Source organism: Cryptomeria japonica, chromosome 4 (assembly GCF_030272615.1).
Source record: "Cryptomeria japonica chromosome 4, Sugi_1.0, whole genome shotgun sequence".
Taxonomy (NCBI): domain Eukaryota; kingdom Viridiplantae; phylum Streptophyta; class Pinopsida; order Cupressales; family Cupressaceae; genus Cryptomeria; species Cryptomeria japonica.
In genome coordinates, this window is record NC_081408.1 from 5,271,398 (window position 1) to 5,343,486 (window position 72,089).

General features: G+C 36.5%; 2 protein-coding genes across 2 annotated transcripts; both read right to left on the bottom strand.

Moving 5' to 3' along the window:
* Positions 1-362: 362 nt before the first annotated feature.
* On the bottom strand, positions 363-1,494 carry LOC131874733 (pathogenesis-related 5 protein Cup a 3-like). The gene is made up of 2 exons (XM_059218640.1): positions 1,387-1,494; positions 363-991 (listed from the first exon to the last, which is right to left on the bottom strand). Exons 1-2 carry the CDS (start codon positions 1,448-1,450, stop codon positions 363-365), a joined length of 693 nt encoding a protein of 230 aa, XP_059074623.1. The 5' UTR covers positions 1,451-1,494.
* A 5,768-nt stretch (positions 1,495-7,262) lies between these two features.
* On the bottom strand, positions 7,263-8,449 carry LOC131050046 (pathogenesis-related 5 protein Cup a 3-like). The gene is made up of 2 exons (XM_057984184.2): positions 8,347-8,449; positions 7,263-7,951 (listed from the first exon to the last, which is right to left on the bottom strand). The coding sequence occupies exons 1-2, from the start codon at positions 8,408-8,410 to the stop codon at positions 7,323-7,325; spliced, it is 693 nt and encodes a 230-aa protein (XP_057840167.2). The 5' UTR covers positions 8,411-8,449; the 3' UTR covers positions 7,263-7,322.
* Positions 8,450-72,089: the final 63,640 nt, after the last annotated feature.

The window sequence follows — 72,089 nt, forward strand, 5'->3', positions numbered from 1 at the left end:
TCAAAATCTTTACACAATCTAATCCACAAACATCTGCATTAATTCATTATAGATTGTGGAAACTTGATATTATTAATACAACTCCTTCCATAGATCCATTCATTTTGAGCCATAGCCTTACCGGCTCCTAAACCAACATCAAACTAAAACTTTTAAAACTATTCAGCTGCTGAAACAAATGTTAAAACAGATCAAAACGGAACTCAGTAAACATAAAAAAAAAATCAAAATGTGCACTTTGCTTACAAGCTTCATCCATGGTTGCATTCCATTCAAATATATAAAACCAAAGAGTTGCAGTACAGGTTAACAAAAAGGCCAAAACAAACCTCCTTATTAATTAATCTAATGCTAAAATGGATTCAAGGGCAGAATGTAACAGTATAGGTAGCACCCGTTGGGCAGACAAAGGTGCTGGTAGCATCATCCTTTGCATAGCTATAGGTCTGAGGGCACTCCCCCTTAAAAAACTTAGAGTATTCATTAGGTGGGCAATTATCCACATATTGCCCACGACAACAATACTGATCATTAGAAGGAAAAGCTAAACAAGCATTCTTACACACTCCATCACCCTTCAATTGTGCAGGACAATCTGCAAGAACGTTTTTATTGCAGGAAATGGACTGACAACTGCTTGTACTGGGTGCAACTCCAACAGGAAGGTTAAACCCATCTACAAGAGATATGTCATAATAATCCTGATTTCCACTTCCACCGAGGGTAAATTCAACCAAGCTCGTAGGGACTGCTCCAGTCAATTGACAGTTCAGTTGTCCCCCACAGTCCCCTGTTTGACAGGACCCAGTTCCTTGTGCACTGAAATTGCACCCAGTTCGCCCCCATATTCTTCCTGCCTGTTGTTGTGGAGGGACATGTAGAATTGTCTGCATGCCAGGGGGAAGCTCTAATCCACTGCTTGGATTGAAACTTGCAGGCCAAATCGGAAATGGGCACTTGTTCTGTATGGTGAAATCCGTACAATAGCATCCTACAAACATTCTCCAAGACCATTTCAATCAAGAACAATATTATTTTGCGCTGATAAACATTCTACAATGGCAGTAGGGCGTATAAGAGGTCAGTACAATTCTACCATTCATGTAAGAAAAACTAAAAAACAGATCTATCATATAATATAGAAATTGGGTTTGATTTGTTTCTGAAAAACAATTATTAGATTTGATTTGTTCTCAGAAAATAAATATTTTATAAATTAGAAATTAAATTTGATTTTTTCTTCTTTAAATTCTTATTGATGCAAAACAGTTACACAATCTAATCCAAAAACATCAATAATTCATTATAGATTATGAAAACTTGATATATTTAATTCAGATAGCCTAATGAAGATTAACTGGAAAAGCAGACAGATAAGTTATAAACCTGTTATTAAAGCGCACAATCCTATAACAACAAAAGCCAGGTGCTCAGGAATTGAAGACGCCATAGCTGAATTGTCCCAAAACAAAAGTGATCTGACAATTCTAATTTCTATCGATTGAATTGGATTTGTTTTGCTTGCAGTCGACGTACTTATAGACAATCTTTCCAAGAATGAGGAGATCTTTATTTAGAAAATGGATTTGTTTTCTTTAGTTTAAATGGATGTGAACAAACTCCAGTAGATTTTTCGCCCTGTTCTGTTTGGCATTTACCTTACAAACCTAACGTCAGCTGACAGTGGAGAGAAAAGCAACAACCGGATTCAAAGAAAACTAAAATAAAAATCATTTTTAATGAACAGACTCTAAAACTATGTACATTAATATTGGTGGAATCAGGCCTGGAAAATGACGGCCACCTGTCATACAAATTTTTTTAATGATAGGTTTCAGTATTGTGTAGTCTTTTATCAAAAATTAATTTTCAAAAAAATATTTAATTGGAGCTCTGATAGGGTTTGAGGTTGCGTATTGCGTATTGTTTTTTTCAGACCGCATTTACTGCGGGACCTTTGCATTTATTATGGCTTCGGCCAACTTTAGCCCAGCAGTTGATGCTGGTGCTGGAGTTGCTATGACGGACCCTCATGGCGCCCCAAAACAAGCGCCCTCGCAAATTTGTTCCGAAAGTGTTTCATGAGGTATATCCTCGCCTGATGTTGTACTCCCTATTCAAGATTTTGATAATGCCTGTGAGTGGCTTGAAAAATACACTTTGATAGGCTATTTTGTGGGTAGGATCCCTTATGAAAGCATGCTTTGTGATTGGGTCGCCAAAGCCTGGTCTCCTCATGGAGTCCGGCTTGATGGTGTCCAAAGTCTCACGAAGGGTTTCTTTTTGTTTTGCTTTTCGAACCCTTCCCATGTTGAGGCTATCCTCTCTCATGTGCCATGGACCGTTCGGTCTTCCCTCTTGGTCAGCATTGGTCTCGAGACTTTTCTGTCTCAGATGACAAAAAGTTGTGAGTCTTGGTCTAGGTTGAGTTCCCTAGTCTTCCCTTGCCTTGTTTCTCTTTCATGCAAACTATTGCTCAATCTGTTGGCAAAGTTATTTGCCTTGAGCCAAACCGTTTTTTTTAATCCTCGCCCTCAAAAGAGGGTTTGCGTTGAGGTCAACCTTTCACATGACTTGAAAGAAACTGTTGATATTCAAGTGGGAGGTAATACCTTCACCCAAAAGGTGTTTTATTTGAACCTTCCCAACACTTGTTATCGGTGCCAGTCGACGGAACACAAGATCAGGGAATGTCCCTTGGCTATTCCAAAAATAAAACCCCATGTTAAGGAGTCTGGCTCTTGACCTATGGAGGGAGCTAAGAAGGATGAATGGACCATTGTAGTTCGCAAAGGCAAAAACTTTGTGGCTTTGGCCCAAAAGCCACCCATCAATTCAACTTCCCAGCTAACGACGAAGCTGCCTACATAGACACCATCTGCCCAAGCGGTTTCTACGTCACTCGCTTCGGTTTCAAACCCTGACCAGCAGGGAAAGGATTCTTCAGAGGGTGTCGCTCGACCCCCTTGGGTTCACACTCTTCAGGGTACGTCTGTGATTTCTGTTCCACACTCTTTGTGTCATTCTCGCAACCCTTCTAGACATGCTGAGATTGCAGATGGTGGTTCAGAAAAACAATGAGTTATTTCCGGTGGGGACTCTCTTCCCAGTCTCAGTTCAGATTTTTTGTGCAATAGCTTCTCCTCTCTTGGGGACGAGGATGATATGTAAGATTTTTAATGAATTACATCTCATGGAATGTTTGAGGTCTCATAGACCTCACCAAAAAGTATTATGTTTGAGATGTTCGTCAACGTGTTGTAGGCCTGGATGTTCTCTGCCTTCAGGAAGTTAAAATTGTTGGTTTCATGTTCACTGTTGCATGTCATGTTATTTGGCTAGATAACCTTGTTTTTGCCTCCTAGCATGAAGCTGGTCGAGATGGAGTTGCTACTCTCATTTTGCCTCATTGGCTCTCTACAGTTATTTCTCACAATTTTGATCCCATGCAGCGCACTATATGGGTTTTGCTAACAATTGATAATCATTCATTGGGATTGTTAATGTTTATGCTCCCAATGATGCGGTTGATAGAGCACACTTATGGCACTGGATTGTTGACAATTTGCCACCTGCAAATTGGGTCATGTGTGGGGACTTCAATATGGTTGAGGTGGCGACCGATAAGGACGAAATTTTGTCTTTTGATAGATAGTTGGTGAGAGGGAAGCCTGGTACTATATGCGTAATAAGTTAGGTCTTTTCAACCCCAACACTAACCGCTGCCGCCTTGGTGGGGTCTGGCACACTTGGTCTAATTTCAGAGCTAGCTCTGATAGAATATTTAAAAGGCTTGATCGTACTATGATAATTGCGCAATCTTTATTTTCTTTTTCTGAAGATCAAGCTCTGCCAAACACTCCTCTTGTTGAGGTGACATTGTTCGATCACTTCCCCATAAAGTTTAGCATTGAATGGTAGCCAGCTAGCAGCATCCTTCTAAGACACAGTTCTACCTCAACATGTCTCTCATGCATCATCAAGCCACGATGGCCCACATTCAAAGGGTTTGGAATTTAGAAGAAAGGCCTCATCATCACACTGGTTGGATTGCGTGGTGGAATGATGCCATTACCCGCTCTGTGAGGTTTCTATGCATTTATGGTAGACAGCTTGCCATGTACTGCAGGCGATCGTATGACGCGACCACCAAAGATCTATATGCTGCCACGAAATCTCTGGCCTTGAATCCTTTTGATTCTAACTTGCAACTTTGATTAGCCCAACTCTGTCATCAGAAACAAGTTGCAGATAGTTATTATGCCATAGGAGCTCAAATCAAATCCAAGTTACATTGGCTCTAGGTGGGCGATAGGGCCTCCAAATAATTTTTCCTAGCTTTGCACACCTATCATACCTCTATAGGGATCAAGAAAATCAAAGAGGCACATGATGTTCTCTTCGAGCTACCTGATATTCTGCAAGCTTTTGTCTGTCATTATGAGAAGGTGTTCACAACGCAGGGAGACTCTTCGGCTAGAGCCCAAGCTTTGCAAGATTTCTTATCTGTTGTTCCCAAGTGGCTCTGTGAATCTTAGTAGTCCTTTTGTGATCTCTTACTGGCCATTGATGATCTCAAGGAAGCCATTTTTTCTATGGCGGATGATAAAGCCCCTAGGTGTGATGGTTTCCCCTATGAATTCTACAAAGCCCTTTGGCCTTGTGTTGGTCCTGACCTTCGTAAGGTCTACCTTGAAGCTTTTCATTCCCAATCCCTAGGAGCAATGTTTAACCAAGATAACATCAAATTTATCCCTAAGGCTGGGGACCCGGAGGACATTTACAATTGGAGGCCTATTACCTTGCTCAATGTCTCGTATAAGATCATTGCCAAAGCCTTGGCTCTCAAGATTCGTCATCTCCTGCCTCTTATTGTTTGATCGGAGTAGACTGGATTTATCAAGTCTGGGTTTATTCTGGATAATATTATTGTTGTTTGGGAAGGGATGGACTACGCCAAATGTTCTAAACAGCGGGCAATCTTTCTTAAGATTGACTTTGCTAAGGCGTATGATTGCATTAACTGGCCGTTTATTTTGGCTATGCTCAAAGCCCTTGGCTTTGGTCCTAGATTCATTCAGTTTCTCCAGATGTTATTCAGGGATGCCTCGGCATGTATCACCATTAATGGTTGGCAGTCTAAGGCTTATGGTCTTTTCAGATCCATTCGCCAGGGATGTCCTATGGCTCTTGCTTTATATGTTCTTGCGGCGGAAGGGTTTGGTTACTTACTTGCTAATGCTATCTCTATTGGGCATGTCTGTGGTATCTCCCTGCCTAAGTCACATTCTCAACTTGTCAATGGCCATTTCGCGGATGACTCCTTCCTCACTCTCATTGAGGAAGAAGACAATATACAGGCCACTCTTCAATGTCTGGACACCTTTTGCTTGGCTTCTAGTTTGGCCATTCAATGGCACAAGACGCAATGTTATAGGCAGTCTTTTCTTCCCGCCCCACCTTGAATTCTTCAATATGACTGGAAATGGCTTCATCATGGCGAAATTTTCCATTTTTTGGTTATTCCCTTTGCCTTTCAAGCTTTGCCTATGGATCTTTGGAATGTTGTTTTAGCCAACATTGAGAAAAAGTTGGCCTATTGGATTACCAAGCCTCTCTCTCTGGTTGGTAAATTCCAAATTTGTTCCAAAGTTTTGGCAGCCACCCATGTCTATTACTCTTTATGTTGGGCTCCTTCTAAGACCTCTTACATGAAGTTGGAAAGACTTGTGCGGGATTTTCTTTGGGCCTCTGGGTCTGACCATCAAGGTTTCCACAGAGTCGTTTGGGAGTATTGTTGTCTTCCCAAGGAATTCGGAGGGCTCGGCCTTATTTCTACCCAGAAACAAGGGCTTGCCTTATGTGCTAAATGGATAATCAGAGCCTTCTCTGGCGACGAGGCCTGGAAAATCCTTCTTCAGCATTGCATTTCTTTAGGATTTCCTACCAATAGGTTGGCTTGGAAGGGGATTGATTTTCAAACCCTGCTCATTATGAAAGACCTTGTTCAGATCCAAGGTACTTTTGTTGTTAAAATCATCTAGCGTGCTTGGGAAGCTATCAAGTTCCGTTTGCACGTGGCAAGGAAGAAATGTTTGTTTTTCTAGCTATTTAACATTTCTAGCTATTTTCCATGTTTGCAACTCTAAAGAAGGAAAGGAATGAATAGGAATTATTTTTCTAGCTATTTAACATTTCTAGCTATTTTCCACGTTTGCAACTCTAAAGAAGGAAAGGAATGAATGGGAAGCGGAACATACAGCCAATATGAATGTGGGTGAAAAGGTAGAATGATTAAGGAGATGAAATGGTGAATAGTTAAATTGCATGTATGTGTGAACTAAGGGAGTGGCAAAAATGTTAACACTATTATTATATTTATTTTAAATATTTATGAGTATGATGCAGTGGCATGTTATAAATATTTTATTTTTATTTTTATATATTAATATAATAAATTATTTTAAAATAATCTAAATTGGTTTGATTTGTAAAATTAATTTCACCTTTCAAATCATCTATTTTGTTAATGGGTCTTTAGTTTAGTGGTGAAGTTGAAAGGTTCTTAATGAGTCCGTTATGGATCAAGTCTCATGGTCCCCCATATTAGGTATAGCTAAACGGACTTTAAAGAAAAAAATATTTATTTTAATAAAATAAAAATTAGTAATTAGTAATATAAGAAATAGTATAGAGTTTATGTTTAGTTGAAACAATGATTAATTATAAGTATAAACTTTTGAGAATAGAAATTTAAATTGTATAATAGAAAGTTTGTATAGATATATATGTGTGTGTGTGTGTGTGTGTGTGAGAGAGAGAGAGAGAGAGAGTAAGAATGACATTTAATGTCATATATATCAAAATAGAAGAGTAAGAATGGCATTTAATTTCTCACTAATAACTATTTTGAGATTGTTTGCCAAAATCAATAGATGAGATTTGATGTCAAATCCTTTATCAAAATCTTTACACAATCTAATCCACAAACATCTGCATTAATTCATTATAGATTGTGGAAACTTGATATTATTAATACAACTCCTTCCATAGATCCATTCATTTTGAGCCATAGCCTTACGGACTCCTAAACCAACATCAAACTAAAACTTTTAAAACTATTCGGCAGCTGAAACAAATGTTAAAACAGATCAAAACGGAACTCAGTAAACATAAAAAAAAAATCAAAATGTGCACTTTGCTTACAAGCTTCATCCATGGTTGCATTCCATTCAAATATATAAAACCAAAGAGTTGCAGTACAGGTTAACAAAAAGGCCAAAACAAACCTCCTTATTAATTAATCTAATGCTAAAATGGATTCAAGGGCAGAATGTAACAGTATAGGTAGCACCCGTTGGGCAAACAAAGGTGCTGGTAGCATCATCCTTTGCATAGCTATAGGCCTGAGGGCACTCCCCCTTAAAAAACTTAGAGTATTCATTAGGTGGGCAATTATCCACATATTGCCCACGACAACAATACTGATCATTAGAAGGAAAAGCTAAACAAGCATTCTTACACACTCCATCACCCTTCAATTGTGCAGGACAATCTGCAAGAACGTTTTTATTGCAGGAAATGGACTGACAACTGCTTGTACTGGGTGCAACTCCAACAGGAAGGTTAAACCCATCTACAAGAGAGATGTCATAATAATCCTGATTTCCACTTCCACCGAGGGTAAATTCAACCAAGCTCGTAGGGACTGCTCCAGTCAATTGACAGTTCAGTTGTCCCCCACAGTCCCCTGTTTGACAGGACCCAGTTCCTTGTGCACTGAAATTGCACCCAGTTCGCCCCCATATTCTTCCTGCCTGTTGTTGTGGAGGGACATGTAGAATTGTCTGCATGCCAGGGGGAAGCTCTAATCCACTGCTTGGATTGAAACTTGCAGGCCAAATCGGAAATGGGCACTTGTTCTGTATGGTGAAATCCGTACAATAGCATCCTACAAACATTCTCCAAGACCATTTCAATCAAGAACAATATTATTTTGCGCTGATAAACATTCTACAATGGCAGTAGGGCGTATAAGAGGTCAGTACAATTCTACCATTCATGTAAGAAAAACTAAAAAACAGATCTATCATATAATATAGAAATTGGGTTTGATTTGTTTCTGAAAAACAATTATTAGATTTGATTTGTTCTCAGAAAATAAATATTTTATAAATTAGAAATTAAATTTGATTTTTTCTTCTTTAAATTCTTATTGATGCAAAACAGTTACACAATCTAATCCAAAAACATCAATAATTCATTATAGATTATGAAAACTTGATATATTTAATTCAGATAGCCTAATGAAGATTAACTGGAAAAGCAGACAGATAAGTTATAAACCTGTTATTAAAGCGCACAATCCTATAACAACAAAAGCCAGGTGCTCAGGAATTGAAGACGCCATAGCTGAATTGTCCCAAAACAAAAGTGATCTGACAAGTCTAATTTCTATCGATTGAATTGGATTTGTTTTGCTTGCAGTCGACGTACTTATAGACAATCTTTCCAAGAATGAGGAGATCTTTATTTAGAAAATGGATTTGTTTTCTTTAGTTTAAATGGATGTGAACAAACTCCAGCAGATTTTTCGCCCTGTTCTTTTTTGGCATTTACCTTTCAAACCTCACGTCAGCTGACAGTGGAGAGAAAAGCAACAACCGGATTCAAACAAAACTAAAATAAAAATCATTTTTAATGAACAGACTCTAAAACTATGTACATTAATATTGGTGGAATCAGGCCTGGAAAATGACGGCCACCTGTCATACAAATTGTTTTAATGATAGGTTTCAGTATTGTGTAGTCTTTTATCAAAAATTAATTTTCAAAAAAATATTTAATTGGAGTTCTGATAGGGTTTGAGGTTGCGTATTGCGTATTGTTTTTTTCAGACCGCATTTACTGTGGGACCTTTGCATTTATTATGGCTTCGGTCAACTTTAGCCCAGCAGTTGATGCTGGTGCTGGAGTTGCTACGACGGACCCTCATGGCGCCCCAAAACAAGCGCCCTTGCAAATTTGTTCCGAAAGTGTTTCACGAGGTATGTCCTCGCCTGATGTTGTGCTCCATGTTCAAGATTTTGATAATGCCTCTGAGTGGCTTGAAAAATACACTTTGATAGGCTATTTTGTGGGTAGGATCCCTTATGAAAGCATGCTTTGTGATTGGGTCGCCAAAGCCTAGTCTCCTCATGGAGTCTAGCTTGATGGTGTCCAAAGTGTCACGAAGGGTTTCTTTTTGTTTTGCTTTTCGAACCCTTCCCATGTTGAGGCTATCCTCTCTCATGTGCCATGGACCATTCGGTCTTCCCTCTTGGTTTTTCAGCACTGGTCTCGAGACTTTTCTGTCTCAGATGACAAAAAGTTGTGAGTCTTGGTCTAGGTTGAGTTCCCTAGTCTTCCTTTGCCTTGTTTCTCTTTCATGCAAACTATTGCTCAATCTGTTGGCAAAGTTATTTGCCTTGAGCCAAACCGTTTTTTTTAATCCTCGCCCTCCAAAGAGGGTTTGCGTTGAGGTCGACCTTTCACATGACTTGAAAGAAACTGTTGATATTCAAGTGGGAGGTAATACCTTCACCCAAAAGGTGCTTTATTTGAACCTTCCCAACACTTGTTATCGATGCCAGTCGACGGAACACAAGATCAGGGAATGTCCCTTGGCTATTCCAAAAATAAAACCCCATGTTAAGGAGTCTGGCTCTTGACCTATGGAGGGAGCTAAGAAGGATGAATGGACCATTGTAGTTCGCAAAGGCAAAAACTTTGTGGCTTCGGCCCAAAAGCCACCCGTCAATTCAACTTCCCAGCCAACGACGAAGCTGCCTACATAGACACCATCTACCCAAGCGGTTTCTACGTCACTCGCTTCAGTTTCAAACCCTAACCAGCAGGGAAAGGATTCTTCAGAGGGTGTCGCTCGACCCCCTTGGGTTCACACTCTTCAGGCTGCGTCTGTGATTTCTGTTCCACACTCTTTGTGTCATTCTCGCAGCCCTTCTAGACATGCTGAGATTGCAGATGGTGGTTCAGAAAAACGATGAGTTATTTTCGGGGGGGACTCTCTTCCCAGTCTCAGTTCAAATTTTTTGTGCAATAGCTTCTCCTCTCTTGGGGACGAGGATGATATGTAAGATTTTTAATGAATTACATCTCATGGAATGTTTGAGGTCTCACAGACCTCACCAAAAAGTATTATGTTTGAGATGTTCGTCAACGTGTTGTAGGCCTAGATGTTCTCTGCCTTCAAGAAGTTAAAATTGTTGGTTTCATGTTCACTGTTGCATGTCATGTTATTTGGCTAGATAACCTTGTTTTTGCCTCCCAGCATGGAGCTGGTTGAGATGGAGTTGCTACTCTCATTTTGCCTCATTGGCTCTCTACAGTTATTTCTCACAGTTTTGATCCCATGCAGCACACTATATGGGTTTTGCTAACAATTGATAATCATTCATTGGGATTGTTAATGTTTATGCTCCCAATGATGCGGTTGATAGATCACACTTATGGCACTGGATTGCTGACAATTTGCCACCTGCAAATTGGGTCATGTGTGGGGACTTCAATATGGTTGAGGTGGCGACCGATAAGGACGAAATTTTGTCTTTCGATAGATAGTTGGCGAGAGGGAAGCCTGGTACTATATGCGTAATAAGTTAGGTCTTTTCGACCCCAACACTAACTGCCGCCGCCTTGGTGGGGTCTGGCACACTTGGTCTAATTTCAGAGCTAGCTCTGATAGAATATTTAAAAGGCTTGATCGTACTATGATAATTGCACAATCTTTTTTTTCTTTTTCTGAAGATCAAGATCTGCCAAACACTCCTCTTGTTGATGTGACATTGTCTAATCACTTCTCCATAAAGTTTAGCATTGAATGGTAGCTAGCTAGGCAGCATCCTTCTAAGACACAGTTCTACCTCAACATGTCTCTCATGCATCATCAAGCCACGATGGCCCACATTCAAAGGGTTTGGAATTTAGAAGAAAGGCCTCATCATCACACTGGTTGGATTGCATGGTGGAATGATGCCATTACCCGCTCTGTGAGGTTTCTGTGCATTTATGGTAGACAACTTGCCATGTACTGTAGGCAATCGTATGACGCGACCACCAAAGATCTATATGCTGCCACGAAATCTCTGGCCTTGAATCCTTTTGATTCTAACTTGCAACTTTGATTAGCCCAGCTCCGTCATCAGAAACAAGTTGCAGATAGCTATTATGCCATAGGAGCTCAAATCAAATCCAAGTTACATTGGCTCTAGGTGGGCGATAGGGCCTCCAAATAATTTTTCCTAGCTTTGCACACCTATCATACCTCTATAGGGATCAAGAAAATCAAAGAGGCACATGATGTTCTCTCCGAGCTACCTGATATTCTGCAAGCTTTTGTCTGTCATTATGAGAAGGTGTTCACAACGCAGGGAGACTCTTCGGCCAGAGCCCAAGCTTTGCAAGATTTCTTATCTGTTGTTCCCAAATGGCTCTCTGAATCTTAGTAGTCCTTTTGTGATCTCTTACTGACCATTGATGATCTCAAGGAAGCCATTTTTTCTATGGCGGATGATAAAGCCCCTGCGTGTGATGGTTTCCCCTATGAATTCTACAAATCCCTTTGGCCTTGTGTTGGTCCTGACCTTCATAAGGTCTACCTTGAAGCTTTTCATTCCCAATCCCTAGGAGCAATGTTTAACCAAGATAACATCAAATTTATCCCTAAGGCTGGGGACCCGGAGGACATTTACAATTGGAGGCCTATTACCTTGCTCAATGTCTCGTATAAGATCATTGCCAAAGCCTTGGCTCTCAAGATTCGTCATCTCCTGCCTCTTATTGTTTGACCGGAGCAGACTGGATTTATCAAGTTTGGGTTTATTCTGGAAAATATTATTGTTGTTTGGGAAGGGATGGATTGTGCCAAATGTTCTAAATAGCGGGCAATCTTTGTTAAGATTGACTTTGCTAAGGCGTATGATCGCATTAACTGGCCATTTATTTTGGCTATGCTCAAAGCCCTTGGCTTTGGTCCTAGATTCATTCAGTTTGTCCAGATGTTATTCAGGGATGCCTCAGCATGTATCACCATTAATGGTCGGCAGTCTAAGGCTTATGGTCTTTTCAGATCCATTCGCCAGGGATGTCCTCTAGCTCTTGCTTTATATGTTCTTGCGGCGGAAGGGTTTGGTTACTTACTTGCTAATGCTATCTCTATTGGGCATGTCTATGGTATCTCCCTGCCTAAGTCACATTCTCAACTTGTCAATGGCCATTTTGCGGATGACTCCTTCCTCACTCTCATTGAGGAAGAAGACAATATACAAGCCACTCTTCAATGTCTAGACACCTTTTGCTTGGCTTCTGGTTTGGCCATTCAATGGCACAAGACGCAATGTTATAGGCAGTCTTTTCTTCCCACCCCACCTTGGATTCTTCAATATGACTGGAAATGGCTTCATCATGGTGAAATTTTCCATTTTTTGGTTATTCCCTTTGCCTTTCAAGCTTTGCCTATGGATCTTTGGAATGTTGTTTTAGCCAACATTGAGAAAAAGTTGGCCTATTGGATTACCAAGCCTCTCTCTCTGGTTGGTAAATTCCAAATTTGTTCCAAAGTTTTGGCAGTCACCCATGTCTATTACTCTTTATGTTGGGCTCCTTCTAAGACCTCTTACATGAAGTTGGAAAGACTTGTGCGGGATTTTCTTTGGGCCTCTGGGTCTGACCATCAAGGTTTCCATAGAGTCGTTTGGGAGTATTGTTGTCTTCCCAAGGAATTCAGAGGGCTCGGCCTTATTTCTACCCAGAAACAAGGGCTTGCCTTATGTGCTAAATGGATAATCAGAGCCTTATCTGGCGATGAGGCCTGGAAAATCCTTCTTCAGCATTGCATTTCTTTAGGATTTCCTACCAATAGGTAGGCTTGGAAGGGGATTGATTTTCAAACCCTACTCATTATGAAAGACCTTGTTCAGATCCAAGGTACTTTTGTTGTTAAAATCATCTAGTGTGCTTGGGAAGCTATCAAGTCTTGGCTTCGATGGGCGGGTGATAGTTTTTGTGACGGGCTCTCCATGAATCAACACAACCTCTGGTGGTCACCTCTTTTTCAGGTGCAAGGGTTACCACTGGCCAAAATCTAGGGTGTTAGTGCTCTGCGTTTTCATAAACACGACATTCAAACACCTAGGGATCTCTTTTCCAGAGCTTCTATGAGTCTCTGGTCATGGGATGATCTCCAGGTCCAATTTTGTCTATCTCAACCATATCGACAGACTTATGACCTTCTGGTCTCAGCCTTACCCTCACATTTGTTACATAAGCTTGGCATTCAGTCTGTTAGACCTTGGTGGAAAGATTGGAAGTGGTATCCTTGGACTCCTTTCACCAGCTGCAAACCCAAAATGGGTTATCTCTGGTTGATTCCCCATTTGCCTATGGTCCATATTCTCAACTAGCAATGGCACTTGCAGTCTTCTCAAAATTCCTGAAGACTCAGGTTTCTTGCTTTCTAGTCCACCACCACTGAACCCAAAATTGCACACTTTGCTTGGTGTGTGTTTTTTCAAGGGCTGCCTTTGGGTTCCAAACTTAAGTATTTGGGGGTTCGTGATCCTCGGTGCCCTTTTTGTGGTCACCCAGAAACTTTTATGCACATTTTTTGGTTTTGTAGAAGATCTCAATAGTACTGGAGCATGATCCATGATTTCTTTCGGCCTTTTCGGCCTAAGCCCTTTTCTTGGCATATGGCTCTTCTAGGAAATTCGCCTAGAATCTCCTTCAAGTTTTCCTAGATATGGCATGCTTTCAGAAAGGAGATCCTATTTACTCTTTGGAAGGATAGAAATGCAGTTCTTTTTACTCACAGCTCTTTGGATATTAATGTCTCGCTTTATGCTAAAGCTTGCATTTTTAATAATGTATTAATGCAAATTCATGTAGAAGCTGACAAAGTGGCTCTGGAGGTGGGCCACTTATAGGAGCTCCTCCAACACTACGGCAACACCCCTTGTGCGATTGCCAGAGTATCGTCAGATTCTATCTCTGTCGACCGCACTCCGCCCTGTGGCTACAGTTCCTTCACCCGACACTCTCAAACCCCGCGGTCCCAAGCTCCTCGTCGCTCCTCTGGCGAGAGAGACAATGCGTGGAGGCATCGCTCAGCTTCTCCTTCGCATCGAGTCTTTGCCTCGCGGTGGTCTTCTGCTACTCCTATGACTTTGGCTCCTCCTGCTGATGATGGCTCTAGGTGGCCTTCTGCCACCACCTCCAAGTTTCTCCGCCTGGCTCTGGTGATTTCGCCTCCCAAGTGGGAGGAAGGAGAAGAAGACAAAGATCCTAAAGATGGGTGGTCTGTGTTGGACCTGACTCCTGACCTCACTAATGTATGGGGCAAGAAAGATGATCCAAATCCTCCTCCCTCGATTGCCTCTACTTTGGCTACTTGAGGAAGTTTTTTGATGAATACCTTTGTTTTTTAACTTTGGACTTTGGCCGTGTGACTCTCGTGGGGTGATCTTGTATCCCCCGTCCTTTTTTTGTGAATATGTACTTTAATATTTATACTTAATAGAGAAGGCCTATTCATCAAAAAAAAAAATTTAATTTAGACAGAGTACTCAAAATATTATTTTCTTTCACAAATAACTTAACAAACAATGGTTCTTACTACCAGAATTATGTCTATCCTTCCTGTTTTGATTAATCACCAGCAAAATGGTTTTGTCCCTGTAAGACAAATTCTTGACTCTATTATAACTATCCATGAGAACATTCAATCTCTTGTTAGAGCTAAGAAGCAGGGTCTCATCCTCAAGCTTGCTCTCTCCAAGGCTTATGACCAGGTTCACTGGCCTTTTCCTGTGAAGGTTCTTATGGCTTATGGTTTTTCCACTGGAGTTATCGACCTCTTCAGCCAGCTTATCACCTCAGCCTCTTTTGTTGTTCTTGTCAATGGTTCCCCTTCCCCCTTTTTCCAAGCTTCTAGAGGACTAAGGTAAGGGGATCCCATTTCCCCCATCCTCTTCATCATTATGGCAGAATGTTTTGGAAGGTCCATGGAAAATATGGTTATGCAAGGCTCCTTTAAGGGACTCTAACCTTCTTCTGCTGACCTTATTTGCTCCCACCAACAGTTTATGGATGATACTATTATCATGGGGGAATCTAGTATCTCTGAAGCTAAAATCCTGAAGAGTACTCTTTGTAAGTTTGCCTCAGCTTCTGGTCAGCTTATTAATTGGGTCAAAAGGGAAGTTTTTTTCATCAATACTCCTAAGAGAAGACAACAGAGAATCAACAGAATCCTGGAATGTAGGATTGTTGATCTTCCTGCGACCTATCTTGGCCTCCCCATGGGCATCGCGCCTCCTGATCCTTTTTGGATCTCACTAGTGGATAAATTTCATAAAAAACTAGCTGGTTGGAAAGGAGCCCTTTTAAGTCAGGCTAGAAAGCTTCAACTTATAAAAGATTCTCTTCAAAGTATACCAATTTATGCCCTAAGTCTTTTCAGAATTCTAGTTAAGTATGCTGACACAATTGAGAAAATTCAAAGAAAATTCCTATGGTCGGGGGTTGAGGACAAGAAAAGAATGTCTCTAGTGGCCTGGGATCAGGTTTGCAAACTGAAAAGTAAAGGAGGTCTAGGCCTGAGAAGAATTTGAACCTTAAATGAAGCTCTCCTGTCCAAACAGGTATGGAGAATGTTCCATTCAGACATTGAAGGGTGTAAAATCTGGTGAAGTAAGTACTCTCTTCTATCCTCCTCTCTTTCTTCTTTTATCAATTCAGAAATCAGTATTAATGGGTCCCATATATGGAATCATGCCTCTAAGTGCAAAGAAAGCGTTGCTAAAGGAGTGATTTGGAAAGCAGGAAATGGCAGGAAAGTTAAATTCTGGGAAGACCCTTGGCTTTTTGATAAACCTTTGACTGAAATCCCTGAATGGGCCCCTCATGCTCCCTCCTGTATCAGAATTTTTGGCCCTTTAGTTGTAGAGTATTGGTCTGGCAATAAATGGCAGGACATTGAAAGTATCCACCCTAGCCTTACTAAGCTCAAGATCCATATGTCTTCGGTCTGGTTGAATAAAGAGGAAGACTCCCTTATTTGGAAACATGAACCCAAAGGTATTATAATTTTTTCTTCAATGTATGGTCTCCTTTCCTCCACCCCTCCTATTAATCCTTTCTGGTCTAAAGCCTGGATTAAGGGTCTGACCCCCAAAATCAACTTTTTCTATTGGACCATCCTTCAAAATAAGATCTTGACCCTAGACAACCTCAAGGGCATAGGTTTTGCCTTCCCTAATAGATGTGCATTGTGTCTTTAGGAGGAAGACTTTGTGGATCACCTGGCCATCTGTTGTTCCTATTCTACCTCAGTCTGGGAAAGATTTCTTAAAAGTTTTAGCATTGATTGTGTGTTTCCTAACACTATCAATGATTTGTTCTCCTCTTAGAATTTTCATTGGACTGACTTCTTTTTGAGATCTCTATGGCAGCTATCACTTCCTCACACCTTGTGGGGATTATGGAAAGAAAGAAATAATCGTATCTTTAGAGACATATCCCTCAATCAGGATATTGTGTTCCAAAAAATACAATGGTGATTGTGGAGAATATTGGGATCATTGAGGGTCCCTGTTTCTCGACCAACCCCCTGGAATCCAACATTTTAAGCTCCTGGAATTTTAAGGTTGAGGGCAGTTCTGACCCTAATCAAAATAAAAGACTTGAAGCTAGGTGGCAAACCCCCCCTCATTGCTAGTTCGAAGTCAATTTTGATGGTGCTGCAAAAGGTAACTCGGGCCCTGCGGGTTGTGGAGCTATTCTTAGAGATGATAAAGGTATTTGCAAGGAAATGGTTCTTGTCCCAATAGGGAGCCAAACAAACCATAAAGAAGAAGCAATGGCGGCTCTCCAAGGTATTCTCCTTGCTAAAAAATGGAATTGCCCCTACATATGGATTGAAGGGGATTCAAACAATATCATCAAATGTCTCAAGGGGACCTCTAAGACCTCATGGTCTATCAACAATATCATAAAAGCTACTAGAGACCTTATCAACACTTTTGAAAAAAGTTATATATCCCATATCTACCATAAAGCCAATGGGTCTACTGACTAGGCAGCCAACGCAGCGGTTAAAAAAGATGAAATGATTATGTGGACGAGAGAACAAGGACTTCTTGAGGATGTCAACCTAGTCATTTTTAAGGACCGATATAGAAGCACTCCAAATATTTTTGATGGGTAGAATAATAATGAAGAGGACTAAATGGAGTACTTCGAGTTATTATAATAATGTCAGCCTCATTTATTATAATACTTATTCTATCACTTCCCACGCTTTCTGAGTTAAATTGATAGTTCAGATAAGCTTTCTGGCTAAAACTCTCTACAAGTTTCAAAATTCAGCTTTGAACAACAAAAATATGGGCAGAAATAGACGGCGATACGAACCTAGAAGCTGCAAGGAATGGAAACAGAAGGAGGCAATCTGGAGAATCTTGCGGAAGGGTGGTTTTTCAAAATTCATGGAGAGACTCCACAGACGGGATGGCACGGTTACCATTTTTTTCTGCAAAAACTGGAGAAAGGGTATGTTGAAAATGGGAGATTAGTCTATTGTGACCAGTCTATTGTAATTGATGAAGACCTTATTGCCCAAGCCATGGGCCTCAGAAGGGAAGGATGCAACTTCTATAGAGACAGAAAAGTCAGTAAGGAGGCCATTGACAGATATCCGAAAATCAAAAAGGAGAAAAAATGTCTGGTGAAGTTAAGTAAAACTTACTATCCCCCTAGGGCTTTTGTTAAACCATGGCGAGAGGTCCTCTTTGTTTTAATGCGCTACATTACTTTGGATGGTAGGTTTACTAAAGTTTAGGGCTACCATTTTATTTTGCTGAATCATTTTAGGCATGATGAGAAGGTTAATTTTCCTTATTTTTTGTTATGCTCGATGAATGCCACTATTAAGGCCTACAAAGAGAACCCTATGGGGGACACTGTCATGCATCAAGGCTTAATGGTCCTTATTTATGACCATCTCAAGGCCAATCAAATAGCCCACTCACAGCCCTCTATAGAGTCTGAGGAGGATGGGTCTGACTCTATCTTTTCAGTGGATGAGGAATCCGATAGTGACCCATCGAGTGATTCTGAGGAGAGCTTGGATGTTTCGGATTTCGAAATTGGTAAGAAGAGGAAATATATGAAAACAAGACCTTCTTCCTCAAAGGGTAAAGAACCTAAAGGAAGAATCCTCCAGATTAGCTCTTCCTCGGAGGAGGAGGTCTCTGAAGACTCAGAGAAGGAGAAACCTTAGGGTTCTCTGAAAAAGAAAACTAATGTCCACACTCAGACTAAAAATAAGCATAAGAAAAAGGAGGAGAATGTGAAGGAGATGGAGGTTTATAAGCAGGAAAGGACTTCGGAAGCCGAATAGAACCTAGAGTAGGTGACCACTAGCGAGGCTCTTAGGGTTGAAGACATAGCTACTATTCGTGACACTCCAAAAAAGGAACAGGATATCCTAGATAAGATTGATCCTCCCCCTAACCCCCCTCCAAAGGGTATGCAAGGTTTTATGGACACTATGGAGTGGCTTATAACTGGTTACAAGAAAGCTGTGGATGACAACAAAAAGCTCAGCCACGGAATTCAGATTCTGGAAACTATCAACACTGGGGAAGGGAAGACTATGGCTGATTACATTGAGGACCTGAAAAACACCATTGCAAACTGAAAACATAAGAGACTCCTTCAACCCCAGATTTGAGAAAATAGAGAAAGACCTGCTGGAAAGGAAAACTCTTGCTGACGCTAATGATCAAACTATTTCGAGCACTACCAGTAAAGTTAGCAAAATTTAGGATTGCCTCAAGAGTATTGCAGAATAGAGTTTAAGCATCCTGAAGATTTCTGCTAGCAACACTAATACTCTCATCAGCAAATTGGACGAGGAGAACGAGACCCTGGATACTCACCCTGACACTGAAGGCATAGGAGATGCTCAAGGACCCAGAACTAGAACCAGAGGCAAAAAGAAAGAAAAGAAACCTAACAAGGACCTGGATGATCTCAGAGTTGTTGGGGCCACCTATGACCAGTTGGTGAAAAAGGTGGAGGACCTCCTGAAGACTATAGTTGTGTAGTGCTTTCCTAGTTTCTTTGTTGTTTTTATCTTTTGTTGTCTTTTTGGTTTGCTGGTTTTTTTGCCAGTCGTTTTGTAAGCGGTTTATAAGCTTTGGACTTTTAGATGTCTTATCTTAATCTCCTATGTTAAAGGTTTTGGGTCCTCAAAACCTGTTTTTCTAAATTAATCAAAACTTAACAAACAATGATAATTTTAACCCTTTCAATTGTGTTTGTCTACAATTTAATTTACAAAACTATAAAAATATATACCTATTTCTTGAAAAGAAATAAAAATCCTTGTCCTTTCATTATTCCTATCACATATGATATTTTATATAGATTAAAAAAATGTAAAAATTTAGAAAACAAATTTAGGTTGTCAGTCTAAAAGTGAAAAAATGGCCATATAGACCATCAAATTGTAGGCCTAGATGGAAGGATAAAAATCAAATGGTTAAGTAATCTATATAGATTTGTAAATGTGAAATTGACATATTCATGTTTCTTTTCCTTTATCTTTTGTTTCTATTGTGATTATATTAATTATATTAGGTTTAATATATTAACAAGTTTATAAGTAATATATTTTAGTTTTGTGAATTTGAATTATAAGTTTATCATATTTTGATCTTATTATCACCCATTTTCATAAATTAATCTTACTCTTGAATTCCTATTCACTACTATAGATTAGGTTCTTTGTACAAACTTGACATTTAAATTATTTCTACAATCACAAATTTGAACCTTGAACTTCTAAAATTATAAATTTAAATTTACACCCTGTCAATATTTTCATAGTCATTTTCAGCCAACCTAATACAAATTTGTATTCATTTGTGTACTATGTTGTTGTAAATATATACATTCACTTATTAATTTGAAATCATATAGGATGTCATAAGAATCTAGTGATAAAAGAATGATAAATAGGATCTGGAGCATCACAACAGCATAATCAAAGAATTAAAATCATCCTAAATATTTATAATCTTAAGTCATTCACATATCTTTCAACCTTTTCAAGTCCATCTCATGTTTTCCTAATAAAATCACAACCTTATAGAAATTTTCAATAAAATATTTCACAATCACCTTTCTCTACCCCAAGTATCGGTGCTTCTTCAATAGCTCTAAAGAGTAGTTTGTAAGGAGACATTTTTCCTTCAACTTAGTAATTATCTTGATCCATTAAGTGATACACACCCCACCTGATCATACTCTCTCTCATTACAACTCTCTCCACCAAAGGATTGCATGCCTCTTTAATTTTGTTTGCACCAACTTGACCCTTTGAGGGTGGATCTTAAGTATATATACGCGGAGTACTCTTCAAGTTCACTAATCCAATCAATTGGTTCTTCCAAAGTCAAAGTCCTAGAGATGATGGGAACTTCCATCTATTCACCACTACCATCTATTTAACTCTTCCAAGGTTTTTTTTGTTCTTTTTCTCTCAAACATCCTTATTTATATCTTCTTGATTATTTATTACATTCCTTATATGGTCGAATTTTAGGTCTATTAATCTATTTTGCAACTACTTGATATCTCTCTTCCACTTTATCCAATGCAAGCTTCGGTCTTCTCAGAGGCATGATGTTGCTAAAAAATAAACACCCATAAATTGAAAACCCCAATCTAGAAACTTAAACGGGATACTACTAATTAACAAGTTTTTATAGGGCCTAGACCTTGTCTAATATAATTTGATGTAGTTGATGATTGGGAGCCAAATGGATGACAATGTTTCCTTTCTATAAATATCTAACAAGTTCAAATACAATTTCATAACACCTAATAAATTGAATTTAAAAATGTACTCATCCCACACAAATCTAAATTTTAAAATATTTTAAGCACTTTATTACTACATGTTGGTAGGTCCTAGACATAATTTCCTGACTTCAAAATAAAAATTTTATTTAAAAGTAAATTAAATTCCAAAAAAGTTGCAAGAAACCAACTCTTGATTTCATAACACATACCATAAGTGTTTTCAATCTAAGTAGTTTGAACCAAGAATCAACAAGGATAATTAACTTTGTCATAATAACTTAGTTCTCATATAGGATAGCATCCATGATCCTCTAATTTGTAACTCCACATACGAACATCCTTTGCAAGGTGATTGGAATTTAAATTAGGGTCAAATGTGCAATTTAAATTAGCAACATGCAAGTAGACCACCAACACATTTGCCCCAGTATGAATCTATAAATTTTCAACTTCACATAAGGAACAAAATATAATTCAAAGGTAAACATCTCAATTTGAGAAAAAAATAATTAAAAATTTATAATTGAATGGATAATTCATCTACAATAGAGACACTTTTTTTTTGGTAATGTTGATTTCTCAAGGCCTTAGATGTTCTCGTATCATCTATAAACGCTATTATGATACTTCGCATATGTAGGTGGTTTATTGATGAAGGGCTACTCACAAATAGCACTCACAAATAGCACAACAACAAATATTAACATAGAAAATGTAGGAAGGAAATCAACCTTCTTTTGATTTCTTCAATAAACTGGAATCATAGATGCAAAAATCAGAGTGCTACAACCACATGAGCTTAACTCACAACAACAAAAAAATCTCTCTAAAAATACTCTACAATGTAGATTCACAATCTACACAAATGGCTTATGTAGCCTCTATTTAGCTCTTTATTTGGAACCAATAACAACATTATCTAATGTTTTGGAAAGTGTAAATCCCCTTATTGGGTGCCAAGAGGCTCAATCGTTCATTTTCTCACTCAAGAAGAAGTTTCATTTAAATTTTAAATTTTGGTAGCACAATTTTTGGGAGCCATAACTTTTGACTTAAGCTTTCAATTTACTATTATAATATATCTATAGACACCTAAAATTGTCCTAGCCTAATTATTTTATTTATTTAATTATTTTATCCTATCTTCTATTAATTAAATAGATTTTTATTTATTAAATTAATTCACTAAGCCTTTTCTAGCCTTTCCTTATTTAAATTATCCTTTCCCTAAATTAAATAAATATTTTATTTATTTAATTGGTTCCACTTCCTCTATTAATTAAATAAATTTTTATTTATTAAATTAATTCATTAGTTTTTTCTCTCCATGACACTTGTCATTTATCTCTTGATTTTCCTCTAACTACCCCTTTCATATTTTATTATTTCTCCTACCTACCCTTTAATCCTAGCTGACCATTTATCCTTGCACCTCTTTAATGCAGTCAAGGTAGGGAGATCCAATGAAGGACATCCCCACCTTGCAGCTCATAACACAAAACACCATGCAAGAAACCGACATAACACAAAATACTATGCAAGATATAGCAACTGGTAACATATCATAAGATATAACTGGTAGAATCAACACACAAGATAACCTATAACAAATAAAGCCATCATTACAATCATTTAAAGAATTACATAAGACTTCGGTGGCTACACATGTTGGACCGCAGCCCAGGATTACAAAACAATCCATGCAACACAAATCTAAGATCTGCAGATCTTCTGCTCGACAAATAAGCCTCTGGTAACAGTCTACATTATTCTGCACTAATCAGTCCCTCAATCAGAACCTTTCCGAAAACTACATCTTCGCTCGGTCTCTACTTTCTCCGAACTTTGTCCTCTGCCAAATGAATCTCTAAACTTTCCCTTTATACCATCTGCAAGCAATAATAACTCGATCAAGTCAGCCAAAGAGCAACCAGTTCATGATGAAACGTGCAAATGATAACATGTCGGCCCAAATCACCAAGAACATCTTCAAATGCATAAAACTTCATACAGTCCTTCAGGAACATCAGACAAGGCTCAAAACAACATCGCTCAATGATATGCAAGTTACGGAAACCACCTACAACCCAATTCATCTTCATTCCATATACTACAAAACCAATCAGTAAGAGCACACCAATATTAGGCCAATACCGGGATCGATGTCTCACTGGGATCAAATCCAACTGGTAAGAGCACACCAATACCGGACCAATACTAGGATCAATGTCTCACCGGGATCAAAATCAAGGTGGCAGTTTGAACTACTCCAGTCCTCCTGCATCAGACTCTTGAGGTTAACTGAAAAGTGAGTCCCATCACTTGATTTGGTTTGGCAATCTATCAGTGGGTACTTGCAATTGCCTCAGGGGTTCGGTGGTTTGTTCAAGTCTCCACCCACTAACTACCTCAAGATCAAGCTCTAGGTTTGGTGGTCTTCTTGCAAGCCTTGCACTACCTCATGTTTGGTGATCTAAACAAGTCTACAAGCTGCCTCAACTTTCTTTCCAACCAACCAGTACATAACCAGATCTTCTATGATCAACAGGTTCACAAACCAGCTCTAATACCACTTAACACAGTCAAGGTAGGGAGATCCAATGAAGGACATCCTTGCCTTATAGCTCATAACACAAAACACCATGCAAGATACCGGCATAACATAAAACACTATGCAAGATACTGACAACCGGTAACAGATCACAAGATATAACCGGTAAGAAACCCTAACTAGTAGAAGCAACACACAAGATAACTAGTAACAAATAAATCCATCATTACAATCATTTAAAAAATTACATAAGCCTTCGATAGCTACACATGCTGGACCGCAACCCCAGATTACAAAACAATCCATGCAACACAAATCCAAGATATGTAGATCTTCTGCTCGACAAATAAGCCTCTGGCAATAGTTTGCATTATTCTGCACTAATCAATCCCTCAGTCAGAACTTTCCAGAAACTACATCTTCACTCGGTGTCTACTTTCTCCAACCTCTGTCCTCTGCCAAATGAACCTCTAAAATTTCCCTTTATGCCATCCGCAAGCAATAACAACTCAATCAAGTCGTCCAAAGACCAACCGGTTCATGATGAAATGTGCAAATGATAACATGTCGGCCCAAATCACCAAGAACATCTTCAAATGCATAAAACTTCACGCAGTCCTCTGAGAACATCAGACAAGGCCCAAAACAACATCGCTTAATGATCTGCAAGTTACGAAAACCACCCACAACCCGATTCATCTCTGTTCCATACACTGTAAAACCAACCAATAATATCGGGCTAATACCGAGATCGATGTCTCACCGGGATCAAATCCAACCGATAAGAGCACACCAATACCAAGCCAATATTGGGATCAATGTCTCACCGAGATCAAAATCGAGTTGTCAGTTTGAACTACTTCAGTGCTCCTACATCACTCTTAATCTTATCCCTCCATTTCTAAGGTGTCTTCTATATAAGAGGATTCCTTCATCCTTTCATAACCTTAAGCTAGGAGTCTAACTAATCCAACAACCTAACTAATCAGTGATCAATCAATCTTCATGCAATCAAGCAACTTCACAACCACAATTTGTTCTTTGTTGAGCTCTTGTGCACAATACAAAATATGAGAGAAACTATATCAAACAAGATCAATGGAGATAGGAAACAATGGAGATCAAACCTAGCAAGCATGTGAATGGTATAATCTTTCTATTATGTTGTGATTTACATGTTTTAGGTTATTCATTGGTTTATGGTGAATTCTTGATTGTAGAACTCAGGTTTATGTGGTTGGATATGTTGGACATTGTTGTTGCTAGGATATGTTGTTGTCATTGATGTGAACATATTCCTGTGATTTATTACTCTAGTGGTTGCAAATTGGTTTATTGGGATCATGGTTCGGTGTATGGAGTATTTTCTAATATCATTGCATCTTTTTGTATTGGTTTCAATGATTCGGAAAGCTTAATTGATCATATCATATGATCGGATTTGAAGTTTATTTTTATGATCAATGCTTTGCAGAACTCAGTATTTCCTCTCGTATATTCTAGTGTGATTAGATCTTGAGCTGTGATTTTGGGAGTTTGTTTGGGATGATCTTGTGTATCTTCATTGTAGATGGTTTGTGATTTGGTTCTCCAGAAGTTATCTTTCTTTGTGACAGTTGTTGTTGATTGAGGTTTAGATGTTGATCAACGAAGATTTGATAAGTGGTGTTGGTGCAGTTGTTACTGATGATTCAAACGTGCTTTCTAGTGTTTCCTAATTGTATCCTATTTGTTTTGATGACCACATTGATTGTTGTACAGTTTTTTGGTGATTTTGTTGATCTAATGATGTTCTTTGTGTTATGTGATTTTCCTAGTGGTGTAGCGTGTTGCGATTGATCTTGGCGTGATTACTGGTGGTGATGAGCATTTGAAAATCTTATTTAGATCCATGTTATGTCATGTATATCATTATATTGGTTCAGTGGTCGATCTTTGTATCGTGTGATGTAATTTTGTAATTGTGAGTTGAGGGTTTATCTGACCTTGTTGTCAAGGTTGATCAATTGTATAAATAGGTGATATCATCCTGTAATTTAGGTGTCAATGTTGAGTCTGCATTATCAAAGAGTGGTGTATGTGAAAACAAGGATTCATCTTTCGGTATGGTGTATTGAGAAGAGATTGGTGTTGCAGAGCAAACAAATGTGCTTAACCAGAACTATCATCAGGCATTAGTCGATGTTATTATTGCAGTTTATTCCTTCTGGATTGTAGTTTGAATCTTGTTGTAAGTCAATGAGACTTCCTTGAGGGTTGTAGTCTTCTGGGTTATTTTATCTTGAGTTGTGAGCTCTAGGCAGTGTGCCTGAATGCCGGTGCATTCCCCATTGTAATTATTTTCACATACTACTGCAAAGTGGGTGCCTGGAAGAAGTTGTGCCCACTTTTTGGCCAAAAAGTGGAAGCTTTTTCCCTTTTTTTTATTTCATCCTGTTTGACCTAAATATTTGAGGCACTTAAAGAATTAATCTTGAAAAAATTCAATAATAGAAAATGTAGCGCTCAAAGTCTAATTTCCAAATATGTAATTTATTTTAATACCCAGATCTTAAAAATGAATTTTTAATAGGCATTACTAAAACTGATAGTTTAAAAGTCACTTTTCATGACCATACCATGCCTGTGTACGACAAGCATAATTTGACCTAAATGAAATTATTTTTATAAATCCTTTTGGGAAAAGATCTATAACTCACTCACCTTTGATGAGAATATTTTTTTGTAATTTTTTTCTGCAAATTTTTTTTGTTAATTTTTAATTCGGCATAATCATTGTTTTGAAAAATTCTTGTGTACAGCAAGCATAATTTGACCTAAACTTAACATTTTTTGGTTTTTTTTTTCTTTAACTATATAGAAATGTCTCTAGTTTGATGCCACATAACTTTTTTTCCAAAAAACTTAAAGACAAAAAAGTTATTAAAAAATAAAAAACCTTGCTATTTCAAGTTTATGGACCTCTTTCATTAGTAATTATTTTTTAAATAAAAATATTGATCCATTTTCTAAAAAAATTACATATTTAGAATCTAGACAATCTCTACTATAATGGATTTTCATTGTTTAAAAAAATTCTTAAAATGTGGTGTTCAGATATATTTTTGAAGTCATTATTTTATATGAAGATTGATTTGGCCTTCAAGTTGCAGGTCAAACTAGGTCCAAGACAAAGGGTCGGCTCTCCAAGCCATTTCCCAATCCAAAACCGAAGGTACAATCAAATGAAAGTTTGAAATTTTTAGAAACGGGATCCTGTTTCGTTTTTTAAAATAATTAAAAACACATTTAGCAAACAACATCTCATTTCAAAAACAAAACAGGGATCTTGTTTCCCTTTTTTTTTTATATTTTTTTTTAAGACAAGCTATATATATATATATATATATATATATATATATATATGAAATATAACATTTAAGTATAAGTCACATTTCCCTTTGTCTTTTTCCTTTCTTATAGTTTAAGTTATATTTCATGTATATATTTGCAATATGTTTGAGAGTGGTTTCAGATCTCTACGAGTTATAATGCAAATTCTAGATTTTAGAAGATCTTTTAAATTGTGATGTAATAGGACCTATAATGTCATAATACAACCTATTGTGTCATAATAGGTCCTATTGTGTCATAATAGGTCCTATTATGACACAGTATGACCTATTAAGTCATAATAGGTCCTATTGTGTCATAATAGGTCCTATTGTGTCATAATAGGTGTCCTATTGTGTCATAATAGGTCCTATTATGACACAATACGACCTATTAAGTCATAATAGGTCATATTATGTCATAAGACCCCTTAAGAGGACCTATTATGAAATTATACCTCTTACTAGGACCTATTATGACTTAAGACCCCTTAGTAGGACCTATTATGATATAATAGGATCGATTATCACATAATAGGATCGATTATCATATAATAGGACCTATTATGTCATAATATGTCCTATAATGTCATAAGACCCCTTAAGAGGACCTGTCATGTCATAATAGGTCCTATTATGTTATAAGACCCCTTAAGAGGACCTATTATGACATTATACCCCTTAGTAGGACCTATTGAAGGGTATTATGTCATAATAGGACTAATTATGACATTATAGGATGGATTATGACATAATAGGACCTATGATGACAAAATAGGTCATATTATGTCATCATAGGTCCGATTATGACATCATAGGTCATATTATGTCATAAAAACCCTTAAGATGACCTATTATGACTTTATACCCCTTAGTATGACTTGTTAAGGGGTATTATGTCATAACAGGACTTATTGTGACATAATAGGACCTATAATATCATAATACGACCTATTGTGTCGTAATAGGCCCTTTTGTGTCATAATAGGTCCTATTGTGACATAATAGGTTGTATTATGTCATAATAGGTCGTATTATGTCATAATAGGACCTATTATTCATAATAGGTCGTATTATGTCATAATAGGACCTATTATTCATAATAGGTCCTATTATGTCATAATAGGTCCTGTTGTGACATAATACGACCTATTATGACATAATACGTCCTATTATGACATAATATGACCAATTATGTCATAATAGGTCCTATTATGACATAATACAACCAATTATGTCATAATAGGTCTTATTATGACATAATACGTCCTATTATGGCATAATACAACCTATTATGTCATAATAGGTCCTATTATGACATAATACATCCTATTATGGCATAATACGACCTATTATGTCATAATAGGTCCTATTATGTCATAAGACCCCTTAAGAGGACCTATTATGACATTATACCTCTTACTAGGACCTATTATGACATTAGACCCCTTAGTAGGACCTATTATGACATAATAGGATTTATTATCACATAATAGGACCTATTATATCATAATAGGACCTATTATATCATAATAGGACCTATTATATCATAATAGGTCCTATAATGTCATAAGACCCCTTAAGAGGACTTGTCATGTCATAATAGGTCCTATTATGTCATAAGAGCCCTTAAGAGAACCTGTTATGACATTATACCCCTTAGTAGGACCTGTTGAAGGGTATTATGTCATAATAGGACTAATAATGACATAATAGGATCTATGATGAGGTAATAGGTCCTATTATGCCATCATAGGTCCTATTATGACATCATAGGTCACATTATGTCATAAAACCCCTTAAGAGGACCTATTATGACTTTATACCCCTTACTAGGACGTGTTAAGGGGTATTATGTCACAATAGGACCTATAATGTCATAATACAACCTATTATGTCATAATAGGTCCCATTGTGACATAATACGTCCTATTATGACATAATATGACCTATTATGTCATAATACGACCTATTATGTCATAATAGGTCCTATTATGTCATAATACGACCTATTATGTCATAATAGGTCCTATTATGTCATAATATGACCTATCATGTCATAATAGGTCCTATTATGTCATAAGAGCCCTTAAGATGACCTATTATGACATTATACCTCTTACTAGGACCTATTATGACATAAGACCCCTTAGTAGGACCTATTATGACATATGTAGAGAAAGATAAGTTGGTTGGGAGAGAGAGATGGTACGTTTAGAGAGAGATAGAGAGGTATATATAGAGAAATATAGGTAAGTAGGGGGTAAGGGGAGGTGTATAGAGAGAGCGGAGATAAAGAGTAAAGAGTTAAGGACATGAGAGAGAGGTAGAGACATAGTTTTAGATTTTGGGAGAGAGGGTACAAAGTGAGATAGAGAGGTAGAGAGGGGATAGAAGGGACATAAAAGTAGAGAGGGAATGAGGGAAGGGTGAAGAGATAGAGGGAGAGAGAGATGTTGGTAGGGAGGGAGTGAAAGGTATGTAGAGAGAGATAGATAGTATATGTAGAGAAATAAAGGTAGGTAGGGAGTAAGGGGAAGTATAGAGAGAGAAGAGATGGAGAGTAGAGAGTTAAGTATGTGAGAGAGAGGTAGAGATAAGTCTAGATTTTGGGAGAGAAAGGAGAGAGTGAGATAGAGAGGTAGAGAGGAGATAGAGGGGATATAAAAGTAGAGAGCGAAGGAGGGAGGGTTAGAGAGAGAGAGAGAGAGAGAGAGAGATCTTGAGTGGAAGAGAGATGTATGTAGAGAAAGATAAGTTGGTAGGGAGAGTAAAAAAGGTACATAGAGAGAGAGAGAGGTATATATGTAGAAAAATAGAGACATGTAGGGAGTGAGGGGAGGTGTGTAGAGAGAGAGGGGACAGATAGTAGAGAGTTAGGGATGAGAGAGAGAAAAAAGTGAGATATAGAGGTAGAGAGGGGATAGAGTAAGAGTGCTATGGAGATAGATGAGTCTAGAGCTCAAGAAAGATAAAGAGAGCTAGAAAATGTTGATAGGAGCCTGTTGATTACTGAAATTTGACTAAGTATAAAAATTTATAAGATCTTCTAAAATCTATAATTTGCAAAAATCACTTCTAGAGATTTGAAATCACTTTCAAACATCTTGCCAATATAGATATGTAGGGAGATGAGTCTAGAGCTCAAGGAAGATTAAGGGATTGAGATAAAAAGAGTTAGCAAATATTGAACTGTTGATTACTGAAATTTGACTGTCTAAAAATTTATAAGATCTTCTAAAATCTAGAATTTGCATTATAACTCCTAGAGATCTAAAACCACTCTCAAACATCCTGCCAATATATACATGAAATATAACTTAAAGTATAAGTAACTTAAATGTTATATTTCATGTATATATAGCTTGTTTTTTAAAATAAAAAAAAATTAATTTTTTTTTTTAAAAAAAGCAAAACGGGATCTCGTTTCTTAGATCTAAGGTTGGGATCCCGATGCTAATGGGGTCTCGTTTCAAATTTTGGCTCAGGATCCTAATGTGAAACGAGATCGCGTTTCGCTTCTCATGTGCTCCGTGTGATTTTCCATGTTTTTCTAAGTGTAAAACTTCCACACTAAGTGGACACAACTTTGTGCACTTACCCAAGTATCATCTTATTGTGGGTAGGTTCCCACCAAGGTTTTTCCCTTAACTGAGTTTTCCATGTCAAAATCTTAGTGTTGTGTGTTGTGCTATCAATTTTCTTATCTTTGTTGTTGTTGCAGCATATTAGATCTATATTTGTGGTTAAGTTTGTAGATCCGGTGAAAACTGATTCACCACCCCCCCCCCCCCCCCAACCCTCTCAGTTTTCCTTCATTATTGTTGCCGACAGGATCTTTGTTTCTTTTACAATAGTTTTGATCTTCCAAATTTCACTATATGCAATATCATTAAGTGATATACAACACCAAAACATCTTAAGATCATTTTATCCAATTTAATCTATTATGAGGTTTATAAGGGCTTCAAATTTGAGTCTAAAAAATTAATAGGAAATTCTACCTAAGAAAAAGATTTAATATCTCCCAAATGGCATAGGATATCAAGATGATTCTTTCATTATTCACTTCAATTTTTTATTTCTCCTTGGCGTAAGTTTTTATGTTCATACATGCCCGCATATACTAGCTTATTAAAATGTTAGGTGATAATTTTTGGCCTTTTTAAACTTTCAATTTTCCTACATCTCTAAGGTGTTATCATAAGCTGAGTCAAAACAACTAAAGAAACTTACAAGAAAAAAGAAAATACATTTTTTATGTGATGCAAGATTTCCCTTACACTACTGGATGTCCATGAATATTTTACTAATTGATAATGCTAATGAATTGTTTGATCTATGCCATGCTTACACATAATTCCATTCCTTGGCATGTCCTAAAACAAGTATTTCACATGACTTTCATCCTTCACATTCTAGTTGCCCTTTTTGGGTTATCCTATGGAACTTTATATGCACCATGGGGATATATAATTTTTTTATGTCCATGAAGGGGATTCTTCTTTGGAACCTTGTATTCTTCCTAACACATGAGCATTAAGGATTTATGAGAAATAAGGCATCACTCAATTTTTATTTTTTTTTAATTTATTTGGAATGTATTTTTAAGTTTCCTAATTACTTTCTAGCTAAGTATGATTTTTTTTTTGGGTATTATATCTCACTATAATTGTTTTCTCTTGTTTAAGCTTCATATTAGTCATTAGAAGCATAATCATCAACACACTCCATGCTTCATTTAACAACAATTTCATATGTCATGTTGTAGTTTGGAATTAAAGTCCAGCAAAATATTCTATTTTTTCTTTCTAATCACCACATACTTGATCTAAATGTCACATGCTTCTAACCACTACATATATGGTTGTTAACTGAAGGATCATAACAATGCTATACATTTTCTAACATAAATCTAAATTGGGCTTAAAGAAAAAATTTAGATCTTGCACCAATTCCCTATATTGTATATTTCATTTTGGGTTCTAAGGGATTTTATGTATAAAACTACATAAAATATGGAGATACCTAGCTCAAAGCCTATTTAAGAAAGTAAACCTACACATTAATACAGAGCCTACATGCTACAAAGGTGATATACTCAATTCTAAGACTAACAAAAGATCAATTCACTTATTTTTGGGATTATTTGGCTTATCTTGTTCCCCTAGGATATTGTAATAGGGTCGTCCCACGATAATGGTTCCCACTTTTTGGCCAAAGTAGGGCATTGAAATTAACATTTTGAACTAAATCTTCACTTTCTAACACCTATAACAACTAAACCATTAAGAATTTAAAAATGATGTGAACTAGTAATTTGTGAGATTTTGTCTATTGATGTTGTATGTATGTATGTATACATTCAAAAATTAGAATTAAATTGTAAAGTTTTTTACATAACTTCTTTATAGCAAACATGTTATAAAAGTGACATTTATGTCATCATACATAACTTTTTTATACAAAAGATAAAATTCTTTTTTTTTCTAAATATAGATTTGTAACACCAATACCTAACACTTGCATTTTTATTCATAACAATTTGTTGCATTTTTTAAATTAATTTTTCAAGTCAAACCAATTATAATTTAGACATAGGTGTATGTTGTTGTGCATAACTTGTTTTGTATGTATAAAAATTCAATTTTTTTAGTTGGAACAAGGACATCAATACCTAATTTGCAGATATTTTTTAGAATTTTTTTCACTTATTTAATATTTTATCACATTTATAGAACTGAGAACTTGATGTTTGATGAAAAATCTATGTTCAATAAAACATAAAAAATAAATTATAATAAAATCAAAACATATTAAAATTATACTTGTTGGAAAGCTCATTTTGAGGGCTATGATCCTACAAATCGGTTTGCTAGGTTCATCCTATTTGCAAGTCTAACCCAAGCTTTGATGTAAGTTTTTTGAGTAAAATTGAAGAGGTTGGGAGGAATAAACAAGGACCTTTATTCAAAGGTACCTTCAAACAAAGGTCCTTTTCAAGAACCAAATATTTCTTAGTGGGTAACCTTTAAATGAAGATACCCAAATAAAAAATTTATAAATTTTTTTCATGATCAACCTTCTTCAAAGGTTAAGTGACCAACCTAGATTATTTTTGGATTTTGTATTACAAATATATGATATATTTTCTTTTTAAAATCAAAATATAAAAACAATTTCACACTTTTTTTCTTTTGGAAGACTTTAGAGGAGAAATTTCTTGATAAAAGAATTATAAAGTCATATTTTATAAACAAGGAGATGGGAAATAAAAGGTTAAGGAAAATTAAGACTACATGATTACATTCAGCTGAAAAGGAACCAAAATTACATGAAAAAAGAATGCAAAGACAATGTATGCATTTTTCAATTTCTATTTAATATTTTTTCAAAATATTAGTCTAAGTGGAAAAAAATAAATTCTTATGTACATAATATTAGTCTAAGTGGAAAGAAAATAGTATAGCAAGTTCAATGATGATTTGATCCAACTTTCAATATTTCTTTACATGAAAAGCCACATAAGGAATTTCTTTTGCATACTTCTAATGCAAATAAAAAAGGCTATCTCACAAAATGGAAATGTTTGCATATTCATCTACCTCGGGAAACTTAAAGATCCTATCAAAGAACTATGCATCAAGTCTAATTATCACCTTCCCATCTGTGTCCTTAACACTCCTTGTCTCCTTGTCAAAATGCATAGCTACTGCCAATGTGAATTTTGGATCATGAGCTACTATTGGGAAGGATGTAGCTAGGTGAAGGCCATTGTTGATGAGTGCTTGCATATTGAAACTCTATGGCCACTTTTCTGTCTACTCCAAGAATTTGGACATATCAAGTGGACATGTTTGATTTCTGTATCTCTGATGTCTTTAACATTAGAGGACACTAAGCTCTCTAGAAACATATCCAAGTACTTCTAGTATTTGTAATTCATATTTTTACTTAGGGAAGCCTCTAAGATTTCAAAAGGAAACTACAAGTTGGTTTGACCTCATTTCTCATAGTTAGAAAAAAAACCATTTTGGAAAAACTTGTAAGTCGGGTTTTAAAACCTAATTTGCACAAGGTATAGCTTAAAGCTTGCAAATCAGATTTTAAAACTTGGTTTACAACTAGGAAAGTGCAAATGATACAAGTATATGCAACTGGGGTTTCAAAACTTGATTTGCACATTATTTGACTCATGAATGCAAATCAAGTCTTGAAATACGATCTACACATTTTTTGACTCATGTAAGCATATCAGTTCTTGAAACTCGATTTGCACATTGGATGGGATAGTACAAAGTAAAAAAGGTGCCAATCATGTTTCAAAACTCGATTGAAATTCTTTGGGGAAATATTCTAAAGTCTTATCAATCAAGTTTTGAAATCCAATTAACAAAAAAATGAAAATCAATATAGTGCAGGTCAAGGTTTGAATCTCGACCAGCACCTAAGAAAATATTCACTAAGTGTAGGTCGGGATTTAAACCCCAACTTGCACTTATGAAATAAGTGGGACAAAAAGTTGTCGTCTGAGGTTTAGAACCCGATGGTCGGGTTCTCCTTGGTCGACACCTTTGTGTAGGTTTTGGTAAATTGGGAGGTGTTGGTTAGGTTTTGTGGCCCAACCAACATGATGAATCATATGTTGGTTAGGTCATGAAACCCAACCAGCACTATTGGTATGCCTAATAATAATAGTTGTATGATAGGAATCTAGAAATCATCAAAGCAAATAGTATTAGTAATCTAGCTCAATCACAAAAGCTCAAATGCAATGATCAATCCTAAACACACTCAATAAAGACATGAAAACAAGACATTCAATATGAAATCTAAGCAAACCAAATGCAGACTTGAATGTCTCCTTCATGTGGCTCCATTTTCCTTCTTTCTCCTTCAAATAGCTTTGTTTGTGGATCTCACATACTAGTGCATAAGCATGATATGAAAGCAAGTAGACAAGATTGTAGCGCAAGAATACTCGAAGCGTGATTGATTCAACCAGGTAGTAGTCTTGATTGAAGAAATTCATCCAATTTATAGATAAATTGGAGAAAAGACAAGATTAGCATGAAGAGATTTGAATGGAAATTGCAAATCAAGAATGTCAATTATGACAATTTATGACAAATTTGCACTTTCTATGCAAGATTGATTGATTGATGATTTATGACAAAATTATGACAAATTTCTATGTCAAAATTGATTGATTGTCAATTATGACAAATTATGACAACTTGAAATGTCATTCCCATGAAATTAGGAGGAAAATAGGAGAGAATTGAAAAATAGATAAAATAGAAATTAGGAAATTAGGAATTAGAAATTGGGAATTAGAAATTGATGAAAATGAGGAAATTAGGAATTAGGAGAAATTAGGTAAATCAATTAATAATTTGTCATTTATTAATTAATTCACAAAAAGAGGAATAATTAGTTAGCCAATTAAATAAACATTTAATTGTGACACGAAGACTTAGGATAAATAAATAAATTATTTAACCTAGAGGGGGAAATGACAAACAAGGTTAAATGAATAAAATCATGAAATCCTAAAAGATGAATTAGAAATGCAAGGATGACAATTAGGTCTTGACAAAAGGATAATTGATATCGATTCGATTTGATCATGATTCTGACTGACAAAGGACCAATGCTGACAAACGATTTGATTGATAAATGCACCAATTGATGAGGAACAATGACAAATTGATCCAAATTGACATAATTGAGAAGGACCACGATCGATGACAAATCGATCGCAAAATGACAAAATTGACAAGAAGACAAGGATCGATGACAAAATAGATTGCAAAACGACAAGATTGAAAATGTCAATGATCAATGACAAATCGAGCACAAGACGACAAGATTGAAAATGACAACGATTGATGACAAGATTGATAAGAGGACAAAACCCTAATTAGGATTGACGATGTCCAAAATGATGACAAATGAGCACACACATTGATGTGACAGGATAAGATCGATCAAAATCATGACAAATATTGTTATTGACAAGACCAAATTTGAGAGTGAGATAAATGAAGAAATGCAGAAGAAAGACTTGATGCTCACAAATGATAAAGACCAAGTGCAAATCATAGGAGAAATGTTAATGTGACGCAAAAACCCTAAAATAAGGCAATGCACAAACTTTAAAGTACGACTCCACAAGCATTGACCATTTTTAGACATCTACAATAGTAATGATGTAGTTTGGGTTTAGAAGAGTATACTACTCCAAACATGAGTGCAATTTGAACTTCCAAGCCTGAACTCCACCCAAAAAGGTAAACATGTACTAAGGAATGGGGTTAAGAACCCCATCCTCAAGAGACAAAATAAAGAAAAGCATAAGAAAATAATAATGAAAGTAGGAAACAAAACACAAACACTTGTGAATGTACAAGGAGGTAACACCAAGGAGGACTGTAGACACAAGAGCACGAGAGCTGAAAGGTTGTAGGCAATGATAAAAATAAAATGAAAATCACAACAAAAGCATTCAAGAATCAATTTATAAATACCTAACTTGGAGAACATTTAATGTGATATGTGTGAAAATAGGAGCTCATTTTTAGTTTTGAAACTTGAAATGCACTCAAATGCATTTCAGGTTTCAAAACTCAAAATGCACTAAGAAAGTGATCAAGACTTGTAATTCGAGATTTGAGACTTGAAATACATATGTATTTTGAATTTCAAAATCTGAAATACTATTAATTATAAGAAATAAGTACAAAATCAGGTTTTAACCCCAAATTTACATAAAAGTAGTAAAAGACCTACTCTTACAGCTGAAAACAAAAAAAAAAAATGGATAGACTAACGTCTGATTCGATCAAAGTGACTTTTTTAGGGAATCGAACCATGTACAAGGGGAACTAGAAATCACCTCATAAAATTTTCTTAGAGTCTATGGACTAAAAAATGGACAAGTTTCATAGAGGTTATCCCATGATTTGAGAAAACTGCAAATCAAGGATAACTGGCTCTAACTAGGGAACTTCCTTAGATCATTCTTTAAAACGATCATCAAAGGGAGTAGAATCCCAAAACTCTAAGTGTCTTCCTTCATTCATTAGCTACAAATTCAAGCAACCAAAGATGCTTAAAGACTAAAATAAATGACAAAATTTTACAAGTATGTACAAGGATTTTATAAAACTTCACCGAGTGTTCAATAACTTTAAATGTTGGCCACTGTGAGGTAGTTAAAATGGAGTCTCATCCTTGTATGTGAGAAGATAGTTATTTTCACCACAAATTTGGTGAATGGTGAATGGACATCTCTATTGGTTCCCAAATCAACAGATTGTAAAACCCTAAGAGTATGCTAATTTCTATAATCAAGCTTCACAATTGATTTGGCCAATGAACAAGAATCTCCCAAAGGTATATATCTTCTTCTCTTTAGGCTTTGTTATACCTTGGTGGGTGTACCCTTATAATCAACAATCATTCACTTCTTTGAATGATAATATAATAGATTGAAATCCTCACACAATTTATGAGTGTAAATATCTTTTAATTGTTCAATTATCTCCTCTATCTATTCCATTTTGGGATGAGGATATTGAAATAGATAACTAAAACAAGAAAATTCTTCTATTCCTAATACTAAAAATGAAAATAGCGCAATTTTAAATTTAGTTGAAAGAAACTTTAAGAACGTTTAAGATCAGTGCCTTTCTTGTAGAGCGATAGAGTCCAAACCATGTGAATCTAAGTTCTAATCATGATTCAACTTGGTACTTTAATTGTTTATGACTTGAATAAATGTGCATTTTTTTTAATGTTATTAGGTTCTTCTTCTTCATCCAAATGATTCTTCCAAATTACTGTGACCTATTAAATACATTTTAATTTTGCCTTACAAAAGACAATTGAATAAATCACATAGAGAAAAAGAGAGTTGCTTTGATAAATGAAAAATATCCTTGATACACTGATTTAAATAACATGAAATAAATCAAATTGGAGACAACCACATAACATTTAGCAAATGTAGCCATACAAACTATGTCAAATTGAATTTCATCATCAGAATACTACCTGCAACATATTAGTTTCACAAAATACAAAGGAAATGCTACAGGAAATCCAAACTCAACCAATGAAACTACATGAAATTGATATAAAATAAAACACTATTTTTACATTCATGATTTAAGTCTCATTCTGTCCTAACTCCATTGTTCCTGGTTGCGGATGATTTTCTCTCAGACAAGCACTGATAGCTTCCAAGATGGCATATGAAGAATGGACTGATAGTTAACTGATACTATGATATGCAATGCAAATTATTTAAATCTAAATGATTATGCTAAATGAGAAAATGCTAAATTGCTAAATTGCTTCAAGATAAAACTCATGTATGCATAAGTTTTTTAAATTGTTAAATTGAAGACTAACTTTTCCTCAACTCAAACTCCTACTTTTATAGGCTTTTGAGAGAATAAGATGGTGTCTTGGATCAACGGTCATGATCAGATCTACAGATTTGGATGGATGTGAGCAAAGGTGAAGGTTGAGAGAAAGGGGGAAGGAGAAGAAAAGTGTCACTCATCTCACCTTGATTGGGTTGCTGACTGAGGGATTCTAGGGATGGTTGGAGAAGATTTAGGCATGAGAGGACAAGTGGACTCAAGTCCTTCCTAAGATAGAGGGATGTTGGAGAGAATATAGAAGAAGGTTAAGAAATATGTGTACGTACACAATATTTCCTTTATTTTGGAAGTTGGAGATAAGTGGCTAATAAATGTTTTGTTTATTTTATTTTTGTTGAATTAATTTAGCCACATGATGGATGAGTTGGCAAAGGAAAGATGAAGTGGAGATGGAAGGATGAGTTGGAAAAGGGATTAAATATTTTAGAAATTATTTAATATTTGAGACTATAAGATAGAAGACTAACAATTAAATATTAGATATTTAATTGATTGATTAGATGAATAATTAAATGTTAGATATTTAATTAATTGATTAGAAGAAAAGGATAAATGAATTAATTAATAAAATGTTTCAATTAAATTAATTAATAGAAAGACAAGAAAATGAATTAAATTAATTAGTCTTTTCAAATTAATTATTTAATAGAAGAATAAATATTAAATAAATATAAAATATTTATTAGTTACTCATAGCCATTTTTATGTCTATACATTTTGCCCCTCTTTGAAATGATGTTGAGATAACATTGTTTCAAAGATTAAATCAAGTCTTGATAATGCACTTGATAGAGATTGAAAATCTTAATTGTGTGCCCCCTCGAGAGATTGATCGTGAATTTGTTGAAAATTTTGGATATAAGCGATTGATCTCGCGATAATTGATTAAATTTCTACAACTTTGGTTGATGAAAATGTCCGCTCATTGATTACTTTGAAAATGATTGACAGAGTTTGATTGACCTCATGATCGATGAGGGTAAATGATATAAACTCAAAGCTTTGATGATCTAGTAGGATAGAGCTTGATTGACTTCATGATTGATGAACATCAATGATGTAAACTCAAGATTGGATAGACTAGATGCGTAACCTCATGATGAATGAGCGTCACTAATATGCGGTCAAAGAGATTGATAGAATTCTCAAGTGAGCGGATAGAATAGTTGATTGATTGATCAAAGCGATTGATTGGATCAAGAACTGAAATTTTGTGATATCATGTTGTGATAGGATCTAGAGGTATTGATTCATCCAGGGGGGCAGGAGGATCAGTGAGGCCTACAACATCTGAAAAGAGTGGTGCTCTTCGTCCTAGTTGAAATATTGATACGAGACATTGATTTGTATCATGGGACATTGTATTTTATTGATTATTTACTTGATATCATTGTATACTTGGATTGTTTATTGTTTTACGATGATAATCAGACATAGACTCTATATGATGTTGATCTATGGTTTATTATGCATGTTACTCTATATGATGATGATCCATATGCATTTATTACATGGATGATGATCTATATGCATTGATTACATGGATGATGATCTTTTCATTCTTTTATTTTCATGATGATGATGCTCTATATGATAAAATGATGATAAAATGAAAATGCTTTTTATTTTTTATTTTGATGATCATGGATGCAAATGAAAATGATTACTAACTTAAATGATGCAAATGCAATGATCTATATGGGAATGCAAATGAATGATTGATTTTTATTTTTAATGTTTATGCATATAATGATGTGAAAATGCAAATGATCAATATGAAATGTTTTTGATTTCAAGTTTGATGATTTAAATGCAAATGATGATTATGAATGTTATGTTTAATCAAACTTATAATGATAAATGAATCTAAGTACAAAGATGCAATTAAATGACCTTAATGGATAAAAAGAACTACAAAGATAATGATCCTAATGCAAATAATAATGATGATATACTACATGATTAATGAAATGCACTTAATGGAATGCAAACTAATGCAATGATTGAATGCAATAAAATGAAATGGAAGATGGTTAAAATGATTCCAAAGATTAATGCACCTACAATGATCAGATGCAAATTGTTTTTGTTTGTCCAAGTATACTCAATATTTATTTATGACCATTGATCTTTGAATGAAATGAAATGCTTATAATGCAACTAACAATGAATGCTTATACTATAGATGAATAATGAGCTAATCTAAAAATGATCTAACTAAAATGATATTTCCATTCTTCATATGTTGTCTTATAACAGTGTTTGATTTCATCATTGAGCTTTAAAATGTTGTAAGAAAATACAAGCAACTTGACATAATGAACCAAGCTGACCCAAGTATTTCTTACATGGATTTTGATATAGCAAGTTTATACAAGCAACTTGATATAATAAATCAAGGTGACTTGAATATTTCTTGCAGAATAAACAAGGATTATCTCCTTTTATGCATGACTTGGAATGCCCTCCTTCATCTTTTGTCAATCATATCCTTAGACAAGTGCATACCTTAATAAGAGATAAACCACAAACAACAATCAAAGAAAATAATCATGCCCCATCATAGCTTCTCTATTCATGGACATCCTTGAGTCGCATAGAGTACATGATTAGCAATAAAATCAAGATATAAACATTGAATCTTGTATGTCACTCACATGTTCTCATGGTCATTAACTAATATAATCATCTTGATGAATGATATTTGATAATCCTCTATTGCTTGCTAGTTGATTCTTTGTTTTCTGAGTTTCACGATTTAGTTGTCATAAAATGCCTTGATCTTCGTTGCTTTGTTGCTCGTTATCTGTTTCAAAACCCTAGATGTTTTTGGTTTTTCTAAGTTTTCTGGCTTTTTTTGGATTTTCAAAGACTCAAAAGATCACCTTAGCAAAAGGAATTGGGATTTTGCCCCCGACAAAAACAAAATTTTATTATGGATGGGCAAATTGATCAAGATCCAAACCATGGTGGGATACAAATGCAGATATGATTGATTCTGAAAAAATCTAAGACAGTGACTTTGACAAGTATGTCAAAAATTGATAACTATTGGTAAGCTGCATATTTCCTGCTAATAGTTTGAAGCAAAGGATGTGAAAGATGAAATGGACGAGATAGGATAGATAGAAGCAATAAATGTGATATGATGAAGTGGATAGGTGCACAAAGTGATCTCATAGACGGAAGAACTCACTTTTTTAGATAGCGCCTATTTACCAAGTTTTCATTGTCTAAATTTATTGCATTTTTTTTTAATATTTTGATTTTTTTTTAATGCTTTTCAGGGATTTTCTGCTTTTCTGATTTTTCCTGATTTCTTCAGAACATTATATGCTTTTTATTGATTTTTTCAAGACTTTATATCTCAAACATAGAATTTCTTGAGATGGATAGAATTGATAGGTTCATTAAACCAATCACCTTCAAGAGTGGATAACTTGTATTCTCCAGAGCCATATGCTGCTACTGTGACAAAAGGACCTAACCAATTTGGTTCAAATTTACCCTTTTTTTCTCATTCTTATTGATTTCTTGGATTCTCCCTTAGAACTATATCTCCAATTTGAAAATTATGTGGCTTGACTCTATGATTATAACTTCTTGCCATTCTATGTTGATATACCTTAAAGGATTTGTTGTATTTTGATGACATTCCTAAATCAGCTCAAGTTCTTGAAGTCTAGAGACTCGTTCTTCTTCTTCTGGTATAAGACCTTTCAGGGAAACTTGTAGAGAAGGTACCTCTACTTCTATTGGTAATATGGCCTCTGATCCATAGAATAAGAAATATGGAGCTACCCCCATTGGTATGCAGATGCTAGTTCGGTATTCCCAAAGAATAGGATTTAGATTAATGTGCCAGTCTTTTCCAGCTTCATTGACTGTTTTCTTCAAGATTTTAAAGATAGTCTTGTTTTATGCCTTAGCTTGACCATTTCCTTGTGGATAATATGGAGTAGAAAACCTATGTTGGATATGGAATCACTCACATAGTTCCTTCACATCTTGATTCTTAAATGGTTGTCCATTATTAGTGGTAATGGTCATAGGAAGTCCATAGTGATAGATTATTTAATTTAAGATGAATGATGATATTTCTTTTCCTTTCACTTTTGTCAAAGGTACTGCTTCAATCCATTTAGTGAAATATTCAGTAGCAGTCGGGATGAACTTGTGTCCATTAGAAGATGAAGGGTTTATCTTACCTACCAAATCAAGGCCCCATTGAGAAAATGGCCATGATCCTGCCATAGGATACAATTCTTGTGTTGGTGCATGAATGAGATTTCCATGGATCTGGCATTGTTTACATTTCTTGGCATATGTGAATGAATCTCTCTCCATAGTAGGCCAATAGTAACCCATACGAAGAAGTTTCTTAGCCAGTGTTAATCCACTTGATTGTGTGCCACAAATACATGGGTGAACTTCGTTAAGAACTTTCTCAGATTCTTCTTGTTAGAGATATCTCAATAAAGTGTCATCTAGACCTTTCCTATATAAGGTATCAATAATAATAGTATAGCGGGATGGCTGGCGGATGAAATTTCTTGTCTGATTTTGGGATAGGTTAGGAGGAAGGATATTCTCTTTTATGTATTGATAATTTTGGTTGTATAAGGATTGACTTGTTCCCAATATATGGAAAATCATGTAGGTATGTTGGGATTGAATTGTAGGGGTTAAGATATCTTCCACCAGGAATTCGTAATGTTGTTGATTCTCCTGATTCTGCAATAGAGATTCTATTGTGGGCATTGCATCTGTTGCTTTATTCACATTTCTTGGGATCTGAGTGAATGATACTGCTTCAAAGTGTTCTTTAAATTCTTCTACCAACTATTTGTAGGGCATGAGCTTTTCATCCTTAGTTTGATAATCATCATTTATTTGGTTGATGATAAGTTGTGAATCCCCATAGACATGCAATTCCTTGATATTCCATTCAATAGCCAATTTGAGCCCAATAGTCAATGCTTCATATTTTGTCGTATTGTTTGTGCATGGAAACCGCAGTCTATGATTTTGGAATTGTGTGTAACTGAGGTGTGATGAAAAAAATTCTTGCGCCTAATCCATATTATGTATAATAACCATCAAAGTACAATTCTCAAAATTTTGTACTTATTGTCAGAATGTCTACATCAGGAAATTCAATGTGCAATGGTATGTCATCTTGTAAATGTGCTTTAGCTAATTGATTAGCAATGACTTGTCCTTTGATAGCTTTTCAATCAACATATTCAATATCAAACTCACTTAGTACCATAACCCATTTTGCCAATCTTCCTATCAAAGTTGACTTGTTTAGCAAATATTTTAGTGGATCTCTTTTTGCTATCAGTTTCACATAATGAGTCAGCATATAATGTCGTAGTTTTTAAGTTGCAAATACAACTTCTAGGCATGTCTTCTCTACTAATGTATAGTTCAATTCATAGTCAACAAGTGTTCTACTGATGTAATAGATTGCTCTTTCTTTACCCTCTTCATCATGTTGTGCTAGAAGAGCTCCTAATGATACATTTGTCACTTAAATATAAAGTAACAATGGTTTCCCTTTGATTGGTGATACAAGCACTGGAGGATTCATGAGATATTATTTGACTTGCATAAAAGACTCTTCACACTTCTGATCCCATTTGAATGGAACATTCTTATGTAAAAGATGAGTGAATGGATGATATCTATCTATTAATTGAGAAACAAATCTTCTGACTGATTACAATCTTCCTTGTAAAGAACGCAATTGACTTGTGTTCCTATGTGACTCCATTTCCATGATATCTTTGACCTTTTATGGATCTACTTCAATTCCACAAGTTAGTATAATGTACCCAAGAAGTATTCCAAAGGTTACTCCAAGTGCACATTTATTTGGATTTAATCTCAACAGATATCTTTCAATCCTATCAAAGATCTTGCTCAAAATGTTCAAATGTTCTTTTCTTGTATGAGATTTTGCAAGTATATCATCTACATAATCTTCCATAAATGTATGCATCATATCATGAAAAATTATTGTCATATCTCTTTGATAAGTTTCTCCTACATTCTTAAGCCCAAATGGCACAACATTCCAGCAGTAAGTACCCCATGCATAGGTGAGTGTTGTCTTTTCTTGATCTTGAGGGGCAATTTTTATTTGATTGCATCCTGAGAATCCATTCATTAATGAAAACATCGCATGTCCTGATGATAAGTCCACAATTATATCAATATTAGGTAGTGGGAAATCATCTTTGGGACATGCCTTGTTCAAATCTCTGAAACCAATGCAGACTCTTATGCTTTTATTTGGCTTTGACACTAGCACAATGCTTGAAACCCATTCTAGATAGGCAATGGGTCTTATGAAACCCACATCTAATAGTTTCTTTAGCTCATCTTTTACAAGGAGTGTGATGTGTGGATGCATCTTCCTTAGCTTTTGTTTAACTAGTTTTGCTTCTAGATCCACATTGAGATGATGCATGATAAGATCTGTATTCAGGCCCGGCATGTCTGCATAGGACCAAACAAAATTTATTTGTCTTTGTCTGAAGAATTCTATGTATTCTTTTCTCTCTTCATCTGATAATGATGTAACAGAATGAAGTATCTTGGGATCCTTTAATGTGCCAATGCTTATTGCTTCTATTGGTTCTATTAGAATAGCAGATCTCTCCTAAAAGTATACAAGGAGGATGTCAAAATTTCCATCTTCTGGTGCCTCAAAGAGGTTTTCACCGTTATATATGTCCTTTATTTTTCCTTTTGATTGATCTAGTGTTGCCATGAAATGGTTATCACTACTATGTCTCTTTCCTTGTTTTATTTCAATTTTGCAACTAGAAAGTTTGGAATTCTCTTGACTGCAAGAAACGTTACTCGATTCCACTATGGAAGATATCTCAAGTGTAATGGGTTCGACAGCATTAAGATACACATCTAAGTCATGGTCATTGGAAAAGATATCCAATTTAGGGTTTTCTAGGTTATCCCAATCAATTAGTTATGGATGAAGAAGGGGTAAGTCATAGTCATCATCATTATTAGGTGCTTCAAGGTTCATGACATAATAGTCATAATTTGGTGTAGAGTAGGTAATGTCATAGATAGAACGATCTTGAAGATAGTCTCTCCCAAGTGTTCTCCAATTAGTTCTAACAAAATCAATATTAGTATTTTGTAGTTCACGCTCAGGTGACTCTTCATCTGATGTTTGTCCCTCAAATGAATGGGTTATATCAACACACACATATTTAACACTGCAAGTTCCTTCTTGATTAACTTCAATAGATTCATTTTTATTTTGAAGTTTACATACTTGTGCATATGATATAGAGGGCTCTTTTTCTATTTTTTGTCTTCTCTCGAACTCAACTTCTTCTAGACTAAAAGTCAATCTTGCTTGACTATCTCTTAGTTCTTCCAAGTTTCTTCCATACCTTGGTACATCTTGCTCATCATTTGATAGAAATCTGATATTTCCTAATGATTGAGCAATATCCATTTGTGTTTCTTGTGGCATTATTTCTTGGTTTTTTTCATCCTCTTTCTTTTGTTGTCTTGCATATGCCTCTTTTCTCTAGATTTTGAGTTCTTCTTGTCTTCTTTCTAACTCCATCCTTTGTTTTGTAAAAGACAAGTCTTCATTTGTGATAGTTTCTTTCTCTTCATTATTTTCTTCACTTGATACATTAGATGATAGATATGTACCCCATTCATATTCATTTGAATCTATCTTTGAACCATTGTCTAGGATTACACCATTGTACCATACAGGAATATTGTATGGTGTGAATAGTTCTCTGATTTCAGCCATCTCTTCTTTTACTGCTTCTGGAATATCTTTTTCAGATTTAGCATTTCCTCATATTCTTTGAACTTGTCTACAAGATTCTTCTTCTCTTTTAATTGCAAGTTCTTCCTGTTTGTCATATTCTTCTTGTCTTTGCTTACTGGCTACTATTTATGTTGCTTGGTGTAGCTTTTCTTTCCATAGTTCTTCCTTAGGGACTACTTTATTTCTCCACTTTCATTGTTGATAATTATGTTGCTTTTGATTTAAGTTCAGATATCCAAGTCCCAATTTATCTTCTTTAGATTATGAGTGAGGAAAAATAGGTTCTGAAATGCCTTGTTGTTTCTTACCAATTGGTCCTTTTCCTTCATATCCCATTTTTTGCATGATCTTATAACCATTGCCATATTGCTCTATGGGAATATTGACTTCTACAGTTGCTACTATAGTTTCATTTTCATCTTTGTACAACCAACCAAGAATGTCCTTGTCTTTAGTTTCTTCTGCAAGTGTTCCAGCTCTAACAAATGCTCCATTAAACATTTCCTTTGATTTTTCTAAGATCTACGGTTGAACATTTGTAGGCTTTCCATATGATTTAGGTGAAAGTGGCAAATTATGCAAAGAATATTTTCCTATTCCTTCATCATTTAATTTGAGCTTTTTCTCGAAGTTTCCCATAACTTTTCTTGAATTTCTTTGGCAGGATATACTGATTCTCTGTTATGTGGAACTCTTGTATCTTGTGTTGGCTTTAGATTATTGCAACATTGGCTAAAGTCTACAATTATAGTGACCTCTTGTACCTTATGAGGAAACTTTACACATTGGTGATATATATAAGGAACTTCTTGCATGTTGTGAATCTGTGGCCTTCCTAGAAGAATGCTATAAAAGAGATTCAAATCTAAAACCTAGCATAATGTATTCCTTTCCGCGGGTCCTATTTTGAATGGTAACACCACAGTTCCTTTAGAAGAATGCTCTTCTTCATCATAACCTTTAATGGTTATTGTTAGACACAATGCACCACTGAGAGGGGGAGGGGGTGAATCAGTGGTTCTCAAATCTTTTCCCTTTAGCAATCCTATGTGACCATACCGATTATTAGATCTAACTATGAACAGACTTATCAGTTAGAGAGGAGACTAACTCAAATGCAAAAAATCACAAGGGGACATCACATAACACTAGCATATATGAGGAAAACCCAAGATGGGAAAAACCTCAGTGAGCAATGTTGTTGGAGTCTACTACTCCAATCCAGCCTCACAATGAAAATTGTTACAATGTTTAGGGTACCAACCTAAGGAGCACCAACCCCTAACTTGTTTATGGGCTACAACCCCTAACTTTAGGGCATCTACCCAAGGAGTACCAACCCCTACACCGAGCTACAACTCAGTGTTCACAATATAAACATCAAATACATAAGTAGTTATCTTGTTACAAGTGAATCTTGCAACCTTATCATATATCTTACTCTGTTGATGAGATAACTTCTCTGCTACACTGACTCACTCTTTTGATGCTCTCTTTTGTTTCTTAACTATCGGTAAACTCTACCGGTACACTTCTCTTCTTCTTCTCTACTGGATCTCCACCTTACTCTTTTCTCTTCACCAGTATAACACTTTGTCAGTTCTCTGTCTACCTTCTCTGCAACCTCCTTCACTTCTGCTCTATCAGTATGAACACTACCGATTCTTCTCTCCTACCGGTTGAACACTTCAATTAGGTTCTCCCTCACTCTCACTCACTTCTTAGATGCTCATTAAGCACTTGGATGATTTTCTCTTACATGCACAAGTATCACACTTTGCAGTAGCACTATGTTCTTCTATATAGCAGCAGCATAACTATGTCTTTGGCCTTCATATTTATAGCCAAGTTTTCCTACCAAAGCCCAATTCAAAATCCAGGCAGTTAGGGTTTCCTCACCATCCTCAAGGAAAACCAAATCCAATCAGATCTTGCTTGGCCTAATCTTCCTAACATCTATTTGCACAACTCTGCCATTAACATGCCTTCTAAAATATGTTTTCCAAATATAGGAAACACGATCCTCTACCTCGACCTGCATCTATCAAACCACCATTAATGCCTTTATTGTTTCCTTCTCAAGGTCTTCTTACAATCTGATCTTCTTTCTTTGATCTAGGCACCAACCACTCCCTAATTCTTCTTTGTTGTTCATTCTTCCTCGAGCCGCACACCTCTGACCTGATCCACAAATAATGGGATCCATATTCAATGCACGTCTGTAGAGATACCTAACTCTACACGGTACTTCACCAACCTCTGCGAGCTTGCCACTTTGACTCCTTGTGGCATCCACATCAACCAACAGTTATCTTGGCTCTTTGAGTCATCCCAAATAGGATCATCAACCAACCACTCTACCAGTTCCTCTTTCCTGTTGCTTCACTAACCCTAACGGTATCTCACATTCTACAGGTTCACTCATTATGTCTACACTCTACTAAACTATTAGTGGAATGCCAAAACCGATCTTCAGACATGACACACCTAAGAATACACATTCCTATCTAGTGGGAAGTCTTCTGCATCTACACCTTGTCCAAATTACCAGTGGACTTACATACCAGTTACCACTCTTGATGATACCAGTCATCAACCTTCACTAGACTCCTTCTTCAGTCAGTCTATTCTCCTCTGACTGCATTTGCTCAACCTTTCCTTCTCCTTGATCCGCTCAGACCATATCTCAGCCAGTTTGTCAATTCTACAAACACAACACTTCTTTTGTGTCGACATCTCAACATGCCTTCTCTATTGGTCCATTGCATAACCCTGATCTCATGCTCTTAAGGAATTCCTTTTGTTTCACCAGTGAATCCAGTGTGAGCCTTCTAACACTTGCCTTTACCACTTCCTTCTTATCTCACTAAACTATTATGCACACAATGCATAATAGGAGATTAGCTCCACTTACTGATGGAGTGACACCTTGTCTTCTGCATCCTGCAATGTACTCATGTGACTTCCCTATTTGTGTAGCATATCTTCAAACAGGCACATGTGATCCGATGTGGGAACACTCACTGTCAGTCATTGCTTCTTATGATGACTGCATCGTCATCATATGGGAGTCATGTTGTTCAAAAACCTCACAACATACCAGTGACCTATTCATTCCTCTCCTCCAGTGTTGATGTGATTTAGGTAACATTTTGCCTCTTCATCACAAACAACCGCTCAAACACCTCTCTATCTCATCACACAAGTCAGGCACTAACTTGTGTACTGGTGACTCCCGAGGTCATCCTCCTTACCTTACTAGTGTTCTGCAGCACAAAGTGATATCCAAGATATCACATCATGTATTCCTTCATAACAGTGTTGCACATACATCTCTTCTACCAGTGGTCATTCCATACCGGTTGATATCAATGACAACACAATGCCAACAATTATTTTCATCTTTGGATCTACAACATTTTCTGAATATTCCAAAGCCTTTATTAAACTTAATGCACAAATGTTTAAGCCAGCTCCACCATCTATAAGTACACGTTCGACACAAGTTTTATTAATGGTGACTTCAACATGTAAGGGAGCATTGTGAGGATGTTGCAAGGATGCGTCATCATTTTCATAAAATGATAAGCAATGAGGGGCTATAAGGTGTCCCACCATGTTTTGGAACTGATCTACATCCAAGTCTTTTGAAACTATTGTTTCTATTAGAGCTCTTTCCAAAATTTCCTTATGCATAGGTGAAACTTTAAGAAGCTCTAAAATTGATATTTGAGCAGGTATTCTTTGCAATTGTTCCACTAAGTTATATTGTCATGAAGTGGATGTCGATTCATTTGTTATACCCAAGAATGTGACCTTTTCTTTGCTTCTCATAATGACATTGATTGGTTCTAAAGGTGTGTTATCTTTAACGATGATGACATTTACCACATCATCATATGTATAAGTGTAGTTCACTTTAGCTTTGCCTTTGTCATCTTTTGATTTAGATTGTTCACCTTTTTCATAGTTTGAAAGTGGAGTTTTGAAGGCTAGATGTGATTCGTTTGTCTTATGACTATCCACTATGATAGTTCCATTATTGATTAAATCTTGGATAAGGTGCTTCAATCTTTGACAATCATTAGTTTGGTGTCCTTTATTTCGATGGTGATTGCAAAAATGATTGTCGTTCCACCAATTAGGTTTGACTTGTGGTTCATAACTTCTTGTTTTTGGTAAAATAATTAGTTTGTTCACAAGAAGAGTTTTTAAAGCTAATTCCAAGGGTTGTCCAATGTTTGTGAATTTGCTGTGAGGATTGGAGAAGAAAGACTTGGATTTATTGTTTTCTTGATTGTTATTGTTTGGGATTTGACTCAATAGATTAAAGATTGGTTGTTGTTTCGTAGCATTATTGTCATCATTTCCTCCATTGATGACATTCCTATTCTTTGACCAGAACTTGGTTTTGTCATTGTTGTTGTTGTTGTAAGAATTATTATAAAGTTTTAGCTCTCCTTTCTTTACCATTGCGTCTTCTATTTTTAGACCGTTCTCAATCATCTTAGTGAAAGAAGAAGGACATTGCATTTTTAGATGATAACTCATTTCACTGATAATATTATCAATGAATATGTCCATTTTTTCTTGATCAGGTACATCTCTTGGATACCTATTAAACATTCATTTTCCTTGTTGTAAGAAGATCATGAAAGATTCACCATTATTTTGCCTAACATTGCATAATCCAGCATTGTTATCTCATTTCGTATATTGTACAAGTATTGTAAAATAAACCTATTCATGAGTTCTTCAAAATATTTGATTCCAGATGGTTATCTTGAAAACCATTCCATTGATTGTCCATTTAAACTCTGAGGGAATAGACGCATCAGGTAAGTTTCATCATGTGCAAATTCCATACTCATAGTACAAAATTCTCTAATGTGATCTTGAGGATCATATTTTCCATCGTATTTATCATATTTAGGGATCTCACAATATTGTGGAAATGGTATCATATTCAAACTTTTTTCAAAAGGATATGGGCAGATATCTTCCAATGAATACTTCTTGGAACTCATTCCATTCTGCATATCTTGTATTTGTTGTTGTAGAGCTTGCATTTGCTGAGTGAGATTTAACAAAGGATTATCCATACGGTTTCTCCTTGTCTCTTCATAAGTTCTTTTATCACTATGATCTCTTCTTGTGTCATCATATTCTTTTCTTGTTTTATCTCCCCTTGTTTCTTCATGGCTTTCTTTGTTTATATCTTCGTTATTTGGATCGTCTATGTTTTGAGTGTTACTTGTCTCTGCATCTTGTTTCAAGTTTTCTATGTTAAAATCTTGTGGCAATTTAGCTTCTGATTTTGCCAACATCAAAAGATATTTTTCTTTTTAATTTGCTAATATCTTTTCCATTAGTCTATCAAATTTAAAATCTTGCTCAAGGTCTCTAATGGTGTTATTGACCGCTTCTTCATCAATAGCCGTATACCCAAAAGTTTGGAACATTGGATTATCTTCTTCTTCCGTTTGTTTTTGTTGTTTTCTCAATTGTTCTTATTGAGCTCTAGTCCAAACTGGCATGTGATTGTTTCGAAAAATTTCCAAAGTTTTGACCTTCTAAAAACAACTCAATAGGTGATTATTGGTTTAGGAAGGTATGCTTTGTTGATTTTACCATTGTTGTTGGTTCATTATGATAAAGCATCTCTTTGTTGAAAAGCACATCCTTGAAAAATTTCTCCATCAAATTTTAGCCCGAAGCCACATAAATAGTGATGAAAATGGTGTAGAAATGTCCTATGTTTTAACAAGATCTTGCGATTGATATACAAGAATTTTATCCTCTTCTAAGTAGCTTTATAACTGGGCTTCTTTTTCTTAAGGCGATACTTAAAAGTCATATAAGCATATCATAGTTTACAAGTTTGCTTGATTCCAATGTGAGTGCAATTCTAATTTTGATATAACCTAGGTTCAAAATAGGAAAGATATATCCAAGACAATGAACACAAGGTGGATTGATCAAGTTTCATGATACAGGATTTGATATATCCTGATGAGAAACTGATAATGATGTTAATTTTTGCACTTAGGATGTTTGAATCAATAGCTTGTTGAATGTTTTATGCTTATGGAAACCATTTGGAAATAGCTTGTTGGATTGGTAACCCAGTTATTGAACTAGTTTGAAGATGTGTGATAGTTTAAAGAGAATTCTACTCAAAAAGAGTTTTGATACTGACTTTGAAATTTTGATTTGATATGTTTGATCTCAAATATGAGAAGGATTTTGCGCTAACCTTTGGTCAAAAGTGCCAACTTGTTAGATAAGTGAGCTATTTTGTTGTTTGAAAGTGTTGTTCTGACTATGTTTCAAGGATTCTTTTCAATTTTTCTGGCAAGTTGTTGGATTTTTTCTCATTTTTAGATGATGATTTTCTTTAATTTTTTACCATTTTGAGCATGTTATAGACATAGAAGACAAAATGTTTGAAAAACAAAATGCACAAGCAAGTACAAATCCTATGGCGGGCTGAGACAATAATTGTCAAATCTCACATGGGGTTTCCCCCGAGGCTACGCTATTCAAGGTGGATATTTAGATGCTTGACCTCACTAGCTCCACCCTCGGCATTCACTTCTCTAGGGAAACCAAGCACCAGTTTCCATGAAAACTCCCCATGGAAAAATTTATATCTCTACTAAGAACCGTATGTGTGTGAGTCACTTCAGAGGTCCGACCTCTTGCACCAACAATTAGAAGGATTTTGGAAACTAGTACAAGTGGTTTATAGTAAAGGCTTTCCATCATGTGGTCATAAATGTGGCACTTTCAGCTCTGTAAATATAGAAGATTCCCAGCCTATAGAGGTTATGCTCCATAGGGTTTATGGGGAAACATAGTGTCAGTATGAACTTAATAGCACATGTTGCTTGTGACTTTCATCACAAACACGATTTATTTAGAGTGGATCGAAAGGACTCGGTATTAGCCCATTTCCACTTTGGGTCATTCCCCTCTCACTAGCCCCCTCAAGGTAGCTCAGGAAGGCAGGTCCTCTAAAGGTTACACAAAAAAGGAGTAGGTCTGGTTTTCTGATCACCGTATGAGGGTGAGAGAATACTTACCTACTACTTCATCAAGCATGGAAAATAAAAGTTTATTTTATCCCTTTACAATCTATGTGCAACTACTTTAAAGAAGTCACTCAAAATGCAAGTTGCATGCTGTCAATTTTTCCCCTAGTTAAGCTAAATGACAAAGATATGATGTGTTACTCTCCAAAAAAACTCTTAATTAAATATGTGAGGAAATGCATGAAATTTTCTTAAAAATAATCCTACACATAGATATGTTAGTAGTTTGAAAATTTTAGTTCTTGGACATTCGAACCTGCAGAAAAAAGTTTGTTAGTTGTAAATAAAATCACTATCCTAGCAAATGTGCTATCTTTCACCTCAAAAGCGTTGACCTAGAGGACAAAAGTGTGAACGTGCGACACAAAAGTACTGCTCTATGGACTAAAATGTGATAATTCACTGACAAAAGCGCTAACCAAAATGACAAATGCGTTAATCTCATATACAAAAGCACTAATCTAAGAATCAAATGTGTTGATTGCCGACAAAAGCACTAACCTAAATGCCAAATGTGCTAACCTGAGAGACAAAAGCACTAATCTATTGAATAAAAGCATTGTCAGAACTCACATAGGTGTGAATTTGGATTACAAATGCATTAAACTTATGTTTGCGAGAACTAGACAGGATATTAGAAAGATATATGTGAGGCTCCTGCCCCACAGTGGGTGCCAAAATGTGTCGACTTGAATTTCATCATCAGAATACTGCCTGCAACATATTAGTCTCACAAAATACAAAGGAAATGCTACAAGAAATCCAAACTCAACCAATGAAACTACAAGAAATTGATATAAAATAAAAACACTATTTTTACCTTCATGATTTAAGTCTCATTGTGTCCTAACTCCATTGTTCCTGGTTGTAGATGATTTTCTCTCAGACAAGCACTAATACCTTCCAAGATGGCATATGAAGAATGGATTGATAGTTAACTGATACTATGATATGCAATGCAAATTATTTAAAGCTAAATGATTATGCTAAATGAGAAAATGCTAAATTGCTTAATTGCTTCAAGATGAAACTCACGGATGCATAAGTTTTTCAAATTGTTAACTTGAAGACTAACTTTTCCTCAACTCAAACTCCTAGTTTTATAGACTTTTGAGAGGATAAGATGATATGTCCTAGATCAACGGTCATAATCAAATCTACATATTTGGATGGTTGTGAGCAAAGGTGAAGGTTGAGAGAAAGGGGGAAGGACAAGACAAGTGTCACTCATCTCACCTTGACTGGGTTGCTGATTGAGGGAATCTAGGGATGGTTGAAGAAGACTTAGGCATGAGAGAACAAGTGGACTCAAGTCCTTCCTAAGATATAGGGATGTTGGAGAGAATATAGAAGAAGGTTAAGAAATATGTGTACATACACAATATTTCCTTTATTTTGGAAGCTGGAGATAAGTGGCTAATAAATGTTTTATTTATTTTATTTTTGTTGAATTAATTTAGCCACCTGATGGATGAGTTGGAAAAGGGATTAAATAATTTAGAAATTATTTAATATTCAAAACTATAGGATAGAAGAATAACAATTAAATATTAGATATTTAATTGATATATTAGAGGTATAATTAAATATTATATATTTAATTAATTGATTAGAGAAATAATTAAATATTAGATATTTAATTAATTGATTAGAAGAAAAGGATAAATGAATGAATTAATAAAATGTTTCAATTAAATTAATTAATAGAAAGACATGAAAATGAATTAAATAAATTAATCTTTTCAAATTAACTATTTAATAGAAGAATAAATATTAAATAAATATAAAATATTTATTTAATTGCTCATAGCCATTTTTATGTGTATACACAAACAATTGAGAACAGAATTGGATACTTGCAATTTGTATTATCACTACTACAAAAAGGTACAAAGATGTATTGATTGTGTTATATATCATGAGTTCTTCCAGCCCCTTCATCAATCTTGGTTTCTCCCTTATATACAAAATGGGAGAAGCAACAAGCTTTAGACCGTTAGTAAATGACTATTCAATTTTACCCACCCAAAAATGAAAGGGCACGCCTTTTCATTAATTATAACAAAGCATAATTAAAGTTTTTTGAAACAAGAGACAAGATAAAATAAAACATGAGAATAGTGAGTGAACATAAGTGCAAGTTCCTTATCATCATATTACAAATAGCAACCATTGACCAATGGGTCTAGTAAGGTTCTATTTTTAATTGAGTGAACTTCATATCCACCGACTAGCACTTCACAATATCAATTATCAGACAAGTACTGGCTCTCCCACTGGTAAACATTATAATCACTAGGCCATTTATACCTCTATAACATTCACCATGTGGTCTTTCCATCTTTTATCTATTATGGAACACTCCTTTGAGACAAACTTTATATATATTTGTTATCATGTGGTATTACCCTATCTAGAAAGACATTTAAACTCTATGCATTAACATATTTCTCTTCTCACATATGAGTGAGGATCTATGGTACCATCTGAGTAAAGTTATTTCTCCAATCACTGAGGTCTTTGATGTGTTTATCCTTATCCACAACTAAAGGAATAGTCCAGTGTTTGAATGTGTGGAAGGAATCGATCTTGGCATTTATCCTTGGTTCTTCTAGTAGAGATATACTTGAGTTCTTCAATTACATACTTCACCATTTTCTCAATTATTTTAATAGCAGGGAGAACACTTGGGTCTCTTTGCAACACTTTACATAATGTGATCAAAGTATGATGCATAGTTCCCACCTTTTCGATAGTGGCTCCAATATAGGCTTATGCTCCTTAAACACTTCCAATGATTTCAATAGTGATTCATACCATCTGTACACATCTTCTATCTTATCCAAGATATATTTCACTCTATGTGTCAATATCCTTTCAAACATACAAAGTGTTTGTTGTGACATCCTTTGTTGGCTTTCTTCATTTAATTTCTTGAGTTCTCCAAGTTCCTTTTCATACCTTTTTTTTTCTTCAACCCATTTTTCGATATCAATACTTTTTCAATTGGCTTTGGTAGTGCATGACTATGAACGACTAGTGCCTTACTCTTGTGATAGGGAGCTTGGTAGGAAAGTGCTCACAAGGCTAACTTGCTCAAAAGAATCAATGTATTGGCCAAAAACTTGTAGGATCTGATGTGTATGTTTACTCAACCTATCTTGTTATTGAAATGCCAAGGATTCCATGGTCTACTTGCCTAGCAAACTCCCTTATTAGTGATGGCTTACTCCCATGCTCCAAAACTACTCAAAATGCTTGTTCTTCCCATCTTCAACTACTTGTGCCTAGTTCTTAGGGTCTTGAAATTTCAGTTCCAATGTGTACTAGGATATTTCCAAATGGAAATTCAGGGGCAGAAAAGTGAAACTCTTCATGGAATGCTCATCTTCTAGTTTTAGGCCTATAACCCACAATTTACTCAAACTCACTAATAAGGTTCAAATACCCCAATGAGGCTGTACATTGTCTTGGAGTCTCAAGATACACTTGGTGGATTTATAGGAAGGATTTCAACATGTTTTATAAGCCCATGTTTCATTTTCCAACCGGTTTCACACAATCTTACAAAAACTGCCAATTTGTTTGTTATGCAGCAGGGCTACTAGCCCATGGAGGCCTAATTGGCTCCTTTTTCCTTGCATAGCCCAACGATGGGAACTTACACCATGAAAATTGTTTGGAGTGTTTTTTTAGGAGTGAATACTCAAATAATTTTGTCGTTTTGAGTTCCATGGGGTGTGTTTGAGGACTATCCCCATTTTAAGGCCCAAAAGGAGGGTTTAGTGAGGGTTTGGTACTTGTTTTGTTTGATTTTCATTCTCTTGGATGAACCAAGGCATAAGAATATTCAAGAGGGTCTACCACACCTTGTATTTACTTATCCAAGTCACTACCACCAGCCATTTTGCCAAACAATTGGCACACAAGAAGGAAAACAATGATTTGACCCTACCACTATGCTTTTTACTGCCTTTTACCAGTCAGCAACTTGTCCTCTTTAGAACCTACAAAAATGAAGAACTTGGAGATGGGAAAAAACAATAAAGGAGGTCTTAAAACATTTATCCATTCACCTATTACATTGCCTTCAAGATGCAAGGCTTAGATTATGCTCAACAAGCATTCCATGGGCATTTTGCCAATTACAAATTCATGAAAACAGTGAACTCACTGTTTGGTTACAAAAAAAGAAAGATTGAAGTAAGAAAAAGTTAAATAAGCCATCTAGGAAGATACTCAATTCCCTTGGCCCAATCTCTAGGCTCTTATCACATCCATCTGCTCACTCAAATCACTTTTGAGTGCAAACTATGAGTTTTGTTCAAGTTACTAGCCAAATGGCAAACACTTGCCTAGTAATCACTCATTTGCATACTCCCAACATCTCCCTAGAAAAAAAAGAAAGATATGTACATTATATACACATGGATAAACTTGGAAGAATCCATTGGAGGGATCCCAGACCTGGATCAACCAAGTTGACACATTTTGCAACCCCAAACCCTTGGCAAGGCAGCAGGTACCTAGTTTCCAATTATTTTTGTAAAAACACTTTGCAAAAGAGAAAATAATTAAATAATTACATGGGAAGCTTGGTTAAATCAATATTAAAACTTCCAAGAAGGTACAGTATAGATTGTATAGCTACAGTATGGACTGCCCCTCAAAAAGGAAGAAAAACAGTCATAAAAGCCAAAAAACACTTGTTTTCTATTGAGTTACTCTTGAAAATACAATCACAAACCTTTCCCAAGACAAAGAGAGGCCTTATATAGTTTCTCAAGTTTGTTTCCACTCCCATTTATGGACAAGAAACTTTTTTAATTACATTTTTCAAGAAAATGACCTTTTTGACAGCTTTCTTGAGCAAAATGACAACTTTTCTTGCTCACAAAGGCATTTTTGACATCCTAGCCTTAGAAACTTGCCTAAACCATTTAGAAATGCTTAAAAACACTAAAAAATCATTTTTCAATACTCTTGAAACCATTAGGAAACCTTTTTGGCACTTTTCCACATTTTTGCCAAAAATTGTCAACTCAAGGCCTGAAATGCAAGATTTGATCTCTCAAGCCCAAAATCAGATCAAAACCACTACAAATGACTCAAAACAACCTAAAACAACAAAAAAAACTTACAACAAGACTTTACAAACATAAAAGCATGAAAAACCCAAAAATGGGAGTTTTGCCCAACTAGGTGCTCCTGCACCATACTCCCCCAAAAACAAAGAAATCATGTGACTCCTTGGGGTAGCAAAGAAAAAGAAATGCCAAATTTTGGAAAGGTTTCTTTAGGTATCCAAGTGGCCTCTGAGATAGTCTAATCCTTCCACTTGATGAGATGCTCCATGTAGGTGTGATTCCTTGTCTTTTTTAGAACTCTGGAGTCTAGAACCTATTCAGCATGGGGAAAAGAAAGAGAAGGGAGAGATAGTTCAAAAAGGGATTGAAAAACATCTAAAACTCTCTGAACCTCCTCAAGTGGCTGCCCTTTGAAAGCAATCAGATCTGCAACATTAAAAATGGAGCACAAAGAAACATTAGTAGGCAAATCAACTTTATAAGCATTAGACCCATACTTAGCCAAGATCTTGAAAGGGCCTATCCTTCTCATCTGAAGCTTGCTTGGAACTCCCTTTTGTAGCTGTAGACACCTAAAATTTTAATGTATAATTAAATAAATATCTTTATTTATTTAATTATCTTTAGCCTAATTCTTCTATTAATTAAATAAATCTTTATTTATTTAATTAATTCATTTATCCTCTTCTAGCCTTATTTCTCATTTAAATAAATATTTGTTTATTTAAATTATCCTTTTCCCTAAATTAAATAAATATCTTATTTATTTAATTGATCCCACTTCCTCTATTAATTAAATAAATCTTTATTTATTTAATTAATTCATTAACCTTTTCTACCCATGACATGTGTCATTCATCTCTTAATTCATACACTACCTACCCTCTCATTTGCTTCCTTTATTATCAAACCCTAATTAACTACTTGATCAAGGGACTACTTGACTACACTACACTTTTCATATGCGATCCTACTTGCAACCACATTTTCGATCTTTGTTGAGCTCTTGTGCACACATTAAATCTAAGAGCAAATATATCAAGCTAGATCATTGGAGATAGGAAGAATGGAGATCCAAACCCTATTGGACATGTGATGGTATAATCTTTGTGATTTCATTTGATTTGCATTGTCTTAGGTAATCTTCATATGTTATGGTGGATCTTTGTTGTTGTTAGGCTAGGTTTTTGTGGTTGAATCCATTTAGTCTTTCAATATTATCATTGTTGTATCCATTTTCACCATATACATTTTGGCACGCCCGGTGGGACCCTTGTCCCTTTTGCATTTAACATCCTTGTTGCAGATTTTGTGTTTTGAAGTTGCAGATCTGACATTTTCAAGTGTATTTTGGTATTTTCACGTCTGAGCACTTTCGGATCGCGTTTTTGGTTTTCTGCCGCGTCTGCGACATCTGGGATCGCGTTTGTACCCTCGACAGTTTTTTTTTTTTTTGCAGATTCTAGAAATCGCGTCTGTGTTCCCTAATCACATATGTGGGATTTTCAGGCGCATCTGCATTCAGAAGCTGCGTCTGCATTCTGAAACTACATCTAGGTGTCACATAAGCACGTCTGTGTCCAGAAGTCATGTTTGTGTTTATGGTAACTGCGTCTGTGTGCACTTATTTTGCATTTCAGATTTTCATTGATTCAAGTTTTTAGTCATTCGATTTTTCAGATCTGGTTTATTTTGAGCTAACATCTTCAGATCTAGCTAACAAAATTGGTGTAGCTTGTCTTGAAAGCAAAATCATTTGGTTGAAGGCCCCTATTTCACAAAGTCTTTTGGATCTAAAATTTACCTAACTTGTGTGCTTGCAGGAAGGGGTGATTATTTTAAACAATCCAAACTACTAACAAATCTTTGTTGCAGGACCTTGGCAAGGGTTTTTGAATTTGTATTGTGTGCCTTGTTTTCATAGACTAGAAAACACTTCAATTGGTGCACTAAATTTGATTCATTATCTTTTGTGTCTTGAGCAATAGGCTCTTTTTTTTTAATCTTTAGAGGGCCTGTCTCCCCGTGTGGTCATTAGGACTACTAGTGAGGAGAGAATGACCCAAGTGGTAGCAAAAGAAAAGCCATCTTCTTCCAAACCACTATAAATAACTGTATCCATGGTGAAAACTATGAATAACATGTGTTGATTAGTTCATACTGACACTATGTCTCCCCATAAACCCGTTTGATCAAATTAATTTGATCATTTGTAGGGTGTAACCCCTACCAGTTGGGAGCCTTCTGTATTTACAGAGCTGAAAGTGTCGCATGTATGGCCACATGAGCGGATGTCCTTACTAGCACCTTTTTGTTTTAGAAGCCCAAATCCTTCTAGTTGCTGGGCCAAGAAGTCGTACCTCTAGTAGCGGCCCACACACATACGGTTCTTAGTAGAGATACAAAGTTCACCACAAGGAGTTTTTGTGGGGATTGATGCTTGGCTGCCCCGAGAAGTGAGTGCCGAGGGTGGAGCCAGTGGGGTCAAGCATCTAAGTATCCACTCTGAATAGCATAGCCTCAGGGGTAAAACCCCATGTGGGATCAACAACTATTGTCTTGGCCAGCCATAAGAATTGTGCTTGACTTATTTTAAACATTCAAACATTCAAGACCAAACAGAAAAACATTGTGTCCTTTGTGTCTTCAAGTGTATGCAAAACAATTTTATATCAAACAACACACTTTTCTTTGAGTCATTTTTGTCTAGACACTTACAAACATTGAGTCCTCATCAACACTGTGTCATCTTGTCATGAAAAAATAGTCAAACATTCAGATTTGGTCACAACAAAGCAACTTCACAGATTGGAAAAAATTGCACAAATTTTGCAGAAGCGCGTCTGTGTCTGACATAATAGCGTCTGTGTCGTATAACCGCATCTATGAAGGGCAGAAACATGTCTATGTTCTCAGAATCAACATTGCATTTACAAAATCTTAGACTCGCGTCTATGTTTAATAGAACCACGTCTATGTCAGGAAATCACATCTATGTAATATACAGGCATGTCTGTGTTCAGAATTGAAAAACTTTTACAATCCAGCAAACAAACACAATCAGTTTCAGAATTCTTGAGCTTCCTAGGTTATTTTTCCAGGGTTTCATCTAGCATTCAACCTGTCTTTGGGTCTCACAAAGTCCATCATTGCTTTACATCTTGCATTACATTCACATTTGTCTAAACTTGAGTCAAAAGGTCACTTCCTTGTCCTCATCATACTTTGTCAACACACTACATACAACAACATTTTGCTAAGTGGTCCCTCATCAAGGTCTATCACCTTTGGGTCTCATTTGGTCTTACTTAGAGTCAAGGTCAACTTACCTCATCAAGAGAACCTATCATCTCTTCATAAGTCACACCTACTCTACTACATACATACTTGGTCTTACACTTTGGACATTGCAAGTACACCTCAGATTCATTTACATTCCATCCAACTCTTGGTCTTCCATACTCTTTCCATTTTCATCTAGTCTCACACATCTTGGTCAATACCTAGTTCATGGTTGAAACTTGTTTCCAAAAATCTAGGAGAGAAGCTAAAGAGGCTCAAGAGTCCACAAACATGAGTTCTTATGAGTATGACAATGATATCTTTTTCAATTATGATCATACTACATTACCTGACATGGATGCCTATAGAAACATTCCAAATGTTGAGCACATGGACACTACAAACAACAATGATACACCCAATGACAATATGGACAACATTTCAGTACATTCAGCAGAAGTGGAAGACACCATTATGAATCCCCATTTCAATAGATTGGTTGAGGAAATAATGAGGAGAGATAGACAATACTTTTTACAAGTGATGGCACAAAGTGGAGCCAAGATCCCTCATGATTTGACATGTCTCAAATAATGGAACATAGACCTTTGCAACAATCTCACTCCAACATGGATCAAAGGAGACCTAATAGTGGAGGCAATAGAGGACCACATATGGTGCTTGAATCACCATCATCTTTGTTTCAAAAACTAGAGGTCCCATATACACGTGGTCAAGCATATGATACTCACCTTCGCAAACCATTATGGAAGTCTTATGCAGAAAAATATGCTCAATCACATACCAATGCTAAGGATCAACCACCAAAGCAATTGGATATTCAAAGGCATGCTCAAAATTTGGACACAAGCAAACCCCACATCAAATTTGGGGGCAACACACTAGAACAAAATCATGACATTCCTATAGAGTATGGTATACATGGACAAAGCAGATATTCCATTCCTCAACATGACTCTATACCAAGTGGTCCATATACGTAGCATCATTATAGACCTCCTCCATATGAACATGTGTATGATCACTATCATCCATATATGCAGCATGCTCCTCCAATTGGTGCCTCAAGCATGGGGTATGGTCCAAGAAGTCGATCTCCACCTAACAACAATTTGGAACAACAAATCAAGGACTTACAAAAGAAAATGGAGGACATGAATATACCGAAGCCAATTTACACAATGAGAGACATATGTCCTTATCCATTTGACAAGAGAATTCCAATGCCTCCATTTCCTACACACTTTGTGATGCCTAAGTTTGATAAGTACAAAGGAAAAGGGGATCCTAAGGCACACATAAGACAGTTTTTCACAGCTTGCATTGAGGTAGCTTCAGAAGAGACATATTTGATGAGACTATTCCCACAAAGCTTAGGTGATCAAGCTATGGAATGGTTCTCCCAACTTCCACCTAGAATTAAGTCATGGGTTGACTTAGCAGAGGAATTTATCCAACATTTCTCATACAACATAGAGACAGACATATCAGTCACTACTTTGTGCAACACCAAGAAAAAAGATGGAGAGTCTTTTGCATCAGTTTTACAAAGATGGAGAAATCTAGCCAGTAGATGCTCTTGTGAAATTCCACAAAAACAAATGGTAGAAATGTTCACCCAAAATGTTAACAAAGACATTGGCTATGACTTAAGGAAAGCTTGTTTGTCCACCTTCAAGGACGTCATTGAAAAAGGCTTAGCGACAGAAAAGGTCCTAATTGAACAAGGAGTCATTAAGATATTCAAGGAAACAAAGATGACTTTAAAGGAAAAGATAAGCCAAGATTTTGGAATAAAAACAAGAACACAGTCAATGATGGTGTTGTTGATGCCAATTCAGTACGACCCAAAATCATTTTTTCCGGATCAAGCTCTACAAACAATCAGGTGAATACTCAAACAACATCCAAACCACGAAGGAAGTACACTCCATTGGGAGAACCACTTGAGTCAGTTTTCAAAAAACTAGTGGCAAACAAGGTAATCACAATTCTAGATTTTCCTCCATATGAGCCAAAGGTTAAACCAAATTGGTGGAATGATGATGAGTATTGTGAATTTCATAAGAGCAAGTGTCATAAAATAGGAAATTGTCATCGACTGAAGAACACCATACAAGATCTCATTGATAGAGGTGACATTGAGATTGAAGGACACTCATCCAATCAAGAACATGAGATGTTTAAGGAACCATTCCCAAAACATGACAAGGGAAAAGCTGTAGCCACAGATGATCAGACCAACTATACCAGAGCATCTTATAACTATGATTCAACTATCAATCACATCTTGATGGACAATTATGTCTCTACTATTATCATCAAGGACAAAAACCCTGAGAATTCTACCCAAAGACCCAAGATTGTCCTAAAAGGCGTTGGATCTTCTTTTGAACCTACCTCTGAATGTCATGTTACAACCCATCAAGGTAAATTCACTTTGCAAGGTGCTCTAGCCAAAAACACCATTTCCTCATCCACCAAACTTGAGTATGACCTTGTAGAACAGTTAGGGAAGACACCCGCGCTCATCTCCATTCTTGAGCTCCTACGCATATCCCCCACACATAAATCCATTTTTGACAAAATCTTGAGAGAAACTACTATTCCTACTATTCTGAACATTGACCAGTTTCAAGCCATGGTGGGATACCTTTCCATTCCACACTCCCTTACATTCACAGAAGCTGATGATGCCTCCATAAGTCAGTCGCATAATGCACCTTTACACATTTAAGCCTTCATACACAAACATCACATAAAACGAGTCCTGATAGATGGAGGAGCAGGTCTAAATATTTGTACATTGAGCACTATTAAGCAATTGGGATATTCTGATAAAGCTATGAATGCTACAAACAAAATTACCATCAAGGCATATGATGATGAAGAGCGTTCATCCAAAGGCACAGTCACCTTACCTCTCAAAGTTGGGCCGGTTACAAAGGATGTGGTTTGTCAAGTCCTAGACCTGGAGCTCACATACAACATATTGCTAGGACGTCCTTGGATTCATGAAATGAGGGCAGTCCCATCTACATATCACCAATGCATTAAGTTTCCCCACAATGGAGTTGAAATAATAGTTAATGGTGATCCTAATCCATTCATATATTGCAATAACTTGAGATCGAAAACTGAGATGATCATTCCAAGTAATCGCGAAGCTGTTCCTTCTTTTGCGTACTTTGATCCTAAATCATTAAAACCTTCAACATCAAAACAAGGTGAGCTCAAAGAGAAATTCCAGGACAAGGGCATGGGTGAATACACTTTCAATCAGACCATGTACTTACAACAAGTCATGAATTCACCAAGAGAATATGGATGACCACATCCTACTAAGTGGGTATCTATCATTACACTTGAATGGGATCCTACAATCTTCCCAAAATGGGGTGAGGTGGAAGAAGAAGAAGACTTATACAAAATGCTTTACAAAGACCTTGAAAATGATACACAAGATCACATAAGTTTACCATGTGAGAAGTATGGCAAAGGGTTCAAGATTCTACAAAAATTTGGGTATGATGGCAAAAGTCCTCTTGGGTTAAGAAAGGAAGGCATCATTGAACCTTTACAACCTGAATTGACATTCAAAAAGGAATGTTCCAAAGGACTTGGTTTCATGACTTCCAAGGTTCATACTCAAAAGACAGAAGAAGCATTACAAATCAAAGCTACCAAAATTCAACAAGAAAATCACTATTCCACAGACTCCAATGAGTGGGAATGGGGTTCAGACAAATCCTCTAGTGACTATGAGCTCACCGAGACATTCAGAGAGCTAGATGAACCCATAGAAGAAGAGGAATTTAATAGGAAATTCAAATTTGGTCAAGAAACAACCCCAGAAGATCATATACAGTCTTTGCCTATAGGTCCTAGGTTGAAATCACATAGAATGAGAACACCTGTCCCGGAATGCGCTACTAGTGATGATAATTTGGATTCATTCATGATCGAGACTGATGAGGAGAGTTCCAATGATGACCTTGATAACTACCTCGACATACCTGAATATAACTACATCTTCACTCTTAACCCCGCTAACTTTGAGGATATCAAAGGCCTTCCCCTTGTCCACCACCAACTTATTGACTAGGATCATGAAGGACCTGCATAGTTTGACACATTCCAAAATGATGAAGCTTTTATTAACTATCTTGGCATATGAGATGATCTTCCCCTTGGGGACCATAAAGTGGGATACACTATAGAACTCAATAGCGTGGCATATTTTGGTGAGGGTGTCGGGCCTTCTACTCGCAAAAATATAAAAAATAAAAACAAACCAAGGGTCTTATGGTGAAAACCACATTGTGGCGTTGTCTGACCCCAAAAAAGTAAAAAGAAAGGACGTATCTGAGGGCAAAAACCTCTCTGAGGTACCCGAAGATGGAAGGCTCGACATTCTCCCAGCATCATATGAAGAAAATTCATCCATGTTGGTAGAGGAGACTATCAAAACAAACATTGGTACAGAAGAAGTTCCACACAACATATTCCTGGCTCAATCTTTGATAGAGTCAGAAAGGTCAAAATTCATAAGTTTCTTCACGGAATGACAAATCAATTTTTCATGGTCATGCGTTGATATGCCTGGATTGGATCCGGATTTCGTAATGCACCATTTAATAGTTAAACCGGGGGCAAAACCAGTGAAACAGAAATTAAGAAAGATGCATCCACAAGTGGCATTACTAGTCAAAGCAGAACTTGAGAAATTATTGGATGTTGGATTCATACACCCAATTGATTATCCTGAATGGATCTCCAACTTAGTGTCTATCAGTAAACCAAACCGTAGCATCAGAATATGTACAGATTTCATAGACATCAACAAAGCTTGTCCTAAGGATGATTTTCCATTACCAAATATTGACTTGATTGTCGATCTCATAGCAGGTCATGCGATGTTATCCTTGATGGATGGATTCTCTGGTTATAATCAAATAAAATTGCATCCCAAGACCAGCACAAAATAGCATTCACTTGTCCCTAGGGAACTTTCTGCTAGAATGTTATGCCCTTTGGGTTAAAAAATGTAGGCGCTACATATCAAAGAGCCATGACTACTATCTTTCATGATCTCATGCATGTTACTGTGGAAGATTATGTTGACGACCTCTTGGGAAAATCAATAGACAGAAATACACATTTGGACATACTTTCAGTCATCTTTGATCAGTTGGAAAAATATAAGGTAAGGTTAAACCCCAAGAAATGTGTCTTTGGAGTAACCTCTGGGAAGCTCCTAGGATTCATTGTCTCAAAGAGAGGAATCGAAGCAGATCCAACAAAAGTCAAGGCCATCCTAGAGATGCAACCACCATGAAACATCAGTCAACTTTGATCTTTGCAAGGGAGACTTCAATCCATACGAAGATTCATAGCACAACTTGCAGATAAGTGTAATCCTTTTGAGCACTTGCTACATAAAAACATCAAATTCAAATGGGATGATAATTGTCAACAAGCTTTCCAGACACTCAAAAATTATCTTCTGAATCCGCCAGTTTTGATGCCACCAATTCCAGATCAGCCTCTACTACTATACATATAAGCTACTTCAACAGCACCCGGGGCACTCTTAGGACAACAGGTTACTGAAGGCAAAGAAAAGGCAATCTATTACATCAGTCGCACATTAGTGGGATATGAGCTGAATTATACACCAATTGAGCGTGCATGTCTCGCTGTGGTCTTTTCTTTGCAGAAATTACGACATTACATGCTAACTCATAAAACTAAGTTGGTTGCAAGGATTGATCCGTTGAAATACCTTCTCAATAAAGCAACACTTACTGGGTGACTAGCCAAATGGGTGATGCTCCTGAGTGAATTCAACATTAAGTATGTGGATAGAAAAGAAATAAAAGGACAAGCTATCATAGATCAATTAGTGGATGCTCCCATGATAGATGATGTTCCTCTAACTTTAGAATTTCTAGATGAATCCATTTTAACAGTGTCGCACGCGAAGCCTTGGCAACTATACTTTGATGGCTCATACACACAGCATGGTGTAGGAGCTGGCATCCTCTTTATAACTCCTCAGGGGGATTCCATACCAAAATCATACCGCTTATCATTTCCTTGCACTAATAACATAGCGGAATATGAGGCATTAACAACAGGATTATGAATTGCAGTTCAATGGAAAATCCAGGAACTTCAGGTTTTTGGGGACTCTCAACTTGTAATTCATCAAACAACAGATAACAAAGGATGAGAAATTAATGCCTTACAAAAGAATGGTAGATGACCTGAAACAACATTTCACAAAGATATACTTTGAGCAGATACCAAGAGAATAGAATTGAGCCACAGATGCCATGGCTACAATTGCTTCATTAATTGATCTACCACCAAATGAGACCCGCTATGAGTTCTTGGGGGATAACCTTTTGGTTCCCTCATATGAAATCACTCCTACTGAGATGTTATGTGTTGTTGGCCCTGATTCTCAGATGTATGGTCACATTTTCACATACCTTCATGACGGTACCCTACCTCTTGACCTATCCAATAATCAATGTCGCACTTTCATTTGCCAATCTTCTTGATACGTCATTTTAGCCAATATCCTATACCGTCGAGGTCTAGATGGCACTCTTCTTAGATGTTTAGAAAGTGATGAAGCTTAGATTGCGTTATGTGAAGTACATGAAGGGATATGTGGTCCACATTCTGGTGGTCCTACCTTAGCCAAAAAACTCATCAAGACTGGATACTACTGGCCCAATATGGAAAAAGATTCATATCAATTTGTCAAGAAATGTAGGCAGTGTCAACTTCATGGAGATCTCATTCATGCACCAGCACAAGAACTTCAACCAATTGTGACTCCTTGGCCTTTTTGTCAGTGGGGACTCGATCTCATAGGTAAGATTCACCCTCCTTCTTCCAATGGTCATAAATTCATTATCACTACCACAGAGTATTTCACCAAATGGATCGAAGTCATGCCTCTCACACAAGTCACTAGAAAACAAATTTCTACCTTCATTCTCAACTATATCATTTGTCGATATGCTATTCTTGTTTCCATTATCACCGATAACGGGCGTCCCTTCAAAAATCAGGATGTTCGTGAACTCTATGATCACTTCCATATTACTCATCATTTCTCCACACCATATTACCCCCAAGGTAACAGACAAGCTGAGGTGTCTAATAAAACAATCCTCAAAATCTTAAAAAAGACAATCGACGACGCTGGCTGTAATTGGCATATACAACTTAATCCCGCACTTTGGGCCTACCGCACAAACATATGCACACCTACAGGAGCTACACCCTATTCACTTGTCTACGGTGCTGAAGCTATCTTGCCTATTGAGGTCGGGTTACCCTCTTTATGAGTCTCTTTGCAAAACATTATCAGTGATGAAGATTACAGGGTCTCTCGCTTACAAGAACTTGAACTACTAGATGAACGAAGACAAACTGCTTTTAATCATCTCAAGGCTTATCAACAATGAATGAGTTGCAGCTACAATCATAAAGTCAAGCCTCACACATTTGAGGTAGGGGACTTAGTTCTCAGATAAAATCCTAAGAATCAGCAGGATAGAGAGAAGAAGGGCAAATTCGAATCAAACTGGCTTGGTCCTTACATCATTACAGCAGCATATGGATCTGGTGCATATCAACTCTCAATCACAGAGGGTGAACCTTTAGAGGATCCTATCAATAGAATGCACCTTCGTAGGTTCTACACATAGCTCTTCAGAGTATCCCAATTCAAAAATACAAAAAAAAATTTAAAAATAAAACACTTCATCCAACGGTGAAAACCACTTTGGTGGCGCCCTGGGCAAGTACCATGGTGAAAACCGGGTCACTGGTGCCATGCATAGAGACATTGCTCCTCTCTCCTTCACGATTCCATTTCATCCTTTCACTATGCACACACTCATGATCTATTCATCCATAATAAACTTACCCATTCCCATCATGGCTTGTTATTGATCTACCCAAGATTGGTTAGCCATTCATAATAACTCCCTTTTCACCCTTTTTCCATCCATAATAAATCAGCTCCTATCTGTGGCTAAGGCAAATCCTACGTCTAGTGATGGGTGTGGAACTGAGAAGCATCACATGTTTCGAGGAGTATAGTTTCTTCCAAAAAAATTTCAGTCTATCCGCGCGCAATCCACAATAAAGCAACACTTGCATCACCAGTCTGCAATAAAGTTCCATCTTCTCCACAATAAAGTATCAGTTTCATGGATTTAGTCAGTTTCAGATGAGACACAGCAGCAACAATGGGCTTCAATAAAACAAATCTTTCAACAGACTCAGACAACATATGGTTTAGTGCTATCTATCCTTTTTGTGAAAGTAAACATTGTGACCACAATCAAATTCGACTTATACAAGTGACAAGAGACACTAAACTTGAGGACTACAGTGGATGTTGGTGTCAATTCTTGGTTTTCTTTTGATTTTAATTTTTTGGTGACATGTCTTTTAGCTTTTCTAGGATGTCTCGGACTAGAGGTTCTATCTCCAGGATGTCTTTGACTAGAAAGGTGAGGATGGGGTATCGTCACCTATTTTCTTTGCTATCTGCGGATTGTCTCTTAGTAATGCTATGACTTGTCCAAGGATATGAGGACACTATGAGTCTAGTGTGAACTGGGGCATTCCTTGTTTGTGATTGTCTTATCTCCATGTAAATGGGTACAAGGACTTTCTAGGTCGAACATATGCCTCGATTGTCATAACCTATTTTGCCATTATAAAGTTCAATGATGATAACGCACAAGAAGCTCTTTCACTTCCATATCTTCTATCTTCCATCCCCATTTCTTGATTGACCTCCATCATCCTTCTTGAGTCTATGTATTCTGCTATCACATGACTAAGTATAATGACACGCCACAAACATTAGCATCTCATGTAGCTTCACCTGCATTACCACATATTAAGCATTTCATACATACATATAGGTATCACAATTGCATCACATCCTGCACACAACACATGTTAGCACATTTTACATTTTCATCATGTAAATAATTATTTGCATTATCATATTCATTTGCATTTCATACATTCACATTTGCATTGGCATAACATATAAAAACATAAAGAACAAAACTATTGCATTCCATCATGAAACATCTCATCACATAGGTACACATGCATATAGTTGTCGCAAAGATGAATCATCTCATATATATAATCATAGAGTGTCATAATACAATGATGTCAAAATCATATGGCTACAATCACCCGCAAGTGTCTACATCATAATACAAAATGGTACCAAAAATAGATACATAGGGAGCCCTCTAAGGCTATGATGAACTCCCTCCCTTGGAGCCACCTAGCCTCGATGGAGTCTGAGCCCTGGAAGGACTCGCTTCAATATCATCTCTCCTACCCCCTCTATCTGGTGGTGGTGGAGGACCCATAACCCCACAGCTAGATGCATGTCTCCTCTGACTCCCTCCAGTGGTCGTCGTTGTACGTGATGGTCTCCGGAAGCTCCTAGCCCGCTGATTGACTGGCACTGCACCATAATAGAGATCCCACTAGTAAGTGATCTCCTCCCCTACTCGCAAAACATAGGCATATACAGCCCTTGTGTCCTTTGTCGCCTACCTCTCAGCCCTCAGTGTCGTCTCAGCCTCAGTGTAGCGCTGTATAGCCTGATCTCGCTCCCACTTAGTATCTCTAAGCCACTTCCTGAGTCTATCCCTCTCCCTCTCCAAGTCCTGAATCTCATCTGCTTGTCCCTGGCAGATCTCCCTCAGCTCAAGCAGCTCATCCTCCTCCTCCTTGGCCCCCTGTACCTCTACTTGTGGCTCCCCCTATATGGGTGCCTGTGCCTGTCCCTGTGCTGGTACCTGTACCTACCTCTGTCCCTGTCCCTGTCCTTGCACCTGTCTAGGACCCTGTGCTATTGGCACCTGTACTGGCAACCCACCGTGACCCCTCACCACCCAAACCTATCTCTCCTCTCCACCCTCCCTCCATGGAGCCACTCTCCTCTCTCCTACTATAGCTCGCTTCCTCCGTCGGCCTTTGCCCCCACCATCTCAGTCATCATCATCATCTCCTCTGCCATCTCCATCTATCAGCTCTCCGAGATCTATAAGGCATGGGAATGGATGCTCAGCCCAGTATGCAGTGTACTCTGCATCCATCCCTGCATCCTTGATCTCTGGCCACATATCCCATGGCAAGGGAACCATCTCCACCAACTGCATCATGGCTTGATCATATGACAGCAATGGCCCAAAGTGTGCCTAGTCACCCACTGTATCCAATACATAGGGCATCCACCCAATCAGATATCTGCTCTGGAAGGTGTATGGTAACTCTACTGCATCATCCTCCCACTGCTCGCACCCAAGGTATGACCTCCATATCACAGTGTCGATCTCATCCAAGATTTGACGCCAGTACTCCAACCTACCAATTCGTGGCTGTGAGGTAATCATATCATACA

Excerpts from the sequence above, each read along its gene's own strand:
- LOC131874733 (XM_059218640.1), bottom strand. The coding sequence starts at position 1,450 with ATGGCGTCTTCAATTCCTGAGCACCTGGCTTTTGTTGTTATAGGATTG. Across the intron at positions 992-1,386 it reads ATTGTGCGCTTTAATAACAG|GATGCTATTGTACGGATTTC; the intron begins GTTTATAACTTA and ends GAATGTTTGTAG.
- LOC131050046 (XM_057984184.2), bottom strand. The coding sequence starts at position 8,410 with ATGGCGTCTTCAATTCCTGAGCACCTGGCTTTTGTTGTTATAGGATTG. Across the intron at positions 7,952-8,346 it reads ATTGTGCGCTTTAATAACAG|GATGCTATTGTACGGATTTC; the intron begins GTTTATAACTTA and ends GAATGTTTGTAG.